The 72,089-nt window shown below is 43.0% G+C and overlaps 1 protein-coding gene and 1 long non-coding RNA gene across 2 annotated transcripts; one reads left to right on the top strand and one right to left on the bottom strand.

Moving 5' to 3' along the window:
* Window positions 1-13,456: 13,456 nt before the first annotated feature.
* hand1 (heart and neural crest derivatives expressed 1) lies at window positions 13,457-27,152 on the bottom strand. Its single transcript, XM_008114778.2, has 2 exons — window positions 26,348-27,152; window positions 13,457-16,168 (listed from the first exon to the last, which is right to left on the bottom strand). Exons 1-2 carry the CDS (start codon window positions 26,930-26,932, stop codon window positions 16,064-16,066), a joined length of 690 nt encoding a protein of 229 aa, XP_008112985.2. The 5' UTR covers window positions 26,933-27,152; the 3' UTR covers window positions 13,457-16,063.
* A 7,566-nt stretch (window positions 27,153-34,718) lies between these two features.
* Window positions 34,719-46,057, top strand: LOC103279479 (uncharacterized). The gene is made up of 2 exons (XR_010002695.1): window positions 34,719-43,629; window positions 43,804-46,057. It is a non-coding gene; the product is annotated as an uncharacterized LOC103279479 (long non-coding RNA).
* The last annotated feature ends 26,032 nt before the right edge of the window (window positions 46,058-72,089 follow it).

Here is a 72,089-nt window from a genome sequence, read left to right as displayed (position 1 = left end):
GAAATAATAATCATAATCATAATAATCATAATAATTATAACAATCATAATAGGAAACCTACTAGGTGAACTTTGAAGTTACTGCCTCACCACTTCGCCTACCTTGATTGAACTCCCAACAATTCCCTTTTATCTCAAAATCCTTTTGGAGAATGAACATGGGTTTTCCCCCACCAAAACTTTCTGAAGGGAGGAGGAGGCACAAGGCAGTAAGCACAATTCTGGGAAATGTAGTTTGGAAAAATGATGATCCCTGTGGCAGAGAATTGAAAAGGCCCCACCCTAAACTACATATCCCAGAATTCTGCTCACTTCCCGCATTAAAGCCTCAATGTGATAGAATCATAGAATCATCGAGTTGGAAGAGACCTCATGGGCCATCCAGTCCAACCCCCTGCCAAGAAGCAGGAAAATCACATTCAAAGCACCCCTGACAGATGGCCATCCAGCCTCTGCTTAAAAGCCTCCAAACAAAGAGCCTCCATCATATTCAAAGCAGAGAGTTCCACTGCCAAACAGCTCTCACGGTGAGGAAGTTCTTTCTAATGTTCAGGTGGAATCTCCCTTCCTGAAGTTTGAAGCCATTGTTCCGCATCCTAGTCTTCAAGGCAGCAGAAAACTAGCTTGCTCCCTCCTCCCTATGACTTCTCCTCACATATTTATACATGGCTATCATGTCTCCTCTCAGCCTTCTCTTCTGCAGGCTAAACATGTCCAGCTCTTTAAGCCGCTCCTCATAGGGCTTGTTCTCCAGACCCTTAATCGTTTTAGTGGCCCTTCTCTGGACACTGGGTGATGTTCTCTCCCTGTCTCTTTCTGGGCTGGCCATGTGCCAGAGGGACTTCTTCCTGGCCTGGTCATCCAGCCTGGGCCTCCTCGCTACCCCCTTTGTGGAAGGAGCCTCGAGGGCTTTGAGGGGAGGAGCAGCGCCCGTCACAGAGACCTACTTACAAGACTTATATAACTCTTCCAAAAAGTCATAGGTCAATGTTTTGAATCTTAGGTTTTTTGCATAGGCGCCACTTGTGTCTCTTAATATCACAATGTATGTACAAATCTTACAAAATAGATCTGACATATGAAGCACAAATGACTTTTGGCACAGCCCTAATAGTCACATCAGTTCAGAGGTAAATAGCTGCCAGAAAAACAACAGAGAGATCTAGGAATACAGCAGAAATATAACTCAGTAGTGTTAATTTTCCATACAAATGTTGCTTCATTTAAAAACATGACATTCTACATCAAACCTGCCCACATAGAAAATCTAAGGCTGCCACAGTTTTGGAGAACATTCCCTTGTCAGCCTCTGATTCTGATGTGCAGTATTAAGGGATTTCCATGGAATAGTTCAATACTGGACAGCCAGTGTATTGTAGCAATTTGAATGTTAAATTAAGATTGTGCGAGACGTGAGTTTAAATTCTTACTCAGCCATGGAGACCCACTGGGTGACTTTGGACAAGTCACACACTCTCAGCCTTAGGGAAAGGCAAAAGCAAACCCTCTCTGAACAAATCTGAGGAAGAAGACCTAAGAGAAGGTCGCCATACGACAGAGTTGATTTGAAGCCATAGTAACAAAGCTGAATCCTGGCAATAGGTCAACAGCTGACAGCAACCGAAGGAGTCCCAATGTGCCTCTTGCAATTCCATCCTGAGTAGGAGCCCAGGTTCTCGAAACCAGCAGATCTCAAAGTGTGTTCTGCGTAGCCCTAGGGCATTAGTTCTCAACCTGTTGGTCCCCAGGTGTTTTGGCCTACAACCCCCAGAAATCTCAGACAGTTTACCAGCTGTTAGGATTTCTGGGAGTTGAAGACCAAAACATCTGGGGACCCATGGGTTGAGAACCTAGAGAGGGTCCACAGTTCCCTCCTCCTCCTCCTCCTCCTCCTCCTCCTCCTCCTCCTCCTCCTCCTCCTCCTCCTCCCCGAACAAATTTTCTCTTCTCTTTCCTGTTAAGTTTATGTTGGTTAAATGGTTCTTCAAAAGTTTACTCATGCCAAAAGTTTACTCATGCCATTTAAGAACCCCTACTCAATAACTGTGAATTTTTCAGCATAATGATATAGTGAAGGGGATGTGTGGAATGAACTGGCCAACCATGTCTCTGCCATTTAGTTAGATAAAATAACAGTCTGCCTTAATATTTGTTTTATATCCAAAACCTCCATTTTGTGCCAAAAGAGGATATGGGGTAATTGTAGTAGTTTGAGTGTAGGACTAGGACTCTGGAGAACAGAAATGTAATCCCCACTCAGCTAGGGAAAACCACTGGGTGACCTTGGGCAAGTCACATTGTCTCGGCCTCACAAGGAGGCAAAGGCAGGCTCCCTAAACAAGTCTTCAAGGTGCTGAACCTAACTGAGGGATAGAATAAGGCATCTTGGATAGTGCCTTAAAATCTCAGGCTAAAACCTGGAGTAGATTCACCACTTCACTGATATGGGAACCAGTACTGCCACCGACAGGCAGGCAGAGATTTGATAGTAGATCTCAGAAGTAGGTTGGAAACAACAACAGGGGGAAAATGCCACCATCATCCCTAGGTAGTACTGCTGAGATGAAAGCTGGGGTATCAGCTTGAGGCTCAGGTGTCGGCGGTGGCCGGGAGGGCCTTTGCACAATTAAAACTTGTGTGCCAGCTGCGACCATACCTCGAGAAGTCTGACTTGGCCATGGTGGTCCACACCTTGGTTACATCCAGATTGGATTACTGCAGTGCTCTCTACGTGGGGCTGCCCATGAAGACGGTCCAGAAACTCCAACTTGTTGAAAGGTCCGCAGCTAGGTTCCTAACCGGAGCTGGTTATAGGGAGCATACAACACCCCTATTAAAGTAGCTCCACTGGCTGCTGATAAACTGCCGGGCCCAGTTCAAGGTGCAGGTTTTGACCTATAAAGCCCTATATGGTTCGGGCCCTGCCTATCTCTGTGATCGCATCTCCCCCTATGAACCGGTGCGGGCCCTGAGATCGTCCGGGGAGGCCCTCCTCTCACTCCCACTTTCGTCCCAAGCTCATCTGGTGGGGACAAGGGAGCGGGCCTTCTCGGTAGTGGCCCCCTGGCTCTGGAATATCCTGCCAAAGGAGATTAGGCAAGCCCCACTCTGTCCTCCTTTCGCAAGGAGTTGAAAACCTGGTGGTTTCGGCAGGTTTTTGAATAATTTTCTCTGGTATACCGCCGACCCCTGGCCCTGAAATATGCTGTACAAGGATCACCTATCCCTAATAACGTACAATGTCAACCCATCTGATTATTTATTCTTGTTCTTCTGGTTGTTGTGATTGTTTTTTATGGTTTTCACTGTTTTATGAGTTGTATAGGTTTTTAATTTTGTGTATTGTGCTGCTTATGTAATGTACTAGCTATGCCTGGCCATGCGTTGCTGTGGCGAAGTATGGTGGTATGGGAAATAAAGTATTGCGGAATTGGTGGTAGTTAAGGTAAAGGGTAAAGGTTTTCCCCTGACATTAAGTCCAGTCGTGTTTGACTCTGGGGGTTGGTGCTCATATCCATTTCTAAGCCGAAGAGCTGGCGTTGTCCATAGACACCTCCAAGATCATGTGGCATGACTGCATGGAACACCGTTACCTTCCCGCCGGAGCAGGACCTATTCATCTACTCTCATTTGCATGTTTTTGAACTTTAGGGTTGGCAGAAGCTGGGGCTAACAGTGGGGGCTCTCTCTGCTTCCCCAATTCAAATCTGCAACCTTTCGGTTCAGAAGTTCAGCAGCTTAGCGGTTTAACACACTGCGCCATCGGGGATATTATTTCCTAAAGGTTGTGAATATACAATATTTTTGATTGTTTTTTGTATGTGTTAGCTGGCCCTGATTTTTTCCTTTATGGAATTTCCAAATTCCCTGCTTTCAGAGTGTTGCTCTTTACTTACTGTCCTGGTTTTAGAGATTATATTGTTCTGGATTATTCTATCATAGTAATTATTTCATATTAAAGTAGAATCTCACTTATCCAACATTCGCGCATCCAATGTTCTGGATTATCCAACGCAGTCAGCCTTTTAGTAATCAATGTTTTTGTAGACAGTGTTTTAAATTCATTGTGATATTTTGGTGGTAAATTTGTAAATACAGTAATTACTACATAGCATTACTGCGCATGGAGCTACTTTTTCTGTCAAATTTGTTGTATAACATGATGTTTTGGTGCTTAATTTGTATAATGATTACCTAATTTGATGTTTAATCGGCTTTTCCTGAATCCTTTCTTATTATCCAACATATTCACTTATCCAACGTTCTGCCGGCCTGTTTATGTTGGATAAGTGAGACTCTACTGTATATTGATAATCTTATATTATCTGCTTAGAACTGGATTATATGAGGCCCCTTTTTCACAGCTGTATAAAATTCACACTGAAGTGGATTATATGGCAGTGTGGAGTCAAGATAATCCAGTTCAAAGCAGATAATATAAGATTATAAATGGGTGATACAGCTATGTGGAAGGGCCTTGAGTCTACACTGCCATATAATCCAGTGCAAATTAGATAATCTGTGGAAGAGACCTAAGTGAGGCCTAACTGTGCCTGTCCCCTGGACTGAGTGGGTTGCTAGGAGCCCAAGTGGGCAGAGCTTAGCCTTCTAACTGGCAGCAATTGGATAAAAACAATTATTCCTCTCCCTCTAATTAGGACTTTATTTTTCTTTTCTTTTTGTTGTATCAACCTAGAGGCGTGGATGATAGGTTGTGTTGTCAAATTTCGAGGTTGGGGGGCCTGTAGTTTTGTTGTTTTGTCGGTCTCCGGGATTCTATCACTCTTTTATATATATATAGATGTTGCTGTTTTTATGCTTGTAAACCACCCTGAGTCCCTTCGGGGAGAGAGGGCAGTTTATAAATAAAGTTTTACTTACTTACTATCTCAGACTGAAATTTCTGCTCAAGGACTGTTAGCTCCCATTCAATTCTGTTATTCAGAATATATTCTTGTGCTCATAAGTCTATAATTTTGCATAAGATTCCAGTTAGATAATCTTAAGACTCTATTCTTTTTCACACAATAAAATTATAGCACACTGATTCCACTTGCTAAAATTGGGGAATTTGTAGTTCTGTGAATTATCTTAGAGTACTATGCTAACTCAACAAACTACACATTCCAGGATTTCGCAGCATTCACCCGTGGCAGTTGAAGTCCCACTTTATCAAAAAGTGAAGTAATGATGTAGTGAGAAAGATATGTCAAGAAGAAGATGACCAAGAAGGGTGGGGGGAGAAAAGGAAGACATAATGTCAAAAGCTCAAAGTATTCCCAGCCTCACAACTTTGGTGAGTATTAATGTTTGCATGTATCTCTCATTAACATTAATTAGTGTGCACATAATTGGTATGAGCCCTTGTTAATGCAGATCGGTTAATTTTTCTCTGCAGGGGAAATTCAAGGGACAAGTTTGCGGGTGGAACCAAAATGCCCTTAAGGCACCAGATCTTGTCTGATAGTGGGAGATAAGCAGAGCTGGGTTTGGTTGGTACTTGGATGGAAGACCACCAACGAATATTAGTCATTCCTCTCATTTCCACTGGCCCATCTCTGTCCTTTTGGGCAAGCCAGTCAGGTCTCAAGTGGGAAGAAGGCAGACAGAAATAAAAGTGTGTTTCCTTAAATTAGCCTAAGCCTTGCCCAGAGACACCAACTTTCTCAAAATCTCAAGATATCCCTCAATTTTGCCTCCATGCAGCTTTTTCATTCCTGTTTTTCTTTCTGGTTTCCCCCTTTTCTTTGTCAGATTGGTATTTTATTTGGCTCCATGCTGTCTCTGAGGCTGTGCTTCTTAACCCTTCCCTTGCTGCTTCAGAGATAAGAATGGTCTCCTTTGAAATCAGATAAATGGTCTCATAAATACCAAGAAAAGCAACAAGCAGAATCTCTGAAAGGAGGAGAGGGAAGATAATTTGCCAAAAGGCCAAAGAAAAATGCAGAGATGAGTCACTGAGCGGGTGATTCCCTTCAGGGCCAGCCACTTACCTTGTCGCTGTCCAAGCTTAGGGGCTTTCAAAAGTCAGCAAGGATGAGCAATAGCCAATGGAAGCCGTCCAGCTTCTTCTCCTTTCTTTTTTTTTGAAACTAAGTTTCTAGCCCTCAGGGCTGCTGAGAAAAACTTGACAATAAGCTGTTGTAATGTCAAGAGTCTACACGGATAAGAACATGTTCTTTCATCACATCACCAATGAAATGAAAGTTGGGAAATTTTAATCCATCTATTTGGCTTCAAAATAGGCTATTTTCCAGCAAGGTTGTAGGAATACGGGCCTGGGTGGTGTAGTGGTTCATGTGTGGTACTGTGATTCTGGAGACCAGGATTCAAATCCCCAATGGAAGCTCACCAAGTGCCATTGGACAAGCAACACTCTCTCAACCTCAGGCAAAGGCATGGGGAAACACCCTCCAAACAAGAGTCTACACGGATAAGAACATGTTCTTTCATCACATCACCAATGAAATGAAAGTTGGGAAATTTTAATCCATCTATTTGGCTTCAAAATAGGCTATTTTCCAGCAAGGTTGTAGGAATACGGGCCTGGGTGGTGTAGTGGTTCATGTGTGGTACTGTGATTCTGGAGACCAGGATTCAAATCCCCAATGGAAGCTCACCAAGTGCCATTGGACAAGCAACACTCTCTCAACCTCAGGCAAAGGCATGGGGAAACACCCTCCAAACAAAACATGCCTAGAATGACTAGAATATTGATTTTTGACACTTAGAGGACTACAATAAAAGCACAACGTAGCAATGCTAGGTATTCTAACATCTCAAAAACTCAAAAGCTATGTAAAAAGAAGTACTAACCTATGGGACTGATGGATCATGAATGGTCACCCAAAAATGATATTCTAATGCGATGGTCTTAAGGAGAACCAATGATGTATTGAGTGTTGACTGGAGGCCCTTTAACACTGCATAATTATAATGGTATGATTATATTAACTGAGGATTGCAGTTCAGGAAGAATATTTAGGTTTCTAAGCCATAGAACTCCTCTGGTGCCTCTGGGCAAGCTACAAATTCCAGGATTCCATGGGATAAAGCCACAGTACTATAATATGTATTTTAAGCAGGCCGTAGGATGGTGCTTTGAGCAGAATGTGCCTGATCAGACCTCCAAGGGTTGAATTATTTCACACTTGAGGTGCCACAGCTGAGAAGGCCCTCAATGTAATATAATATATGTGGATCAATGGTCAATGCGCATGGCTGACAAGCCATTATGTGATAGCAATGTCCAATATGCAAGGGCAAGGCACAGAAGCAATGTGCATTCACACCCTACTCAGTGTACTTTCGTGTGCTACTGCATGTGCAACAGTGCCACATGCATGAATCTGCTTCCACTGCTTTCAGCTGGATATGACTGTTGTACAATGTTCCAAAACCAGAAGCACCAGTAAACATAACAACAACCTCTGCATTGCTAATAGCTAAAATGACATGGAAGCTATGGGTTCAAATTACAGGAAAGGAGATTCAACTTGAACATTAGAAAGAACTTCCTGACTGTAAGAGTTGTTCAACAGTGGAACTCTCTGCCTCAGAGTCTGGTGGAAACCACTTTGGGGGCTTTCAAACAGAGGCTATATGGCCATCTGTCAGGGGTTCTTTGGTTGTGCTTTTCCTGCATGGAAGGGGGTTGGATTAGATGGCCATGTGGTCTCTTCCAATTATCCGATTAAATGATACTGACATGATAGATTTTGATTTTAAATTTGCCTTTTTTTGTACCTCGCAAATTCCCTTCTCTGTAAGCAAGATCTCTGCTGGGATGGGGAATCTACGGCACATGGGTGAAATCAATATTGTGTGTGTAAGTTGCCTGTTGACGTATGGCAACACCATGGATTGCATAGCGTGTTCTCAAGCAAGGAATACTCAGAGGTGGTTTTTCCAGTTCTTTGCTTTGAAATATAGCCTACAGCAGTTGATATTCCATTGGTCGTCTTCCATTCATTCAGGGCTGTTTAGAAGATCTGATAGGATCTGAAACCTTTAGGGTATGTAGGCTCTGGAAATCAATATTACCACCCCCACCCCCAAATAGCATCCCAAGTACTATAGCTGGAAGAATTTGACACATGGGAAGACTTCTTATCACTTAACAAATTTGATTGTGTTAATCCACTGTTAGGTGCCTCTAGTCATCTTGTGGTGATCCAGGGCTCCTTTGATGTATAAAAAGCCACCTTTCATCTAGCCACCTTCACTAAATGCCCCATTATAATAGGTAACAGGGCTATTCAGAAATTGGGTTTGTAACTGGTACCATGCTTCATCTTTTCTGAAGGCTAACTAGGGTTTTTGTGAGTTGCAGCTCAATGACATCTGTATTCCCACATGTGCATAAGAAGCCCCTGATGCCAGAATTGTGGATAGCAACAACCTGTCACAATTTCTTTTAAGTGCACGGCTTCTTCATGGATGCCAATCCAAGACAACATATCTCTGTGTCAATTGGCCTGCTTTCTTGTTCTCCTATGCTACTTTGGGGCTTCCTTCAGGTCCTTTCATGCTGCTGTAATTCTCCCAAAGAGAAGGTGCAATATGTCTCTGTGATAGTTTATTGTGGGATGACTTGGAACTTGAAAAATTGTCCAGTTCTATGCACAGTAGCTTAATGCATCTCCCAGCTCCATCATTTTTCTGTTAAGCCATGGTTTGTGTCTTCCTATACCTTCCTGTACTGTACTTGTATTGTGGCTTGTATCTTCACCCCCCTGGAGAGATAGGGCGGGTTATAAATAAAGTATTATTATTATATAGTATTATTATTCATGGTGGCTAAACAGATGTAAAGACAGAAAGGTCACCTGGGGGTGAGGTCTGTCTTTAAGGGAGAAGTGGTGAACTTCTGAGCCAACAGATGTTTTGGCCTATAATTGCCATCAGCTCCATTGTGTATGGCCAATGGTGATGGATAATGGGGACTGTAGTCCATACTATTTTGGATTTTCCCCAGTCCTGCTACAAGGCTTCCCTTAGTTCCATGGTTCCCAACTTGTGGGCTGCGGTGTAGCAGTGGGCTGCAAGAATAAAAATCCAGTCCAAAAACCTCCTTGCTCTTTATTTATTTTATTTTATTTATTTTATTTCCACTCCTTTCTGCAGAGCTGACCATTGCATTGGATAGACCACATCAGCTCTAGATTATTAAATATGGTTTTCTTTGGGCAAGCAGATGGCAACTACTGGATAGCACGTGTTCTGTATCAGAATCTAGAGCTGATGTGGTCTATCCAATGCAATTTTCTGAATCAGCACCCCAAATAACCAAACCTAATCTAAAGTTGACCAAAAATCGATTTGTAACCATTTTGGTACTAATGTTGGAGAGTGGTCCCTGGTCAAAATGATCCCTGGTCATGTGGTTCCTGGTCAAAAAAAGGTTGGGAACCACTGCTTTAGTTGAAGGTATTCTTATGAAATGGCCAGGTGCACAGGGTAGAACTTAGAGTTCTACAAATGCAAACAAAGCCTTTTGTTTGAGGCTCATTAGGAAAAGGCTAGCACTGGCATTCTTTCTGTATCTTGCAGGGTTGGTCAGCAAGTTCAAGTGACACCAGTATTGCAGCTTGCTGCATTTGGGTGTCCCAATATCACTGGTTTTAAGCCAAACCCTAAATGAGTTCATGCAGACTTTGGGGCCCCAGAACCCCCTATTTTTGGTTGAAATTATGTAATCCCCCCCCAAAGAAATCCTCTAATGGAATTGCAACAAAATCCCCATTCCTGAAAAAGGGTCAAGAGAAAAACGTCCTGAAAGTGTCTGGAATATTACCTTCAGTCATATAAATGGTGGCCATGGAAGCATGGTGCAGTTTGTGTGAGGACTACCTTCAGTCTATAACTGCCTGCCTCCATTCAAATGCAATTACCACAGATTTTTCTTACTTTTTGCTAAAGGACAGCAATGCTGATGGGAACAAGGTCTTTTCAGTAGGTTCCACGTCTTTCTTATTTAGATCTGTGCTGCTTTTTAAAATCTTTTGCATAAGCCTTGATAGCCAAACACTTACTATGGGCTCCTCCATAGGGGGCAAATATGTTGGGAAGTTACAGAATTTCCTGCTGTACTTCTTTGGTTTTAAGATATATGTGCATGTGTGTGCAGGACCATAGCCAGAAAAAAAATCGGGGAGGGGTCAAAACTTTTTTAGTGAATAATGAAGAGTAGTTCCATAATGCAAAATAATTTAGAAATCAGATTCCATCGATAAACTTCAGTGAACATTCAAGACAGATAAACTTCAGTGGACACTCATGGGGATTTGGTTAAAATTCATAAGTAAAGCAGGTTTTTTTAACCAGAAAAACTTTGGGGCGGGGGTTGAATCCCTCAGTCCCCCCTTGGCTATAGCCCTGTATGTGTATGCGTGTCCAAATAATGTTTCTGATATCCTTTTTATTCCCATCACTCAGTGGCAGGAATAATCCCAACATATATCAAAATATTACTACTTTTCTTCTCCATGACATTTGTTTAGAAATATAGGGATATAATGCATCTATGAAACAGTACTTTGGACTGTAAATGTTTTGGTTTTTGTTTTGTTTTTTAAATTCAAGCAGTGGAAAATTTTTACTTCAAACCACAGGAACTCATCAGCCAACCATGCTTCAGTGTAATGGGTGGGGTTGAAGATAAGGTATAAACAGACCCCTGCCACAAAGTGAGGACAACCAGCAAAAACCAAGGAGCTATAAAGCACACTTCTTTAGATCAGCCTAACCCTACCTTGGCATTTTGAAGTCAGTGGGAATAGTTTCCATTTCCACATCAGCACTGGATGAATTTCCACATTAAAAAATAGTGTGACAGAGGTGTTCCACATTAACATCTGCGTGGGTATTTTCCTATGGCCTGAGGTGCCTGCATTTAAAATTGCACACTACACTGTGTAGTTGGAGCACTCATAAAGACTATATAAATGAATTTCTAATGGACCATAATGGATGTGTGTGAATTACACAGTAAAAACAAACATACTGAGCTGTAACAGTGTGTTTACTGAACAAGCAGAGCATAAATATCTTCCAGTCCTTCTGCTTCCTATTGAGTTTAATAGCAGAGTCACATGTTTGTCCTGTTGAAATAAACCAGAATTAATGTTGTTTAAACTTGTATCCTAGAAAGAGTGGCTTAATTCCAATAGCTATTTCCAAGGAGAGAAAAATCTTTTGAAATAGCAGAATGCATCTAAAATGTTGCTTTTTTTTTTTTTTTTTTTGCTATTAATCAACTTGCGGTAGCTCTATGAATTAGGGACCTCCATGACTTCTCAGGTCTCGCAATATCAAAGCTGTGGTTTTTAGAGTGGATCAATCCACATGTAATATGTCTTCTTGTCCTTCTGCCTTTCACTTCAAGCAGCAGCATCATTTCCCATGAGTCACATTTCTCATGAAATGTCAAAGGTACAATAGACTCAGTTGGCTTCTGGTGTTGACTGTAATGGATTTAATTGACCTAACCTAAGCAGGAGTATTCAGGTTTAATGTATTAATGTTATATTCCTAAATATTATGTCTGACTTCACCACCTCTTGACACTGGAATAGGTTGCCAGAAGAGAATGGAAGAGTTACATCAATGTGTTTTCTGATGTAAAGCTAAAGTTAAAAATACTTTTTAAAAGAGATCAAAACAGAATGAATTTATATAATCATGATTAGATCTCTATTGAAAGAAATCGAGTTTAAATGGGGTCAGTAGTCATGATTAACTTTAGTCCCACATGGCAAATATAACTACAGGTATCTACATTGTAAAATGAATGCTATCAAATCCTGGGAATTGTAGCTTGGTGAGGCACAAGCACTCTATGGCAGAGAAGGCTCAAGATTTTGAAAAACTACAGCTCTCATGATTCCATAGCACTGCACCATGGCAGTTAAAGTGGTATCCAAGTGCATTAATTCTACAGTGTAGATACACCCTTTGATTGAATCCAACCCATTAACCTCAATTTTGAAAATTCAAAACATATTTCATGCTTTCCCATTGAGTCAGTTGATTTCAGTGAGCTATAGTAAGTTTGCTCTCAACCCTCACCTAAAAACAAAAAGATGCAAAAATATTTTTTAATATTCTTGATAGATTATCAGCATGTTTACCTAAAGGTTAGTTCTACTGATTTCAACAAAATAGACAGTACTTCCAAATAAAGGTGCTCAGGATTTAGACCGAACTGTCTGTTATCCATGTATTAATATTTAACAGGCTTGTGAATCAAATCCTGGAGTGTGCATGTGTTTATCTGCCTGCCCTCCTAGTGCTAAGATTTTTTTTTACAGAAAAAAACATGGTTGGGTCTGCAAACCTTCAAGCAGTTATAAACATTTTTGGCTGTAGTAATAAACTGCATACATTTAGGACACAGAGCTAGCACCTAGCAATGTCAATAAATACAGAGACTTTTCGAAATGATGTGTATTTTCAATGAAACTTACATTATTTATGCATAGGTATAAATGTGATTGACGCGTTGTTTATTTGAATTTAATCCCAGTGATATGTGCAACAGGCCCAGGGAGTTTTAGAGTGGTGTAAAAGATGGGCCTCCTGAACTCGGGAATAAATGAGGAATTACTTCAGACACAGGAGATGTTGGTAGACTTCCACTTCCATAGGCCGCAACAAGGCTGAAGAAGGCTGTTGGAACATACAGCCCGATCACATCTGGAAGGTGACATGCCTTAAAATGGGTTCTTAGAGTGAACCTTGAGAATTTTGGTTGAATCTGCTCTTGGCTGTTTCTTTAGGGGAGAACTAGACTGCATCTACACTACAGAATAAATGCAGCTTGACATCACTTTAACTACCTATGAAATCATGGAGCTGTAATTTGGTGAAGCACCAGCAGAGAAGGCTCAAGATCTTGTAAAACTACAACTCCCAGGATTCCACAGCATTGAGCCATGGCAGTTAAAGTGGGGTCAAAATGCATTCATTCTACAGTGTAGCTCAGGGATGGGCAAACTTGGGCCCTCCAGGTGTTTTGGACTTCAACGCCCACCATTCCTCACAGCCTCAGGCCCTTTCCTTTTCCCCCTCAGCCGCTTAAGCAAGGATAAGGAGGAGGAGGAGATGCTTAAGCGGCTGGGGGGGGGGGGGGGGCTTGAGGCTGTGTGGAATGGGAGTTGAAGTCCAAAACACATGGAGGGCCCAAGTTTGCCCTTGCCTGGTGTAGCTGAACCCCTAGCCCTCTCTTACATCAGACTTCCTGGCTCACTGACATGTTGAGATAGAACAGATAATATATGGAGGGATACATCCCTAAACGTACCATGGAAACAGGAACCTGTGAATAATAGTAAACCCTATTGAAATGAAAATATATTTTTTGCTGGAAGTAAACATAGAGTCATGTTGGGAGACCTAGAAAACTCCCAGAGAGCAGAAGGAAACCCCCTGAACCCCAGGGAGGGTCCAAAAACATCTTGTTATCATAAAGCTTTACTTTATTATTATTATAATTATTATAATCATCATCATTTCTTTAAAATTCGCATAAATACTTGGCTTGGCAAACCTGTTCTCCTAGCAAGTGGTCATACAGATTTGAGGTAGAAAAAAAACTCGGTACAGGAAATGTATCAAAAATGCACCCATTTTAGGTAGTTTAAATACATCCAAAACAAAATTACAATTCAAAACAACAACATTGGGAGCGGAAAGGTGGCCCAGCAAGGAAAGCAGAGGAAGAGGAGGAAGAGAGGGCCCAGTTGTTACCTCTGTATTTATTTACACTCAAAGGAAGCTGGGCGGGTTTGGGGCAAATCTCCCAACTCTGAACCAGAAGTGGGTCTATCACTGACTTTGGTTGCCCACAATCAGCTCCACGTCAGTGGCCCTGCAGATGTGCCCACTGATGGGAGGAACCAATGGGGAAGGCGCAGATCCAAGAGAATCCATGGCTTGGGAAGAGAGGCCAAGAAGGGAAAGTGGATCCACTCAGGCAAAGGTCGCCAGCTCTGCCCTTTTCAAACGGCATTTTCCTTCAGTTCCCAAATCACTAGCCTTGCCTTGCTTTCAGAAGTACCCTGAGCTGGGTTGGTGTGAATTTCTGGGATGTATGGCCATGTTCCAGAAGCATTCTCTCCTACTTTTCGCCCACGTCTATGGCAGGCATCCTCAGAGGTTGTGAGGTCTGCTGGAAACTAGGCAAGGGGGGTTGATATATCTGTGGAAGGTCCAGGGTGGGAGAATGAACTCTTGTATGTTGGAAGTAGGTGTGAATATTGCAATTAATCACCTTAATTAGCATCAAAAGCCTTGCAGCTTCAAAGCCTGGCTGCTTCCTTCCTGGGGGAATCCTTTGTTGGGAGATGTTAACTGGCCCTGGTTGTTTCTTGTCTGGAATTCCTCTGACTTCTGAGTGTTGTTCTTTATGGAGCCATTGAAATCCACAAGCATGTGGAGAATTTCAACAGAAAGGGGGAAACCATGAAAATGAACAAAATCTGGCTACCAGTACTTAAAAAATCATTAAAATCAGGAGAGTAAATAAAGAGCAGCACTCAAAAACAGAGGAAATCCAGACAAGATTCAACAAGAGCCAGCTAACACTTCCCAACAAAGGATTCCCCCAGGCAGGAAGCAGCCAAGCTTTGAAGCTGTAAGGCTATCTAATGCTAATCAATGTGATCAACTGCAACATTCACACTGGCCTCCAGCAGACAAGAGTTTTTTTCTCCCACCCTGGGGCTTCCACAGATAATATATCAACCCCCCTTGCCTAGTTTCAAACAGACCTCACAACCTCTGAAGATGCCTGCTATCCAATATACCTCCCAACCAGGGCTATGGGGGGGAGGGGTGTAGGGGTTCAACCCCCCCTCCCGAAATTTTTCAAGTTTAAAAAAAAACTGTTTTACTCGTGAATTTTAACTGATTAACCAAATCCCCAAGAGTATCCACTGAAGTTTATCTGTTTTGAGGGTCCACTGAAGTTTATCGTTGGAGCCTGATTTCTAAATTATTTTTCGTTATGGAACTACTCTTCATGATTCGCTTAAAAAAAGTTTCAACCCCCCCACCCCGATTTTTTTTTTCTGGCTATCGTCCTGCTCACAACCTCTGAGGATGCCAGCCCTGGATGTGGGTGAATTGTCAGAAACATGGCCTTATAGCCCGGAAAACACAGCAACCCAGTGAGCCCAGAAAGCTTTCGACAGTATCGTGAGCCTTCAGGAAGGACAGTGTGGGGCACCCTAAACGCAACGAAACCGGCCTTATGTCGGCCCCACGCACTTCACTGGGTTTTCTTAGGCCAGGGATCCTCGGAGGTGGTTTTGCCCGTTCCTTCTGATGATGTAGCACCTGGGATTCATTGGTGGCCTGGCCTCCCATCCAAGTCCTGGTTTCCAAGACTGGAGAAGACGGGGCGCCTTGCGAGGATCACTTTTCAGGCTGCGATGGGAGTAATTTGGAGACTGAAGGGAAATGTGAGGAGGAGGCAACGCCCTTTGTGGGTCTCCTCGCCCTGACAAATCCCCACACACAACACACCCAGTGCTTTTTAGGCAGGGAAAGGTGTGGTAGAAGCGGATTCAAGCCATTTCCCCACTTTGAAAGCCAAGGAAGGGGTCTCGCTTCGACGTCTCCCTGAGTTCCTTCGATCGGGGCTCTTTCCTTTTTCCCCTTTAACAATGTCTTCTTCCACTCATCCCTTGGTTTGTTTTTGTGCAACAGTTCGAGTTCGAAGCTAGCTTCAAAGGGCAACAAACTCCACGAAAGCTGGAGAAAGACAGCCAGCCCTTAATGCGCCTCAGTGCTCGTGACAGTGTGTTTGTTGTTGGCATCATCCTCCGGGCCTCGCGCTGGTTCCACGGAGAAGCCACTCTCTTCAATCCCGGTTTGAAGCCGACTTCAGTGATCAGTGTAGATAGAGGTGGCCTCTCTCTCCCGAAGGAAGCAAGGCGCGCTCCTTCCCACTGAAGGAAGGCGACCGGGGTGGGCGGCAAAGGGCGGCGGGAGTGCTTTGGGGGAGGGCGAGGGGGCTCAGCCCGGGCCCCTCCCCTGTGGGGGCCCGTCCACGCCGGCTCTCATTGGTTCAGTTCCAGCGCCCAGACCTGCTGAGGCCAACCCGTCCGTCCTTTCAGCCTTTTCTCTCCGTGGCTCATGGAGGGCGCGAAGACACCTTCGGGGGGCTGCAAGGAGGGAGGGAGGGAGGGAGGGAGGAGAGAGAGAGAGAGAGCAAAACGGAGAGACGTGTTATTATCCACATGCAAGACAGCGCGCCCACAGCTTCACCAGGCGCTCAAAGGACGCCCCCCCCCCCCGCCCCAGCCAAAGCCCCGGGCGTCTGCACTGGAGAATGAATGCAAAAATCATCATGATAGTTTCCTGTCTTTAGAGACAGGGCCTATTAGGACAAAAAGATACCAAGTAAAGCTATAGCATCGGAAGGCAACTAAAATAGATTTCTAGCACAAATCTCCGATTAAGTGGGGTCGGCGTGTGTTACAACCTTTCAAGCATGTGGACAATTTCAACAAAAAGGAGGAAACCATGAAAATAAACAAAATCTGGCTGTCAGTATTTTTTTTAAAAAAAACTCTAAAATCAGGACAGTATATAAAGAGCAACACTCTTTCCAGACAAGAAACAATCAGAGCCAGCTAACACCTCCCAACAAAGGATTCCCCCAGGCAGGAAGCAGCCAGGCTTTGAAGCTGCAAGGCTATTCAATGCTGATTAAGGTGATCAACTGCAACACTCACACTGGCCTCCAACAGACACGAGTTCTTTCTCCGACCCTGGACCTTCCACAGATATATAAACCTCCCTTTCCAGTAGACACAACCTCTGAGGATGTTTGCCATAAATGTGGGCAAAACGTCAGGAGAGAATGCTTCTGGAACATGGCCATACATCCCGGAAAACTCACAGCAACCCAGTTTCAATGGGATCCGCTATCATTACTATAAACTACAGCATGTATATAACGCTGTGAGCTGTAGTTGCCATATGAGTTAGTATTACTCTTGTTGTATTCTTATTTGGAAGCTCAGACCCTTTCCACACAGTCTAATAACATCCCACATTATCTGCTTCAAACTGTGTGGAATCAGATATCCCACTTCAAAGCGTATATTGTGGGATTTTCTGCCTTGATATTCTGGGTTATATGGCTGTGGGGAAGAGCCCTTTGAGGCAAGATCCTGCTCGAGACTCGTACAAATGTTATGCCAGGGACTGAAGCAGGTTTGGGGGGGCTTTAATAGCTTCTTAATGGTTTTGTAAACGGCTTTACTACGGTTGGATCGTGGCCTCCTCGCCCAGGTATAAAGGAGGCGGATTTCATGACGCGGAACTCCTTCAAAACGACGGCAAGAAATGTGAAAAAGCGAGCAAAAGGCGACCGAGGTTGTAAATAAGAAGCCCGCGTTGTTCCTCGGTTTATGAGTATTAGATTATCGGGCGGGAAGCAATAAATTTCTGGCCTTTATTTGGAGACGGTGTATAAATATGGCGGGCCGTGTTTTGGTAAATACCACCTAAATTACGCGTCTGATGAGCCTTTAAGGACCGCGCCCGGATGGATAAACAAACGCAGCGCTTGGAAAATATAAACGCACAGTCCTGCGGAAACGACTCTACTTTTTTATACCCGGAGGGATTTGATTATTTCTGGGAAAGAGACGGAGCTGTGAAAGCGCCTTCCCCCTTTTCTCCAACTTTACAGATCGCATTTGAAAGATGATCATCACAAAGCGAAGGGATCCAATTGGAGGAAATCCGTATACAAAGAAGTTATACTTTTATCTGCCTATAAAGCAGGCATGGGCCAACTTGGGCCCTCCCTCCAAAGGTTTTGGACTTCAACTCCCGCCATTCCTGACAGCCTCAGGCCCCTTCCTTTTCCCCCTCAGCCGCTTAAGCGTTGAAGTCCAAAACCTTTGGAGGGAGGGCCCAAGTTGGCCCATGCCTGCTTAAGAGCTGATTCACTGCGCCACTCGGCCTGAGAAGGTGCTGTGAGGCAGAGGCAGAAGCTCAAGCCATTCACCCAAAACTGTGGGATGCATCCTTCTGCCACTCCTTACGAGGGTTGTTTCCCCAACTTCAAGGAAGCTGGTTCCTCCGACTCATAAAGCGTTGTTATTTTGACCTCTGGTGAGTGTGGGTTGTGTGATCCGGACAGAGAAAGGCAACCAAAAGCGAGGGAGAGTGGTAAATCTGGGAGACAGATTTCTATATCCATCATCTATCTGCATCGCTGTGTCTAAATCCTTTGGGTTAGCTTCATTGAATCACCTCTGCAATAATAAGTAAGTTAACACACAAACAAGTCCCGTGGATTCAATGGGTCTACTTTAGTTGAAATTAAAAATGGGAATCGGGCTTGTAAATATGTAATGGATTAAAGAGAAACCCAACTTTCTTCCTGACATGAGTCACAAAGTGGTTCACAACAAAGACAGAGTTAAAAACTTGAGCACAAAACAGTGCAAGGCCAACGAAGTGACCTACTATACTAAAACAATACTACGCTTAAAAAGAATATTGTGCCTATGTTGGGGATTTCTGCACCTTATTGTTAGTCCTGGATCAATGGGATTTACACCATCCAACAACTGACACTATATAAGAAAATTAGAACAGAATTCTGTCCCTGGCTTGAGAGTGTTATTTCCTATTTAATTGTGCAGTATATACTTTGAAAGTAGTTATTCGACTCCAGAAACTTTGTTTGTGTGGCTGCCACAAACTATGTTGAGTTGGTTGAGACTCCACGAGAGATTCATTGAAAAACTGTAGCAAAATGTGCTGCAGGATGTCCCCCCAAAAACAAAAGTTTTTGCAGTTTAATAAACTTTCCCCATGTTTTTATGATAGAACCAATTAGGAAATGACATTTGCAACCCAGGAACAAAAATCGTGTGATTCAAGGAGAGACTTGGGGCCTTTCCACACGACCATATAACCCAGAATATCAAGGCGGAAAATCCCACAGTATCTGCTTTGAACTGGGTTATCTCAGTCCACACTGAGTTTATTCCAGTTCAAAGCAGAAAATGTGGGATTTTATTCTGCTGTGTGGAAGGGGCCACCTTTAAAGATATATAGATCTGTGTGGAATATATATATATATATATATATATATACACACACACACACACACACACACACATATATATACACACACACATATTAACAAACACGCATATGTTTGTCCATTAGATTTACATTAGATATACATATAACAGGGAGCCAAACATCTTGCACTTCATTCTTCTTGCAATCATTTTAAGAAACCAATTTCAGTGTAAACATATCCTTCTGAGTTCCAGGTTTTGCCTGAAAGCCAGAACAATAAGAACTATAAACAAAGCCACGGGCATGTAAAGGGTAAAATACGGCCCAAGAAGCGAGTTTTCCTTCCAAATGCGGGTTATGCTTTCGAGACCGGTCTCTGGGCAGTTGGAAAGCGAGGAAAGGGGCCTTTGGAAAGAGAGAGGAGGCAGCAGCAAATCCACAAGTGTCATTTTCCCTCCGTGGCGTTGTGGCGTTTGCCTCTTCTCTCGTCAAATAATAACAATAATAATAACATCTCAAAAAAGTAGACCTCAAGATCCCTATATCAAACCCTGATCTTCCAGAGACCTCAAACCGTGACAATAATGGGGCTCATAGCAGTTGGCAATTTTTCCAAAACACTCCAAATTAAATACTCTTCAAAAAGATAGGTTTTAAAAAGATAAACATATATAAGTTACTGCATTTTCAAAACAGTATGTAGATCTCTAACCATTACAATTGCCATTTAAAACATTTGCAGGCAACGAGCCCTTCATGCAGGACAAGAATTTTACTGGGGGATCCGAATGCCGACTCAAGGTGACTAACGGGCAAAAGGATTGTTTTTTACTTGCTTCATATGTGTTGTCGAAGGCTTTCATGGCCGGAATTACTGTGTTGCTGTGAGTTTCCGGGCTGTATGGCCATGTTCCAGTAGCATTCTTTCCTGACGTTTCGCCTACATCTATGGCAGGCATACTCAGAGGTTGTGAGGTTTGTTGGAAACGAAGGAAGTGAGGCTTATAGATCTGTGGAAGGTCCAGGGTGGGAGAAAGCACTCTTTTGTCTGTTGGAAGTGTGAATGTTGCAATTAATCACTTTGATTTGCATTGAAAAGCCTTGCAGCTTCAAAGCCTGACTGATTCCTGCCTCTAAAATCAGGACCGTAAATAAAGAACAACACTCTGAATGCAGGGGAAATCCAGACAAGAAACAATCAGGGCCAGCTAACACTTCCCAACAAAGGATTCCCTCAGGCAGGAAGGATACAAGCTTTGAAGCTGCCAGCCTATTCAATGCTAATCAAGGTGATTAACTGCAACATTCACACTTCCAACAGACTTCTTTTTCCCACCCTGGACCTTGCGTAGAGATAATATAAACCTCACTTGCCTAGTTTCCAACAGACTTCACAACCTCTGAGGATGCCTGCCGTAGATGTGGGCGAAACGTCAGGAGAGAATGCTTCTGGAACATGGCCCTACAACCCGGAAAACTCACAGCAACCTATTGCTTCCTGTTGAGGATTAAAAGGGGAAAATACGACATCGTGCGTATGGATTTGCTTTCAGCAAAAACGACTTGAATCGAAAAGAAAAGAAACCCTAGAAGCTGCAACAAAAGGTTGCACCCAGCCATGCCTCTTCCGCAGTATTTTACCCTCCACTACCACCATCACCTCTTTTAAAACATCTGTCCCCTCGTTCATGCTTTGGGACTGCGTGTTCCCAAATAGTGGTGGTGGTTGTTGTCCTGCCTAGAGATTTGTTTTACTCTCGACATCCCTGGAGATGGAGAAATCTCTTTGGCACAATGGGGCGCCGCGTGCTTCTTTGCGAAGGATCCAAGTTCACTCTGTCTGGAGAAGGAAACAGAAGGCAAGAGGAACTGGGTCCTTCGCTTGCTCGCTCGCTCGCTCCGTGTAAATACCGCAGACGAGTCGCGCCTGTTGATCCAAAAAGCCCGGGGCGAGCGTCCTTTCTCGCAGCCAGGCATGTTTATAAATACACGCGCACTCTTCACCTAACGGGGTTAATCCCGGGAAAAAAAGAAAGAAACGCAGTTTTGGAACGCAAAAGAAGGCACTCCGGCAGGAATTTTTTCCCTCCAGTTTCTTGCCAGAATATTGTGAGCGGCTCCGCTTCCACTCTCCTCTCTCTGGACCCTTTCCTGCCATGGAATTATAACACTTCCATTCTACTTTTACTACGTTGGCTCCGTCCTATGGAATCCTGGGATTTATAGTTTTAAAAAGGGGGCACATAGAATTCCCAGCCAGAGAGCTCTAATTTCTCCCCGAAGTATTAAACCCCAAGATTTCCTAGGCTGCAGCCATGGCGGTAAAATGGGAATCACGGTGCTCTCATTGTGCATCATTCTGAAAGGCTTCCCTCTAAGGCTAGCGTTATTTCGGAGCCTAATGTTTGAAAGTGGACTAAATATGTAAAGGGATAGTCCAGTTTTATAAACAAAACAGGGTCAACTCTGCTTCCTGCTCGGATTGGAGGCTGCCAGCGAATACCAGCAGGCTACAGGCTGTATATTAGAGGCAAAATCACCTCCAGGCCTCATCTAAGCTGACAATTTAATGCAGTTTCAAACCGGCATTAAAGAAAGTGGTTTTACTATGCAGATGATTACACAGCAAGTCCAATTTGAGACCCAGATAGTGATTAGGAAAACCGCAGAGCACACTTTTGTGGAAGTCAGCTTCAAACTGCATTAAATGGTTGGTGTAAATGAGGCCCAAGTATTCCTTGCCTAGGAAAACCCAAGGAAATTCATGGGGTCACCATAACTGACAGAGGACTTGAAGGCATATACATATACACCAAACAATATTTCAGGCGTAATGCAACCTTTCTGGTGCTGAAGGTCATGTTTGGGTGGCTCATTCCAAGAAAGTGCTCCAATGTATCTCAAGGCAACCCATGTTGTGTGTTTTTCCGCCTGTGATTCCGGCCAGGCCTTCGACAACACATGCAACCCATAAAGGTACAGTAGAGTCTCACTTATCCAACACTCGCTTATCCAACGTTCTGGATTATCCAACACATTTTTGTAGTCAATGTTTTCAATACATTGTGATATTTTGGTACTAAATTCCTAAATACAGCAATTACTACATAGCATTATTGCGTATTGAACTACTTTTTCTGCCAAATTTGTTGTATAACATGTTTTGGTGCTTAATTTGTAAAATCATAATCTAATTTGATTTTTAATAGGCTTTTCCTTAATCCCTCCTTATTATCCAACATATTCGCTTATCCAACATTCTGCCGGGCACGTTTATGTTGGATAAGTGAGACTCTACTGTAATGGGAGTGAAAGACACCCATCATGCAGATATATACAAGGCAGAAGTTGCAAGAAAAATTCAGGCCTGCAGCAAAGGTCTTCTCCTATTTACTTGGAAGGAAAACTCAAGAAACATGTCATTAAGAACTGAGGCCCTGGAGCTTCCAGAAGAGATCTAGAGGGGTGAACAACATTTTGAGGACTGGATTACAAAATTAAATGGGAAGGGGACAATTTTATATCTAATCTGACCAGATGGAATATTTGGTGTAGATTGAAAAAATGGATGTGCTGGGACAATATTCTACAAAAAGGCATTTATAAGGTGTAGCCTTTCCCATGGAAAATGTCTGTGTGTGTGCAGGGCCATTCCCACAAAATGAAGGCCCAAAATTTTTCTAGGCAACTTGTTCTGAGTTTTCCCACCTTCTCTCTGCCTCTTAGACCCAGTCAGAAAAGACCTCCTACCAGGCCCTCTGCCGAACTCCCACAATTCCTAACAGAAGTCCAAAATACCTGGAGGGCCGAAGTTGATTCACACAGTGGAGGCAATGGCACATTTTGGCCTGATTCCCAGCTAGTTCCAGTTGAAGTACAATAGATTACTAAATGGGTCAACACATTAATAAATCCCATTAATTTAATGGGTCCACTCTAAATGGGGCACCAATCGTATTCCAGCCTGAGGCATGAAACCACCACCTTAAGAACATTTAATAACGCACTTTATTTATATTCCACTTTATCTCCCCAGGGGGACTCAGAGTGGATTACAGTACACATATAGGCAAAGATTCAATGCCTTTTTACACAAGGACAAGACATACAATGCATAGATAAGGTAAATGTATACCAAGCTAAGTTCAATAAGTGCCCTCCTCAGATATGTTTCCAATTAAAAAAATAATGTGCATATATGTGTTATTTCAAAAGACTAGAGATATGACCTCAGCTTCATGCAAGAAACGGGATCCAGATTTAGTCATGCTTAGCTTTGGATCCTTTCCCTGCAACCTGGATTTAATTCTCCTATTGGGGTGGTGTGTGTATTGTAGTCCTTCAGTTGTGAAGCACATAATTCACATGGGCAATAGGCATGTTTTACATTTTAGTCCACAAAGGCATGTTTTACATTTTAGTCCACAACTGCTGATTCAGTCATGATATGGTAAAGAAAAGCTGAGTTTGCAACCCAGACTAAAAAGACTACTGTGAACACAATAGCATTTCACATTTCAAGCTTGCTTGAATCATTGGACTTTTTGAAGAAGGGAATAAAATGAAGACTGCTTTTGCTATCCAAGCACTAAACATTATCAAATCTGCATCTTTAAAAAGGAGAATATGAAACAAAAGTAATAAATTGAGGAAATGTAACCTGTCTGGCAGCTCTGACTGTAAAACACTTTTGCTTTGTTTCTAAATAAAAATATTCCCATACAAATGACCACCAACTAAGACAACTGTTTTGTTTTGTTTCCAAACAAGCAGCAGCCAAGGATGCCTTGGCTTCTCAGGCAGGAGCAGTGCTTCCTCCACCATCTGCAGGCTGAGGCCTGGGCCCAAAAGAAACCCATTGGGAGCAGTTGCAAGCCATGCCTAATGCAAATGCAGGCATTTATTTATTCCCACTGATATCAAGGAGTTCATAACACATATGCCTACTTAAAACACTATAATTCCACTAACTGCAGTGGATCCATCCTATTTAGAATATCTTGAAAGATCCCATCCTGGAAGATAAGCAGGACCAAACTTGGTTACTACTTGGATGTTGGACTACCAAGCAACATCAGGAACAGTACTTATATTTCAGAGATAGGTGATGACAGACCATTCCCAAGGATACCTTGCCTACGAAAATTGGATGACATTATAAGGTTGCCTTAAATTGACAGGAGACTCAAAGGCACACTGAGGGAATTCTCACCAGAGAAGTGTAGTGCAGGCCCAAACAAGAAACTATCCAGGATCCCATGGGATGTGGCTATTGAAGCTGAAGTGGAATCATAGCCCATAGGGCTCTGAATCTGGATCCAGTTCAGGGATCTGTGCAAACTGAATTCCAGAGGATTAGAAGCACTTTTGATTCTTCTTCCTGGAACATCACATCTTTCATGTTGTCAATTCCAAACAACCAATCCGATAAATGTATTTGGAAGGCTTTCCTATCCAACCACATATTCCCGAGTAAAGGGGTTCAACAAAATCAACCAAGATAGACCCCATCCTTCCTCTGAGTCAAAGCCTCAAATGGGGCCTTGTGCATGCAGAATTGTGAAAAATAGGTTGTTGTGGCTCATATTAAGATTACAATTACAGTAATGACAACTATATATAACCAATGATTGGCTGTCTTGTGGCAGCCACTTCACTCTGTCTAAAGGTAGAGGCTGTGGTAGCACCCCCCCTCCCCCTGAAAAAATACTCCACCTCACAGAGATGGCAAACCCATGCTGGGATTGTGTGTGTGTGTGTACCTAATTTGCCTCTAGGAATTTTACAGGTTTGTGTGTGCATGTGCTTAAATGGCTGAGGGGGGAAAGGAAGGGGCCTGAGGGTGTTAGGAATTGTGGGAGTTGAAGTCCAAAACACCTGTAGGGCCCAAGTTTGCCCAGGCCTTGCCTACAGTTTGTGCCATGCCTGGCCTACAGCATCAGGTCTTCAACTCAGAGCTTCCATTCAAGTGCTAACCAGGACTGACTAGAAAAAAAACTCTTTTACTCCAGAAGAAACAAAACCCCAGCTATTCCAGTCACATAAAAAATAGGATGTGGAGGAAAATTCTAACCAGTTTTCTGTGCCAACCTTGGACTACAAGGTTGAGAACTACTCTATTTTTTTCCTAAGGAAAGAACATCCCTTCAGGTGGCAGAATTCCTTGCAGAACCATATCGGTGGCTTTGCCCATTGAAGACAAATGGAAGACTGGAACTTACAAAAATTTCCTTCACCTGGGCAAAGTTTCCTTCCCGTTCATATCCAGGGTTCCTCAAACCTTTTAAGCAGAGGCCAGTTCACAGCCCTTCAGGCTGTTAGGGGGGACGGACTACAGCTTGAAAAAATTAACAAATTCCTATGCACACTGCACATATCTTCCTTGCAGTGCAAAAAACCCAAAAAACAAACAAACAAACAAACAAACAAAAACAAAAACCAGAAGATGCAAACCAAGATACGGACTTGAAATGTTGACCAAGCATTATGCTTATGCTGGACACAATACTGTCAAATTTGCAACTAGCAGCATCTATAACCGCCCTGCAGGATCTTTTCAAATTTGGCACTTTCCATGCAAATGGTAAAATCTACCAAAGTTCAAAGCCAATTATTTAAAAAAGCGTCTAGCTGAATATGCTTGTGAATAGTATCATCTGAAAGAGAAACAATTGCTCTGCAAAACTGATAGGTTTGATTTTACAATGCGACAATTAAGTATCAATTTACTCTGTATGTTATATATCACACTGAAACCAGCTTCCCCATCGCTGTAGCTATGCAGTAACTAGCAGGGCCATGAGGATACATAAAGCATAATGCATACATGCACAAAATATAACATACTTTGACCTGAGTAAATGGATACTATCGATCTACATATTCTGTGTGCCCTGTCTATCTAGTCCAGGCATGGGCAAACTTGGGCCCTACCGGCTGTTAGGAATTGTGGGAGTTGAAGTCCAAAACACCTGGAGGGCCCAAGTTTGCCCATGCCTGAACTAGCCGATTTCTTAAACTCTGTGACCCGGAGCGAGCGGCCTGCCTGCCTGCCTGCCTGCCTGCCTGCCTGCCTGCCTGCCTGCCTGCCTGCCTGCCTGCCTGCCTGCCTGCCTGCCTGCCTGCCTGCCTGCCTTCCTTCCTTCCTTCCTTCCTTCCTTCCTTCCTTCCTTCCTTCCTTCCTTCCTTCCTTCCTTCCTTCCTTCCTTCCTTCCTTCCTTCCTTCCCAGCGAGGGTGCCCCTGAGGGCGTGCAGAGGGCCTTTCTCCGCCCCCCCTCCTCCTCGGTTACCTGCGTCTCTCGCTTCCTCTTGGCGGGGGCGTCGGCGGCGGCGGCGGCGGGGTGATGGTGGCGGGGCTCGGCCTTTTTGAGCTCGGCCTTGAACCCGGCCTCGGCGCCGGCGGCGAGGGGCCCGTCCTTGGCCAGCACCTCCATGAGGTAGGCGATGTAGCTGGTGGCCAGGCGCAGCGTCTTGATCTTGGAGAGCTTCGTGTCTGCGGGCACGTTGGGGATGCACTCGCGCAGCTCGGCGAAGGCGCTGTTGAGGCTCTCCGTCCGGCGGCGCTCCTTGCGAGGCGGGTGGGGCGGGGGACCCGCCAGGGAGGGGGCTGCCGCGGCTGAGGGGACGGGCGGCGCTGCTCCTCCCGCGGGGCCCCTGCGCCTCCCCGGCAGCTCCTCCGCGGGGCCGAAGGACGAGGCCGGGGAGCAGCCCAGGTCCGGGGGCGGCGCGGGCGGGGAGAGGCCGGTGGCGCTGAGCAGCCATCCCGGAGGAGGAGGGGGGTGCGGGTGCGGCGGGGGTGGGGGGTGCGGGTGCGGGGGCCCGAAGAGGAAGGGCGCCTCGTGCAGCAGCGGGTGGTAGCCCCCCACCACGTTCATGGCGGCCAGCGGCGCTAGCGGCCCATGGGCTCGGCCCCGTCTCCTCCTGGCCCGGCCTGGCCTGGCCTAGCCGCCTGCCTTCTCGCCGCCGCTCGCTCTCTCTCTCCTTGGGCTCCGGGCCCCTCGGGGGCTTTATAGGGCGGCGCGGCTTTGATGCCCTCCCTGCCCGAGGGGAGGGGCCAGAGCAGGAGGGGAGGGGCGGGAAGAGGAGGAGGTCCCATCCGCACAGACCATTTGATGCACTTCCAAGCCAGCTTCCACAAAAGCCCTCAAGACCCTCATCACCATCTGGGGCGGAGCCCCCAGATGGCGTAGTGGACTAAGTGACTTTGAAGGTTGGGTTACTGACCTGAATGCTGGCAGGTTCGAATCCCACCTGGGGAGAGTGTGGATGAGCTCCCTCTATCAGCTCCAGCTCCACGCTGGGACATGAGAGAATCCTCCCACAAGGATGGTAACCTGGGGCAACGTCCTTGCAGATGGCCAATTCTCTCACTCCAGAAGCGACTCAAGTTGCTCCTGACACGGAAAAAAAACCATCTGGGGCCCCAGCCACATTGGACTGCATTATATGAGTCTACATTGCCATATATGACACTACTACTACTACTACTATACAACACGATTTTTGTGCCTGGGTTACACACGTCATTTCCTAGTTGGTTTTGGTCCTATCATAAAAACATGGGGAAAGTTGTCTCTGGGTTGCTGTGAGTTTTCCAGGCTGTATGGCCATATTACTTGAGAACACAGAAACGTTACCACTCAGGTCATAGAAATGCTGGACCACCCCATCATAGCAAATTTCTACGTGGAACACTTAGAAAAACAAGCACCAAAAAAGCCCACTATATGATTCAGATTTAGGATCATAGAGTTGGAAGAGACCTCATGGGCCAAGAAGCAGGAAATCGCATTCAAAGCACCCCCAACAGATAGCCATCCAGCCTCTGCTTAAAAGCCTCCAAAGATTTGTGGATGACACCTTCACCATTTGGAGCCATGGAGAAGAAGAACTCAACAAGTTCCTGGACCACCTCAACAGCATCCACCCAAACATCCAATTCACCATGGAAAAAGAAAAGGAAGGAAAGCTGCCATTTCTAGATGTCCTAGTAATCCGCAAACCCAGTCCACAATTGGGCCACACAGCTTACAGAAAACCTACACACACTGACAGATTCCTACAAAGCTCCAACCATCACCCAAGTCAAAAAAAGAATCACTATTACACCCCCGGAAGACCTGCACAAAGAATCTGTGAACCCCACCTCCTCCAAGGTGAACTGAACCACCAAACTGGGCTCTACAGGCCAATGGAGACTCCACCACAGACATCAGAGGAGCTGTAAGGCCAAGAACAAGCCAGGAGAGAAAAGACAAAGATCCACCCAGAGGAAAAAAGGTTTTTGCCATACATCAACTGGCCGCATAGGGAAGCTGATAAAGAAACACAACCTATCTACAGACCCACTAAGAAAATCCAACAAATGCTACCTTCAACAAAGGACAAGAGGGATCCTCTCACCTATGCAGAAGTCTACCGTACACCATGCAGCTGTGGACAAATCTACATAGGGACCACCGAATGCAGCAGCAAAGCCCAGACACGAATCAGGGAACATGAAATGCACTGCAGACTCACTCAGCCAGAGAAGTCAGCCATAGCAGAACACTTGATGAACCAACCTGGATGCAGCCTATTATTTGAGAACACAGAAATGCTGGACCACTCTAACAACCACCATGTCAGACTACACAGAGAAGCCATGGAAATCCACAAGCATGTGGACAATTTCAACAGAAAGGAGGAAACAGTGAAGATGAACAAAATCTGGCTACTAGTATTTTAAAAAATTCTAAAATCAGGACAGTAAATAAAGAACAACACTAAAAAACAGGGGAATTCCGGGCATGAAACAATCAGGGCCAGCTAACACCTCTCAACAAAGGATCCCCCGGGCAGGAAGCAGCCAGGTTTTGAAACTGAAAGGCTATTCAGTGCTCATCAAGGTGGCCAACTGAAATATTCACACTTGCCTCAGACAAAAAATCTTTTTCCACCTTGGATGGACAACGAATCTCAGGCGTTATTGGATATATTGCACAGGAAGGGGCTGGCTAAACTGCCCCTGAGTCATCCTTGCTTAAGAAATGCGTGGTGTCTCCAGAGAGTGGCTAGAGGAAGTAAATGCAGGCGTGGACACAAACGTGGCAGTAGCCCTGCCTCCTTAGGGGTCAGTTGCCCTCAATGGGACTGGAAGGCGCAGAAGGATCTCTTTCCTTCCCAGGATGACCCTCCTGTGTCTCTTCAAAAGGAAGCCCCCTGGAGCCTCGTGAGGTAAGAAGAGGGAGGGCTATATATTCGGGGAAGGAAACTAAATCACATTGATTCAATAGGTCTAACTTCAGTTGGCAGGAGGAATTAAAGAAACGATAGCCTTATTATTATTATTGTTATTATTATTATTATTATTATTATTATTATTTATTACTAAATAATATTATTACCCATTTTATTATTATTAATCATTAACAATAAATATTACCAATTAATAATTAGAATTGTTATTACTTATTATTAATAATTACTAATTATTACTATTATTAATTATTAATAATTATTATTACTTTTATTGGGGTTTATCTACAATTGCGAGCTGGTTTGCCTCCGCCCTAGGTTGCATCTACACTGTAGAATTAACACAGTTTTGCACCACTTTAACTTCCCTGGTTCCATGTTATGCAGTCCTGGGAGGTGTAGTTTTCTGAGACACTCTTTGGTAGAGAAGTCTAAAGGTCTTGTAAAACCACAACTCCCAGAGTCCCTAGCATAGAGCCATGGCAGCCAAAGTAGTGCCAGACTGCATTTATTCTGCAGTGTAGACACATCCCTAGATTTTTACTATGGTGGTAGTTCCTTTTGCCTAGATGTATTTTCAGGGCATGTTGTAGTATATAAATATGGAGACATTCTGCATATATGGCGTGGCCCAGACCGGAAGCGAACAAGACTAGAACAGCTGGGTTTGAATCCACTCTCGCCGCTTGATCACCCCAGGCGGCCCTTGATCTTCAGGGGAAGCCGCTTGTTTCAACAGATCTAGAGCAAAAGGAGAGAATGGAGGCAACCCCAACACCCAGCGGGAGGTCGCTTCGGTTGGTTTAGTACCAGTCTGCGCCAATGTTGGACTGGCAGCTGTGCAGGATGTTGGACTGAAGCAAGAGGAAGACAATCAGTGAAGATCCCTGCCTGGTCTCAGGAAGAAGTGGGCACCATTTTTGAACTTCTCTGTGTGGGCTAAAGAGAGGATGGAAAGCTCGCTTGTGATTGGGAAAGGTCTAGAACATAATCCTTGTTGGATAGCAAGCCTGAACGTATCTGAGGCCCCTTCCACACAGCTGTATAAAATCCACATTGAACTGGATTATATGGCAGTGTGGACTCAGATAACCCACATCAAAGCAGATATTGTGGATTATCTGTCTTGATATTCTGGGTTATATGGCTGTGTGGAAGGATCCTGACTCTACTCCGTTTTATATGGCAGTGTAGATCCAGTTAAACTCTGTTGAGCCCAAAGTTGCTGTTTGTCCAATGTAATTGTCTGGTCGTGCTTTGTGTTGGGGAATCTGTGTTAGGCTCAAAATAACCCCCAGTTGGGGTGATTCTAGCAGAGTACTAGAAGTAAACTTCATAACCAGCAGAAATTTACCTATGAGGATCTGGAATAAGCTTCGCCCTTTTGGGAGACATGCATAGGAATGTGGGGAAAGGAATCCCTCAACTTAGCCCTGTCTCTGACCTAGCTACTCATTGAGGACAGGAAACTTGATGACACAAGAGACTAGTGCAGTTCAGGGATGAAACTCAGCACATTGTCTTGAAAACTTAATGAAGTGTGAAAGGGGGAGATCGACTGGAGGAAATAATAAACTGGAAACCAATTATTTGGACCAGGCCAGCATCATTGTGATACATGTATCTTCCTGGTTAGGTAGGTACTCATTCTCCCATGTTTCCCTAGCAGTTTCTGCCTTTTTCTTTCTTCTTAGGGGGCATCGACACTGTAGAATGAATGCAGCTTGACACCACTTGAACCGTAGTGGCCCAATGTTATTGAATCATGAGAGTGCTAGTGTCTCACCAAACTAAAACCCTCATGATGCCTTAGAATTGAGCCATAGCAGTTAAAGTGGAGTCAAGTTGCATTTATTCTACAATGTAAACGCAACCTTAGGCCAATAAAAAGACCAGCAGTCGCTTCTCTACTTCTGTATCCGCTGGAAGGTTTCTAACGTAACAATTTCGAGATTCTGTTTCCAGACGGTCAGATGATACCAACCAAGTCTCCACCTGTGTATCTATCGCTGTTTTCAGCTTCGACTTTGCAAGCCTTTCCCTCTTCCAACTCTATAACTACAACATCAACAAAAGGACATTTCCCATCTTTGAAATGAATATTTTGAAATCAAAACATTTGGGGGAAACCACGAAAAGCCTGGAGGTCATCAGACCGTTCTTCTGTCTGAAAATAAACAAATAGGATGACATCAGTTTGACTCTCCTAAACTGAAAGCTTCTGCACATGCTAAAACAGTGGTTCTCAACCTGGGGTCCCTTGTTTGTTTGTTTGTTTGTTTTTTTGCCAGCTTACCAGCTGTTAGGATTTCTGGGAGCTGAAGGTCAAAACATCTGGGGCCCCACAGTCTGAGAACCACGGTGCTAAAAGGCAACTTGCCCAGCAAATATCAAAACCTTCAATCCAGTTGCTATTCCCAATTAGTTGGATTTTAGGCCTTCACCCTATGGGCTCTTGAGACGTGTAGATTGCTGGGTGTCTCTGCTAATACGTGCAGGAGCGTGGACTAGGGCGGTCTAACAAGGAAGTCCCTCCCAAAATTACAAATTGGGTGAAGAAGCCATGTCAATTAAAGTGACATTGGACGATTACAACTTTGCAGTGAGTTTTTCGGCCTCCCACCTACAGTCTGCCAGTATCAATGTGTGATCCCTGCACTTCCAGTCCCAAAAGGGAGACCTTCTGGCTTCAGGCCTCTCATAATTTTGCAAAATATACAATCTGGAGGTCTTCTTCAGTCCCTCATCCATCCTTGGAGTCTTCCCCTTCCAGTTTGGAAGAGTGCCCAGAGTGTCCAAATGCTCAGGAAAGGAAGGCTTTCTTCCTTTGGGAAGAAATTGAGGCAATGGTCAGCGGAAGTGAGCGGGAGCTGGCACAACATAATAAGCACAATTTGGAAAGGTTTCTTAGAACTCTTCCAGAATCCCCTCAGTCAGCATTATCCCTACAAGCATGATCCCTACTAGTTTGAAAACATCTTGGGAGCTGCAGTCAAAGTGGCCTCTCCTTTCAAAAGGTCTTTAGGCTTCTTTCCCACATAGTGCTGGTACATCTCCCAGAATTCAATAGCACTGGGTCATGGCCATTACAATGATGTCAAACTGTTCAGTGTACAATGTAGAATAGATGCACCCTGAAGCCTGGAATCATGTACTAAAAACCTTTGATCAAGACAGGAGTGTCTCTGAACATGTCCAGTACTGAATCAGAGGCATCTTGTGATAGAATAGGCCTGGGCTGGTGGTCCTTCTTCTTCTTCTTCTTCTTCTTCTTCTTCTTCCTCCTCCTCCTCCTCCTCCTCCTCCTCCTCCTCCTCCTCCTCCTCCTCCTCCTCCTCCTCCTCCTCCTCCTCCTCCTCCTCCTCCTCCATTTGCTATTTGGATTTAAGAGCACAAGGAATTTCAGGGGTTTGTCCTATTGGTAGCATACAGGATGAATGGCAGCAGCAATCTTCCAGTGGGTTGCTGTGAGTTTTCCACGCTGCATGACCATGTTCCAGAAGCATTCTTTCCTGATGTTTTCCTTACATCTATGGCAAGCATCCTCAGAAGTTGTGAGGTCTGTTGGAAACTAGGCAAGTGGGGTTGATATCTCTGTGGAATGTCCAGGGTGGGAGAAAGAACTCTTGTCTGTTGGAGGCAGGTGTGAATGTTGCAATGGACCACCTTGATTAGCACTGAATGACCTTGCAGCTTCAAAGCCTGGCAGCTTCTTGCCTGGGGAAATCCTTTGTTGGGAGGTGTTAGCTGGCCCTGATTTATTCATGCCTGGAATTCCCCTATTTTCTGAGTATTGCTCTTTATTTACTGTCCTGATTTTAGAGGGTTTAAAAAAAAAACTACTAGCCACATTTTGTTCATTTCCATGGTTTCCTGCTGTGTTCCTGGACAACACAGCAGTCTTACACCCAGTGGGATATTACTCCAGTTTAGGATCAGATGAGCTCACCTCTGTGTAAAATATTGGATTGAATCTAGAGGAAGAAAATCAATGAAGATCTCTGCCTGATCTGGAATACAATATTTTTGATAACATTTCTAAATGTATCTTGTACATTAAAGTGAAACTCTTCCACCTTTAATTCGCTTTTTTGCTTATTTAAGTGTCTGCTATTCATCTCGGTGATGAGCCCCGGTGGCGAAGTGTGTTAAAGCGCTGAGCTGTTGAACTTGCAGACCGAAAGGCCCCAGGTTCAAATCCGGGAGCGGAGTAAACGCCCGCTGTTAGCTCCAGCTTCTGCCAACCTAGCAGTTCGAAAACATGCAAATATGAGTAGATCAGGCGCTCCATGCATGACCTTGGAGGTGTCTACGGACACCCGGGCTCTTCGGCTTAGAAATGGAGATGAGCACCAACCCCCAGTTAGACATGACTGGACTTAACGTCAGGGGAAACCTTTACCTTTACCTATTCATCTCTTATATGTGATGTTTTCTATTAAAATCCTAAGGAAACTTGAAAAGGGAAGATCAAAGGAGGAAATAATAAGCTGGAACCTAATCAGTTGTGCTACCCCGATATCATTTTCATAACTCAAAGCCATGCCTGTGTTAGTCTGGAATATCTGCGTGAATATTCCAGGCCCCATCTACACTGACCATTTAATGTAATTTCAAACTGATATTGAAGAAAGTGGTTTCAATGTGCGGGTGATTACCTAGGAAATCCTGGAACCAATTTGAGGATGGTGATTCCACAAACCACAGAGCAATGGTGCACATCAAGAGCTCTCTTTCTTGAGCTTTTGTGGAAGTTTGTTGTCTGGCGGCCCCAGTTTGAAGCTAGCTTTGAACAGCATTCAATGTTGGTGTAGATGGGGCATTTCTGCAGGGTTTCATAAATCCGAAGGCCTTCCTCCTTTCTTTGATACATGCTACTCTCTGGACATCTGTGTATTTGCTACATGCTCATTGCTTCTCCTGGAGTTGGGACATATTCAAAATTACAATAAGGAACTGTAGAAATTCCTGACAGACAACTCTGAATTATTTTTTTTCCGTGTCAGGAGCAACTTGAGTCGCTTCTGGAGTGAGAGAATTGGCCGTCTGCAAGGACGTTGCCCAGGGGACGCCAGGATGTTTTGATGTTTTTACTATCTTTGTGGGAGGCTTCTCTGAATATTATGATACAGCTATTAGCAAGACTGTGTTCTACGAAATACTAGTGTGTCATTTTCACCTAGGGTCACATCAGCCAGGCATTGAAAGCCTGATCTAGACCAACACTCAAACCTCTACACAATGCAGACCCTGGGTCCTGGTTCAGTCACACTAAACTGTTAATCTAGAACTCTTCTAGATTACACTGAGAGTGTACTATCTACACTGTATACTTAATGCAGTTTGACACCACTTTAACTGGCAAGGCTCAATGCTATGAAATCCTGGGCGTTGTAGCACTCTTTGGCAGAGAAGAGGAAAGTAAAACTACAACTCCCAATTTTCATAGCATTGAACCAAGGCAGTTAGTGCTTTCAAACAGTATAGACAGTTGTTGTGGTTTTCCAGGCTGTATGGCCATGTTCCAGAAGCATTCTCTCATTGAATGGCCCCAGGCAAGAAGCAGCCAGGCTTTGAAGCTGGAAAGCCATTCAATGCTAATCAGGGTGGTCAATTGCAACATTCACACTTGCCTCCAACAGACGAGAGTTCCTTATCCCACCCTGGACCTTCCACAGATATTTAAATCTCCCTTGCCTAGTTTCCAATATACCTCACAACCTGTGAGGATTCCTGTCATAGGTTTGTCAAGTCGCTTCTGGTGTGAGAGAATTGGCCATCTGTAAGGACGTTGCCCAGGGATCTCCCGGATGTTTTGATGTTTTTACCATCCTTGTGGGAGGCTTCTCTCATGTCCCCTCACGGAGCTGGAGCTGATAGAGGGGGCTCATCCACGCTTTCCCAGGGTTGGCAACCGGCAACCTTCAGGTCAGCAACCCAACTTTCAGGTCATCAGTCCTGCCGGCACAAGGGTTTAACTCCCCTGTGCCACCTGCCATGGCAAACAAAGTGGTGTCAAACTGCATTTTTATACAATCTAGATGCACCCCAGGAACTTGTTTTGGCTACCAGGACTGAGTGGAGCCCATTTTTTTCATAAGAGTTTGCTTCTCATCCCTTTCCAAGACCCAAAATATCTTTTTGAGACTACAATCCACGTTCCAATTCCAACTTCTGAGAAAACGACTAAACAAAACCTGGCGGGGAGAGGAATAAAGCCGCCAATTGGAAGCATTCCCGATTGGAATCCGTAGGCTTCTTGGCAGATTTCAGTGTGCTTGGGATTAAGCTGCCCTTTGTTTCGTTCAGAACCGCCGCCCAGAGACGTTTCATCCCAAAGGAGGAACGAACCTTGAACCCAAAGTCCATTCTTCTCCTGAAAGTGGTTCTGTGTCAGTGTAGGTGAACGGTCTTAGTTCAAGGGGACCCCAGCCTGCAGGCTAACAGGGCATTGGCATATAACGTAGTTCAGACTGCATTACATGGCAATGTAGATCCGCCTGTATTGAATTTAGAAGCATGCATAACCTAGTCCTGTGCTTACAAATAAGCTCTATTCAAGTGGGCTTTAGTCCTGAGTAAAATACTAAACTTACGAACTAGTCAGAAATTGGCACCCATGGAACAGCAGCTAAGTAGAAAAACCTCAGGATTATTGCAATTTGTTGTCGAAGGCTTTCATGGATGGAATCACAGGGTTGCTGAGAGTTTTCCAGGCTGTATGGCCATGTTCCAGAACACTGTGATACTTGAGAACACAGAAATTCTGGACCACTCTAACAACCACCATGTCAGACTGCACAGAGAAGCCATGGAAATCCACAAGCATGTGGGCAATTTCAACAGAAAGGAGGAAAACATGAAAACAAACAAAACCTGGCTACCAGTATTAAAAAAAATTCTAGAATCGGGACAGTAAATAAAGAACAATACTCAGAAAACAGAGGAACTCCAGACAGGAAACAATCAGGGCCAACTAACACCTCCCAACAAAGGATTCTCCCAGGCAGGAAGCAGCCAAGCTTTGAAGCTGAAAGCTATCCAATGCTAATCAAGGTGATCAATTGCAACAGTCACACTTGCCTCCAACAGACAAGAGTTCCTTATCCCACCCTGGACCTTCCACAGATATTTAAATCTCCCTTGCCTAGTTTCCAATATACCTCACAACCTGTGAGGATTCCTGTCATAGATGTGAGCGAAACGTCTATACAGCCCGGAAAACTCACAGCAACCCACTTATTGCAATTTGACCCCAGTTTAACTGCCAGGCCTCAATGCCATGGGAGTCAAAGTATGATGAGGGATCTTCACTCATCCCCTTGAGAAGTTTCCAAAAAGCTTCACCTGCCATGTAACGAATTCCTTATAACTTGCGTTCTTCTTCTGTAACGCTTTTATGAAATTGGGCGGAAGGTACAGGGAGAGTTACATTGCATTTCTGAGATAGATTCTCTTGTTGGTAACAAAACGAAAACAGAAACAAATGTCTCCCTCTGATTATATGTATATATGGTCTTTTAACTGCTGTGTTGTAGACCTGTCTTGAACAGCGAGGAGAGGCGAGTAACGAATTATATTAATGATTGTTACTATTAATAGATCCTTTCCCCCTCACCAGACTGCAGTTGATTTCCCAAACTGCTCCACGTTGTAATTCGGCTGCATTATATGGTCAGTGTAAACCCATACAATGCAGTTAAATTGCATACAATCATACAGATGAGACTATTTGCTGCTTATTTTCATGTTTTTTCATCTAATACGAAAATGTAGTAGATCCATTGCCCGCTGAAATAGAAACGCAACCGAAGTAGCGCTTCTCTCCCACCAAGATCCGTCTCAAAGTAGTTCAGTCCAGTTCCTTCCACGTGAATTTACGCGAGAGTAAATTCTTCCAATCCGGACGGTGTGACCAACCTCAAGTTTGGAAATATTGGGGCGATCACACTTCTCTCTCTCTCTCTCCCTCTGTTTATTGTTCTTGATGCTGTACACACAAGCCAACAACAAACACATATATGTGTAGCACATTTTCTATTTAATGATCTGGTTGATGTCATTTGCACCCCTGCATCAAATCCATGAGGAACGGAAGGAGGTTCATTCCTTTGAAGCTTTTTTAAGATGTAGGACGCCAGCAGACTGTTGTTTTCCCTGTTGCAGACTGAGGCTGTTCTTTCCGCCCCTGGAAAGCATTGCGTGGTGATTGTGGCTAATTGATAATGATGGGATATTGATCATTGTGGATATTAATGGCTAATTTTCCCGGTTTTTTACCTGACTCAGATCGATAAAAATCACTTCCAAATTAGTTTGGTCTGAAGAACTGAAAATGACGGGCTTGACTTGGGCTGAAATTCAAAATGTGTGCAAACGCTAGAACTCCGAACACCCATTGCTTATGAACCGAGGGAGCATCCACACTGTTGAATGAAAACGGTTTAGCTATGGCTCCGTGGTAGGGGGTCCTGGGGGTTGTACTTTGGTGAGGGGTCAGCACTACTTGGCAAAGAAGGTTAAAGGGCTTTTAAAACTACAGATCCTATAATTACATAGCATTGAGCCATGGCAATAAAAGCCATGTCAAATTTGTCAAAATTGCGTTATTCCTACAGTGTGGATGAACCCTTAATCTGCGTTCCCTTCCTCTCGTTCAAAGATACCACAAGATCTAGGTTGCTGTGAGTTTTCCGGGCTGTATGGCCATGTTCCAGATGCATTCTCTTCTCACATTTCGTCCACATCTATGGCAGGCACCCTGAGGTTGTGAGGTCTGTTGGAAACTAGGCAAGCGGGGTTGATATATCTGTGGAAAGTCCAGGTGGGAGAAAGAACTCTTGTCTGTTGGAGGCAAGTGTGACTGTTGCAATTAATAACCTTGATTAGCATTTAATTGCCTTACCGCTTCAAAGCCTGGCTGCTTCCTGCCTAGGGGAATCCTTTGTTGGGAGGTGTTAGCTGGCCCGATTGATTCCTGTCTGGAATTCCCCTGTTTTTGAGTGTGGTTCTTTATTTACTGTCCTGATTCTAGAGATTTTTTAAAATACTGGTAGACACATTTTTTTCATTGTCATGGTTTTCTCCTTTCTGTTGAAATTGCCTACATGCTTGTGCATTTCAAGGCTTCTCTGTGTAGTCTGTCATGGTGGTTGTCAGAGTGGTCCAGCATTTCTGTGTTCCTAAATAATAGTCTGTGTCCGGGCTGGTTCCTCAAGTGCTCCGCTGTGGCTGACTCCTCTGACTGAGTGAGTCTGCAGTGCCTTCCCTGTCCCTTGGTTCGCGGCTGGGCAGTGCTGCTGAGTTTGGGGGTCCCTATGAAGACTTGTCCACAGCTGCATGAGATACGGTAGACTCCTGCAGAGGTGAGAGGATCCCTTTTGTCCTTTGCTGAACGTAGCATTTGTTGGATTGTCTTAGTGGGTCTGTAGATAGTTTGTACATTGTGTTTCTTCATCAGCTTTCCTATGCGGTTCCCTTGATGTAGGGTACGAACACTTTTCTTCTGGGGGAAAGTTTGTCTTTACTCTCGTGGCTTGTTCTTGGTCTTGCTCATGTAAAACTTCCTTGGAGCCTTTAGTGTATCAAAAAGAAGAGTTTAGGCACCGAAAGAAAAGGGAGCAGGCACAGGTTAGGAGGTGAGCAATTTTCAAAATCTCGCTCTCTGCAATATTAGAAACTTAAGATATTTTCTCTGGAAGGGCAACATTTTTATTTGGAGAAGGCAAACCTCCCACTTAAGTCCAGGTCTGTTTGAAGCGGTCCAAATTAAAATCTTTTATAAAGATTTAGCTATTATATAAAAACACACACAGTCGTGACTCCTGCATATAATGGTGTGTACGACCCTGCCTTGATTTCTGGGGGTGGAAGAGTAGGAAGGTGCCTAATGTATTATTATTATTATTATTATTATTATTATTATTATTATTATTATTATTATTATTTACACAACAAGATCAGTACACAGCAAACAATGCTGGCTGTTGTATTGGATCACACGTCAGGAAACGTCCCAAGTGTCTAGGACTATAATATAATAACAATAATAATTACTATAATATAATAATTGCTATAATATAATAATAACAGTTACTATAATATAATATAATAATAATTAGGTAAAGGTAAAGGTTTCCCCTGACGTTAAGTCCAGTCGTGTCTGATTCAGGGGGTTGGTGCTCATTTCCATTTCTAAGCTGAAGAGCCGGCGTTGTCTGTAGACTCCTCCAAGGTCATGTGGCCGGCATGACTGCATGGAGCGCCGTTACCTTCCCGCCGGAGCGGTACCTATTGATCTACTCACATTTGCATGTTTTCGAACTGCTAGGTTGGCAGAAGCTGGAGCTGACAGCGGGCGCTCACTCCGCTCCCCGGATTTGAACCTGGGACTTTTCGGTCTGCAAGTTCAGCAGCTAAGTGCTTTAACACACTGCGTCACCGGAGGCACCAATAATAATAGTTACTATATAATAATTACTACAATATAATAATTGCTATAATATTACAATAGTTACTATAATATAATTATAATTGCTATAACAATAATAACTATAATATAATGATGATGATAATAAGGTTTAACACGGCTTGGAAGCTGACCTTTCCCAAAGGGTTGCCTTTACCTCCCAACCCAGAGGCGCCTTGGTTGGTTTTTCTCCAAAGCGTTAATGGTTTTGCATTTTAGGAACAAGGGAAAAAGAAGGCAAGGGGGGAAAGAGCCCTTCGCGAGGGGCTTGTAACGCCCCCAGGCTGCCCCTTCATTAAATCACCCCCGAAGAGGCGAGGTATGTTAACGATTAACTCGTTTTCAAAGGATTAATCTCCCCGTTTCGGAGTGGAAATGTTTGGCGGTGGTTTCCAGGCGGGGACATCAATCACCCGGCCTCGCGAGCCCATTAATGTCCATTCCCATCGGGAAGGCGACCGGCTTGATTGGGACGGGACTGGCTTCCATCGGGCCCAGGAGCCGCAAAAGGCGTTTCGAAGCCAGCTTGCAGGCCGGGATCGGAACCTCGCCTTCCCTGTAGACGGGGAAAGAAACCCCATCGGATCTGTTTTTCTACTAGTTGCAAAGCGGAAAGAAGAGCAGGAAGTCTCCCAATGGCTGCCTCCATCTCGCTCGCGTTGGGAGGCGAGGAAATCAGACTGGGTTTCCCTTCTCCTGCTTGGGTCCTTCCTTGGGCGAAACCCTCCCCGACCCAGGACGAGGTAGGAAACATTTGTTATCCATTACTGGCCCCTTTCTCTTTGGGAATTGGAGAGGGCGGGGAGGAAAAGATTGGGCACGATGGAGTGCATCTGCACTAGAAAATTAATTCAGTTCGACGTCGCTTTAACTGTCGCGGCTCAATGCTATGAAATACTGGGAACTGCAGTTTGGTGAGGCATCCTTTGACGGAAAAGACCTTGAAAAACTACAACTACCTTGAGCCCTGCCGGTTAAGGGGCAAAAGCATGATCGGGTTGCTGATAGTCTTTCGGGCTGTATGGCCGTGTTCCAGAAGCTTTCTCTCCTCACCTTTTGCCTGCATCTGTGGCAGGCATCCTCAGAGGTTGTGAGGAATCATGATCGATTTTTATTTGATTTGTATACTTTCAGGAACTGACTATAACATGATAGCCAAGGTAAGCTTCTTACGCTATGCCTGCAGGCGAAAGGGAGATTTGGAGAACTACACCTTGGAACTACACCTTGCAGCATCCTCCAGCAAGTACCTAGCCAGATGGCTGAGAACTTCCATATAATATTTTTTCCAAAATCTAGATGCACAAAAAAACTTTCCATTAAGTAAGGTAACAAGACCGTATTTTTAAATATGTCTGCGGTATGCGGATTTAGTTATTAGCATAATTGTTTAAGTCTGCGTAGCTGTGAGTTTTCCGGGCTATCTGGCCATGTTCCAGAAGCATTCTCTCCTGACGTTTCGCCTGCATCTGTGGCAGGCATCCTCAGAGGTTGTGAGGTTTGCTGGATACTAGGCAAGTGGGATTTATATATCTGTGGAAGGTCCAGGGTGGGAGAAAGACCTCTTGTCTGTTTGAGGCAGGTGTGCATGTTGCAATTAATCACATTGATTAGCATTGAATGGACTTGCAACTTCAAAGCCTGGCTGCTTCTTGCCTGGGGGAATCCTTTTTTGGGGAGGTGTTAGCTGGCCCTGATTGTTTTCTGTCTGAAATTCTCCTGTTTTTTGAGTGTTGCTTTTTACTTACTAATAATAAATAATAATAAAACTTTATTTATATCCCGCCACCATCTCCCCAACGGGGACTCGGGGCGGCTTACATGGGGCCATGCCCAAGACAGTACAATATAACAAAATATAAAAACAACATATCAAAATACAATTAAACAATACAAGAATAACAATGCACAGTACAGAACAAAATCAAAGCAAAAGCAACATAACATAACAAGGGCGGGCCGCATGGACACAAAGTTAAAACTCGGGTAAGAAAAGATAAGAATAAAACCATGGGGAACAGGAACATGAGATAGTGAAACAGTCTAGAGGATAGATGTTGGGGGGAGTAACAAAGGAGGTATATAACAGTTACTCTCCGAAAGCACACCGGAAGAGCCATGTTTTACTGCCCTGATTCTAGAACTTTTTAAATACTGGTAGCCAGGTTTTGTTCATCTTCATCACTACTAGTAACACCTCCCAACAAAGGATTCCCTCAGACAGGAAGCAGCTTTGAAGCTGCAAGGGTATTCAATGATAATCAAGGTGATCAATTGCAACATTCACACTTGCCTTAAACAGACAAGAGTTGCTGTGAGTTTTCCGGGCTGTATGGCCATGTTCCAGGAGCATTCTCTCCCGACGTTTCACCCACATCTATGGCAGGCATCCTCAGAGGTTGTGAGTTCTGTTGAAAACTAAGCAAGTGGGGGTTTTATATATTGGTGGAAGGTCCAGGGTGAGAGAACGAAGTCTTGTCTGTTAAAGGCAAGTGTTTATGCAGCCACCTTGAGGAAAGGAGGAAACCATGAAAATGAACAAAATCTGGCTACCAGTATTAAAAAACCCTAAAATCAGGACAGTAAATAAACACTCAGAACACAGGAGAATTCCAGCCAGAAAACAATCAGGGCCAGCTAACACCTCCTAACAAAGATTCCCGCAGAGAGTAAGCAGCCAGTCCTTGAATCTGCAAGGCCATTTAATGCTAATCAAAGTGGCCAATTGCTACATTCACACTTGCCTCCTACAGACAAGAGTTCTTCTCCCACCCTGGACTTTCTGCAGATATACTCGTATAAACCACTCTTGCCTAGTTTTCAACAGTCCTCACAACCTCTGAGGATGTCTCATCACACTTGAGCATTGACCCACTTTAGTCCATTTTAAATGCTGTTACTGCCTCCCTCGGAGTTCTGGGGTTTGTAGTTTAGGGAGGCCCAGGGCTTCTCTGAATGAGCAGTTCAAAGGCCCCTCCCTAAATTACACCCCCCAGAACTCTGTAGGAGGCAGTCACAGTATTTAAAGCGGATAAATTTCCAAGTGTGATGAGGCCCTATAGATGCAGGTGAAACGTCAGGAATGAATGCTTCTGGAACATGGCCATACATCCTGGAAGACTCACAGCAACCCAGTGATTCCGGCCATGAAAACCTTCGACAACACATTAAAATAAAAGTCACTTGAACAAGGCTTTCTTTCTGAATGGGGAAGACGTTTTCTCTTTAAGGAAGGAGATACTCCTGTCTCTTGCCATCTCTGCCCATCCCTCCTCCTCCTCCTCCTCGATGCTGAGGACTTGTTCAATGAAATAATTTCCCCGTGGGATCCAGTCCAAGCCAATCCTCTTCTCGGGACTCCCTCCAGTGGCTGATTTCTCCTCCAGATCTCAGGTGTGTGGGCAGGTAGGGCAGGGAGCGGGCTCATCCCCCCTCCACATCCGCAGCGATAAGAATTGGGGGTGGATGGGGAGGCCGGGGCAAGAGAGCTCTCGCCAGGGAACTTGAACGCACAGGGCCCTGCCACATAGCCTACATCCCAGAATATCAAGGCAGGAAATCCCACAATGTCTGCTTTGAACTGGGTTATCTGAGTCCACATTCAGATAATGAGGGATTTTCTGCCTTGATATTCTGGGATAGAGGGCTGCGTGGAAGGGCCCATACTCCACAAATAAACAGGGATTTGTTGTTGTTGTCGTCGTCGTCGTCGTCGTCGTTGTTGTTGTTTTGCAGGGCCAAAAGCACCAGACTGGGCCTGATCTTGGAATCTAAGCAGGATGGATTTATGTCTTTCATAAGAGTCCGATCAGAACAGGGCAAAATGCCACCTGGGAGGGATTTATCCCTTGAAGCCTAAACACAAAGGTAAGCCCGTTGAGTTCAATAGGAAGGGTCCTGGATGACGTCCACGTTATCATTCTTTCTCTCTCCAGGGGCGGGTGGCTTCAAATGCACGACTAGACTTAATATCAGGGAAAGGCCTTTACCTTTAGTGTGCTTCTATTTGTGTATTTTAACTGCGTTTGTACCCTGCTTCAGGCCTTGAGGAGAGTCGGGTAAGAATTAAAAATCATAGTCATCATCATCATCATCATCATCTCTGAGACCGGCCACCCGCCTCCTGGACCCGGAGAGAGGTCGCCATCGCCCCCTCGCCGTCCCTCGGTCTCCCTTCCTCCCCTCACCCCTCTCTCTCCGTTTGCTTCCCCGCGGATCTCAATCGGGGTCCTTGATCTGCCCTCGGAGCCTCGCAAAGACACCGCGGCGAGTCTGGGCCGGACGCCTCGCCTCGGAGAAGGAAGAGGAAGCCGAGGAGTCGTCGGTCGGCCTGGCCTTCAAGAGCCGCTTTGCCTCGAGGCAGAGGGGCGGGGCGGGGGGGGGGTGTTCACACATGCAGGGCCTGACACGGGAGAAGACTTTCAAGGGAAAACCATTTTTTAAGACCCAGAGCTTGAGGAACTCAGAATCATGGAGATTTAGATGTGACTCTCAAGGGCTATCCAATCCAACCCCTTTCTTCCATGCAAGGATATACAACCAAAGCACTTCCAACAGATGGCCAACTAGCCCTTGTTAAAAATAACTTCCAGGGAAGGAAACTCCCCCACACTGGGGGCAGCATATTCTTTTGGTGAACAACTCTTATGTGGAGTCTCTTGACCTGTTGTGTTGTCCAAGGTTTGCATGGCCGGAATCACTGTGCTGCTGTGTTGTGCTGCTGTGCTTTCCGGGTTGTATGACCATGTTTCAGAAGCATTCTCTCCTGACATTTTGCCCACATCTATGGCAGGCATCCTCAGAGGTTGTGAGCTCTGTTGGAACACTAGGCATGTGGGGTTTATATATCTGTGGAATAATGTCCAGGGTGGGAGAAAGAACTCTTCTCTGTTGGAGGCAAGTGTGAATGTTACAGTTGGCCACCTTGATTAGCATTTAATGGTATTGCACTTTCAAGGCCTGGCTGGTTGCTGCCTGGAGAAATCCTTTGTTGAGAGATGTTATTCCTGTCTGGAATTTCCCCGTTTTTTAGTGTTGGCCTTTATTTACTGTTCTGATTTTAGAAGTTTTTAAAGTACTGGTAGCCAGATTTTGTTCATTTTCCTGTTATTTGAATGCATTGTTCTATGTCTTAGTCTCTGGAGCATCAGAAAGCAAACATTTCCCCTTCTCAATGTGACATAACTATCATCTCCCCTCTCAGCCTTCTGTAAGACAAATATACCCAGCTCCCAACTTGTTTTGGGGAAAACTGCTCCTGACTTCCTCACCTGGGAAGGCCTGGTGGGTGAGAGTTGTGGTTTGAAAAAGTAACATTTATAAATAGGCTTTCAAGTTGTGGCTTCTTTTCCTAATGGCTCTCCCGCCTAACCACTACCAGTCTACCCCTTCTCCTGCTGTTGGGTTCATTTTTAATATAATTGTTGGCTGTGGCTCTGAAAATATCTGATAAAATCTGGTTACAAGTATTTTAAAAACTCTAATATCGGGACAGTAAATAAAGAGCAACTCTCTTAAAACAGGGGAATTCCAGACAGGAAACAATCAGGGCCTGTTTACACCTCCCAACAAAGGATTCCTCCAGGCAGAACTCAGCCAGGCCTTGAGGCTGCAAGGTTTTTCAATGCTAATCAAGATTACTGATTGCAACATCCACACCTGCCTCCAACAGACAAGAGTTCTTTCTTCCACCCACCCTGGACGTTCCTCCTATGTATAAACCTCCTCTTGCCTAGTTTCCAATATACTTCAGAACCTCTGAGAATGTCTGCCATAGATGGTGAAACATCAGGAGAGAATGCTTTAGGAACATGGCCATATAGCCTGAAAAACTCACAGCAACACAGTGATTTCTGCCATGAAAGCCTTCCACAAGGCTATGAGGATATATTAAAGGTGGAACCTAAAGCATCTTAAATATCCTAAAGGCATTCCATACCACCTCATCTTGGAAACTAAGCAGAGCCAGCCCTGGTTAGGACTTGGATGGGAGTCTGCCAATTTCAGGTGGCAAAACCACCTCTGAATATTTTGGTTAAGCAAATCCCATGAATTTCATGATGTTGTATTTATTATCAGGCCAAAAAGGCCTGAGGTCTCCATTTGCATCACCTCTCTAAATAATAGGTCAGGCAAATGTCTTAAACAGCCCATGACTCCTGACACCATCACTTTTGTCTCCTTTATGAATTTTGAACATCTTTACCTGATGAAAAAAAAAACAGTGAGTTTTGAAAGCTTGCACAATGTGTTTTGCATCTTTCACTTGACCAAATAAATGTATTACCATAATGCATATTTTGGATTTTTTGGTGTGTTGCTGCACGGTCAACATGACTAATAATGGTATTTTGCAGGCTGATATTGCAGCCCATATAAAGGGACCCAATGTATTCACTCCAGACAAGGCTTGCAAGCTTCAGAGTCTTCTTCTGAATCCCTTTCTAAATATCACATTTAGAAGAACGCAAAACCACACAGCACTTCTTGCCATGCCTTACAGAAATGCTAATCTTGAGACCATCTGCACTCACCCAAACTACATGATATGCAGTTCGTCATAGGTGATATATGAATGTGCATGTTTGGAAACTTTCATCTATAGATGCTTTATTTTTAAGTTTAGTACATTACACAGATAAAAGGCATATCAGCAGTCTGAATCATAGCTGCAAAGTGAAGTCACATTTTTCAGGGTCATGTGCCCTTAAGTGTGTGTGAGTGTGTGTGTGAGAGAGAGACTGAGAGTGAAAAGCAGAACCCACTTGTTCTCAGCTCTAGCCCTCCAGATCTCTTGGAGTTTTATTTCCAAAATTCTTGACATTGCTGGAGTTTCTGGGAGTGCAGCATGGTAAAACTGGGAAATAATAAAATTGATGCTTCATCTGTTGCTGAAGAAGACTCTACACTGCTTCTACTGCTCTTTCCAAAAGTGCCAATAAGCAGGTGAATCCAGGTGTTGCATAACACTGAGTTGGACAGAATGGAAATTTCTTCAAGATTCAGATAGCACCATCATTACTGCTTAAATGTGGAGTTAATATTGACCTTTATAACTGTATCTAAAGAAGTGGATTGAAATCTATGAAAGCTCATGCTCAAATAGATTATCTCAAAGGTACTGCTAGATTCCTTCTCCCTACATTTTCATTTTGATGTGGAAACAGACTAAAACAGTGACCTCCTTCAAAGCTATAGACACACTATGCTTTGATTTTTAAATCATTTCATACAAAATCTATATTCAAACACATTTGAGTAAATCTAGTAGACATTATGGGATTAGAGGATAGGGTTTGATGTGCAATAGTAAGTAATTAAAGAACAGTTACCTAATTAAAGAGCAGGTGGTAAAGGACACTTATTCTATGGAGGAAATTTAGAAGATCTGTACTGGAACTCGGGCTTTGATTTATAAATTAGAAGTAAGGAATGAGGTGGTCACCTCTACAGAAAACATCAAAAGGTGGTAAGAACAAGGGCTGAATGTGAACAGCTCTGAAAATGTCTTTCCAAACTGGATGGTAGAATCCAAATGAAGATAATCAAGTGCTGCACACTGGAATAGTGGTTGCCTTTAAAAAAAAAAAAAAAACAGATTTTTCACATACATTGCTGAGATTTGGCGTGACTGACAGAAAGAAGATCTTAGGGTTGCGGGAAGCAGTTTTGCTAAAATGTGTGTATTTCCGCTGAAAAGTGGCAAACAAATTCAAATTAGGGAGAGTTAAGAAAGTAACTGAAAATAAAACTCTAAGTATCTAAATACTGTGCATAGTGCAAGTCACTAGATCTCAACAAGGTAACAATAAAGCTGGAGAAGGCTCAAAAAAGCAGCAACCAAAAGGATCAAGAGACTGGAGCATTTCTCCTATCAGAAAGAGATATGTGGTATGCAGAGTTACTTGCTTTGGGCGGGATGATGCAACCAAAAGGAGACATCACAGAAGTGCGTAATATAGTCGTTGTACTACAAACCAGGGTCATCCAGTGGCAGAACAGTGCAAGATTTTAAGCAGAACTAAAAGTTTTTCCCATACATTTTATTTAATCTTTGGAATTTGCTGCTATGGATGTGGTGATGGCTACTCATATATCTGGCTTTAAAGGGGACTGGACACATTTCAGGAAGGAAGAGGCCATAGGCTATCTCAAAGATTGAGACAGTATTATTATTGCTGTATTGTGGAAGGCTTTCGCAGCTGGAATCACTGGAGTGTTGTGTGGTTTCCGGGCTGTATGGCCATGTTCTAGCAGCATTTTCTCCGGATGTTTTGTCTGCATTAAGATCCTCTGAAGATGCCAGCCACAGATGCAGGTGAAACGTCATGAGAAAATGCTACTAGAACACAGCCATACAGCCTGGAAACTACACAACACTCCTATTATTATTAGTATTACTAGTAGTATTTATACCCTGCGTTTTCTCTGCCAAAGGAGACTCAAAGCAGCTAACACTAAAACATTGAATACATATAAACATTACAATTGAAATAAACAAATAAATATTTAAAATACATAGTGAAAAGCAACAAAACCATTAAACAAATCTATTACATTACATAAAACAGCACAGTTTGCCACATTGCCTCAACATAGTGCCATTTCTGGAAGAACTGTTGGCAGGTTTGCCACAGACAAGGAATTGGCTGCTATAAAAATCAGATATTGGAAAAGACAGGCCTGCTTCACAAGTCTCTTCTTATGCTAAGCACACCTGAAATGATGGGGATAACTATATTTTACTACTTTTCCAGTGTGACAATAAATGACCCCGTTCTTTCACTGATTTATAAAATTCCACATCTCTACAAGAGATGGTCTCTGTGGGTTACAGAATTCCACATATTGATGACTTAATCACAACCTCCATTCTCTGACCTTGAAAGCCATCACCTGAATAAATACAAGGGAAAAAGAACATTTCCCAACTCACATTTTTTTGGGTCCAACACCTTTTAAATTCAGGCAGCAGGGTTGCTTTTGTTCATGCCTTTCAAGGTTTTTTGGCAAGGCCTACCCTTGCAATTTTATGGAGCAGAGAACTGAAAAAGGACTCTCCCTTCTTCTTCTCAAACACTTTTAGGGATTGGTTTCACATTCCTGGTTAGGATACCCGTGGCTGGGTCAATCCTACATGCAGAGCCCTTTGGTGTTTCTGCCCTCGCCTGCCGTTCACATTGACATTCAGAAATAGCTGAATCCTGCTAGAATCGTTAATGGACTAGAAATGGACTAGTGTGGCCAGCCTCAGATGCCATCAGCCACTTTTTCTATGTTTTGCCACGAAAGCAGGGATGGGGTAAGGGTGATATAGACTTGGATATTCTTTTGAATGCCTGGTGGAGCTAAGACACCATCAGAATGGGCATTGGGAAAACTATCTATCCTGTGACACAAGCCATTTTCTTCTCCCTTGCTGCTTGGCTCCAGCAGGCATTCAAAAACACTAGTCAGATGCTGCATCATCTCCCACCCACTTCTCTTTCAATAGCACAGGAGCAGGGCTTCTAGAGGAGAAACTATTTTTTTCCTGGTGTCTTGGTTTTAGGCCTGTTCCTGAGATAATTTGAGACACTGGTTCACAAAATTATATTAGATAGACCACACCAGCTCTAGTTTCTTAGATATGGTTATCATGGTTTCTTATGGATGAGCAGATGAAGACTGGTATATGGCATATGTTCTGTATCTCAAAAACTGGAGCTGATAGGGGAAAACTGGTGCTATTTTTGGAATCAGCACAGCAAATACTGTATATCAAGAAACAGGCTAACGTTTCAAGCATCAAAATGTGTTTGGTGCTATTGGGAAGGGACATTTCAAGTATTTGCTTTTGAACTGCCAGGCCTTAACCACACTGGCTCATTTTTCTATGCTAGCATTTGGTATCAACTGAGCAGAGGGCATTGTGACAGCATTAATTTACACAGGGTACATGGGCTGCTTTGTATTGCAGCTTTTTTTGGTTTTACAAACACATAATACAAATGTATGCCCACTCAGTATAGCTACAGGATTTCCTCTTCCAATTTATACAGTATGGCCCGCTTACCCAGTTTAATCTACTCACATCTGACAAAATATATAATCTCTAGGAATTTTCTGTGTTCTCCAGCACAACATCATGGAAACCTTTGGTCAAAGTTGTTCATTTCAATAGGGTTTGCTATCATCCACAGTTTCATGTGGATTCAAGAGTATACCCCCCTTGGCTATGGGGGTTGTAATATCTAGCCTCTGAAGCAGTGATAAGTGGTTAAATCACAAAAATATTTACATTATACTGAGAAATACAACCTCATGGATAGTGGTGTAGAAGCTCCCCTAGTGTTCAGTTGGGCTTAATCCCAGCCAAGGCAATTAATCTTTCCCAGTTGAAGTTTTGGGACTTCAATTCCAACTTGATTAACTGACAAGAGTCCTGGAAGCTGAAGTTTCCAAAACTTTTTGAGCATCAAAAGTTAGAAATCACTGCTGCATATTCAGTGGTCATCTGCATAGGAGGAAACAGTGGTCCCATTTGCTTGCGGTCCTTGCCCTGAACTTCCTTAATTGGGTGCATCTAAACTGTAGAATTAATGCAGTTCAATACTACTTTAGCTGTCAAGACTTAATGCAGTGGAATCCCAGGATTTGTAGTTTTACATGGCCTTTAGCAGTCTCTGCAAAAGGGGGCTGGTAGCTCACCAAACTACAAATCAATATTATTATGCATTGTCAAAGGCTTTCATGGCCAGAATCACTGGGTTGCTATGAGTTTTCTGGGCTGTATGGCCATGTTCCAGAAGCATTCTCTCCTGATGTTTTTCCCACATCTATGGCAGGCATCCTCAGAGATGGTGAGGTCATTTGGAAACTAGGCAAGGGAGATTTATATATCTGTGGAATGTCCAGGATGGAAGAAATAACTCTTGGAGGCAAGTGTGAATGTTGCAATTAACCACCTTGATTAGCATCAAGGCTGATTCCTGCCTGAGGGAATCCTAGTCCTTCCACAGATATATAAACTTCACCTTGCCTAGTTTCCAATATACCTCACAAACCTCAGAGGATGCCTGCCATAGATGTGGGTGAAAGGTCAGGCGAGAATGCTTCTGGAACATGGCCATACAGCCAAGAAAACTCACAGCAACCATATTATTATTGTTATTTTATTATGACACAGCAAACAAGATAGACATGCTGGATTTCGTATCACAAAATCAGAAGTTGAACACTTCCCAAGTGTCTAGGACTGTGTGATGTATTTTCGGATGATGCGTGCAGATCCCAGTAGGGTGGCCTTTTGCAGTTGGCAGATCGTGATTTTGTCAATGTCTATTGTTTCCAAATGCTGGCTGAGATCTTTTGGCACGGCACCCAATGTGCCCATCACCACCGGGACCTCCTGCACTGGTTTATTATTATTATTGTGTTTATTTATACCCTGTTTATTTATATCCTGCTCTTCACAAGGAGACTCAAAGCGGCTGCCAAATCTCCTAGTACTTGAGTTATAGTAGTGTCAAATTGCATTGATTCTACAATGTAGCCATGCCTCCCAGAGAGAGGGGGAGGTTGGCCTTGGGAAACCCAAACTATAAAGCATTATCTGGGCTGTTATGCATTATCTGGGCTGCATGGCCATGTTCCAGAAGCATTCTCTCCTGTTTTCGCCCACATCTTAGGCATCCCAAGAGGTTGTTCTTTACATTTCTTTTCGCCCTTCTTTGGCAAACGAGACCCACCCACCCGCTCCCGCAATGCGCCTCTTGCTTTTCCTCCCCTTAAAAAAATCCCAAGTATTCCTTGTTTGTTTCCCCCCAGATTCCCCGCTTGACCTTCCACGGCTTTTGATTGGCTCTGAGCGAGGCAACGAATTCCCCCTCAACCAATCCGCGGTCCCAGCGCTCATCAGTTAGTGTTCCAGTTTGGCTCAGCAGCGCCCCTAGTGGCGGAGAGCCGCGCTCCGCAAGGCTGGGCTGGCATGGGGCTCTCTCCGCTTGCGGAGGTGGCATTCACGGAGCGCCTTTACGGCGCCTGCGCAGCTGCTCCTGTCCTGTGACTTTGACGCCGTGCCTCCGGACGCCGGGGTCTAAATAGAGCCGTAAATCAGGGCGCGGAACAGCGGCTCTCTTCTGCGGCGCTGTTTACATTGCAGCCCCGTAAAATATTCCCCCTGTCTTTTGTATTAGCGTCGCAGGGCAACATCCCGTAAATCAGCGCCTTTCCTGGGAGGAAGAGCTGAAGCCCTCGCATCGCTTGGGAGGCATAAATCACGGCCATGGGTTTCCATTATGCGGCTCTTGCCAGGGAGGAAGGGAAGGGACCCCAACAAACACCCTACAAACGCCAGCGCTGGAAAAGGAGATTGACTGGCGTGCTTTCTCTCTTGGTTCCACATTGTGGCTCCAGATAGGAAACGTTACTCCAGATCCCAGACATCTGGGCCACTTAGGAGTTTCCAGGTGCATCTACATTGGAGAGTTAATGCAGTTCGACACCACTTTAGCTTCCTGGTACAAAAAAGGAGTGTTTTTGTTGAATTCCAGAGAAGCAGTTGGCAAAAACAGAATGGCCTGCTTCAAGGGAGTGTGCATGTTCCATCAGTGTTTAACATTTACATACTATGACCAGCCACTGGTGACAGAGAGTCTCATCTATGCTGATGATCCTGCCATCACTGCACAAGCCGAGAACTTTGAAATGGTTGAACAGAAGCTCTCTGAAGCTTTAGGTGATCTTACTGACTATTACAGGGAAAAGCTAATCTCTAATCCATCTAAAACGCAGGCGTGTGCTTTTCACCTTAAGAACAGACAAGCATCTCGAGCTCTGAGGATTAGCTGGGAAGGAATCCCACTGGAGCATTGCAGCACACCAACATACTTGGGAGTCACTCTGGACCATGCTCTGACTTACAAGAAGCACTGCTTGACTATCAAGCAAAAAGTGGGCGCTAGAAAGAACATCGTACGAAAGCTGACTGGCACAACCTGGGGATGACAACCTGACACAGTGAAGACATCTGCCCTTGCGATTTGCTACTCTGCTCCTGAATACGCATGCCCAGTGTGGAATACATCTCACCATGTTAAAATAGTGGATGTGGCTCTCAATGAGGCTTGCCACATTACCACAGGATGTCTGCACCCTACACCACTGTTTGAAGTTGTATCTGCACCAATCAGAGCTGTTGTTATAGAACCAATGACATGGTTTCATCTTCATGCATTACGAGCACACACTTTTATCCTGCTTAGTTTTTTAAACTGTATTTTAGCTCTGGTCTTGTCTGGTACATAGGCCCATAGCCAGAAAAAAATGGGGATTGAGGTGTTGAAACAATTTTAATTTTTTTTTAGCAAATCATGGAGAATAGGTCGATAACACAAAATAATTTACATTCTATAAATCATTCTATATTTGTATATAGACTTAAATTACATTTCTATTTCAACTACAAAGTTTCAAGTCTAAAAATACATGAAAATGACTCGTAATTGGTAATTCAGTCGTTACAAAAGAATACCACAACATCTGTTGGAAACATATGACAAAAATCGGTGTCAATACACTTTGACAGAAATCAGATTCCGTTGATAAACTTCAGTGGACACTCAAGTGCAAGTCCAGTCAGGCTTTCTTGCCCCATTGTGCTTCCTATATCTGTTTTTAAACATTTAAGAGTTGAAAACGACCTTTCATTTGTATCTGTTGACACTGGCAATGTTGCAGAAATCTGAAGAAGTTTCTTCACATTTGGAAAAGAAATTGTCTATCACAGACTAGAAATGCTTCCAGTGCAATTGATCTTTTTTTTTTTCCAGGTGTAATCTTTTTCTATTTTCTATACCACAGGTCACACTCTTCCATCAGTGTGTCAGTATCTTGAAGGCATTCATTGTAAAGCTCTGTGCACTTGTTCAAGTTGGTTTTTAAGTGGCCACAATTCATAGGGAGGAACACTTCATGCTAAAACTGTTGATTAAATATCCGTGACATCAAAACTTGGTGGCTTCCACTATGTCAGCTATTGTTGCTTTTGCAATGTAAATTGCAGAAAGATAATGTGAATAAATTATGTGTGAATAAATGATAGTGTGAACAAATTATCAACATTTGGTTGAGATAGTGCTTGTAGTTCTGTCATCTCTCTTCTTGGAGGGTTACAACATAGCTAAAACACACACATTAAAACACACACATGAAAACATATTTCTATAAAATACAAATTAAAATACACAACAAATATTAATAAATAAATTGCCAAAAGGAAGTGTGGAGATATGGTATCGCAACTGGCCCAAGGGAATAATTGGGGGAAGGTTTAACTCTCCATGGGGCTTTCTTTCATCTTTTGTGGCTGCCACGTTGCAACTCCGTCCATGCCTTTCTATTCCAGATCAGGGGCTCAAGCCTAAATGATGTTCAATGTGTTGTCGAAGGCTTTCATGGCCAGGATCACAGGGTTGTTGTATGTCTTTCGGGCTGTGTGGCCATGTTCCAGAAGCATTCTCTCCTGACGTTTCGCCCACATCTATGGCAGGCATCCTCAGAGGTTGTGGGCGAAACGTCAGGAGAGAATGCTTCTGGAACATGGCCACACAGCCCGAAAGACATACAACAACCCTAAATGATGTTGGTGATTCCAACTACCGGTATACTTAGTTCAGAGTAAGACCCACTGAACCCAGACAGTCTTATTCCTCTCCAGATATCTGAGATCAGGAGCCCCTTCCACACAGCTGAATAAAACCCCACATTATTTGCTTTGAATTGGAATTTATGGCAGTGTGGACCCAAATAACCCAGTTCAAAGCAGATATTGTGGGATTTTCTGCCTTGATATTCTGGGTTATATGGCTATGTAGAAGGGCCCTGAGAGACAAGAAGAACTGAGCCCAGCTTTAGGATGAAGGGCCTTTTTAATACACAGTTGCATTGTGGCCTTAGAAAACAGGTAGCATTGTGAGGTAGAACAGTGGGAGAGATCATCCACTTGCTTGGTTTGTGACAAATTTTAAACCATGGAAAAATATTTGGGTAATCGTTTTGTGAACATATATGATAAATAAAATGAGAAAATGGAAGGACTGGGAAGAGATAAATTAAAATTAATCAAATATTCATTCAACTTTTCCCAGCATGGCACAGCTTTTTCTTTCTTTTTCATAAAAAGAGAAGAACAGGGAAAAAGTGAGCTTCATTTTATGTTATATTTTGTCTCATTCTCACTATGCTTTTATGTGCTTTTAAACTGTTTTAATCAAATGTTTGTGGAGTCCCTGGTGATGCAGTGGGTTAAACCACTGAGCTACTGAACTTGCTGAACGAAAGGTCAGTGGCTCAAATCTGGGGAGTGGAGTGAGCTCCCACTATTAGCCCCAGCTTCTGCCAACCTAGCTGTTCAAAAACATGCAAATGTGAGTAGATCAATAGATACCGCTCCGGCGGGAAGGTAACAGCGCTCTATGTAGTCATGCCAGCCACATGACCTTGGAGATGTCTACAGACAATGCCGGCTCTTCGGTTTAGAAATGGAGATGAGCCCCAACCCCCAGAGGCGGACACAACTAGATTTAATGTCAGGGGAAAACCTTTACCTTTACTAATCCAATGTTTAGTTTTTACAAAAGAGATAATTTAAAAAATGCTTTCGAGTGTTATATGCATATGTATTTTGTTTAAATTTATGTACAGTCCTGCCCTGGTAGAAAGACAGGATAATATAAAAATCTCTCTAGAATTTAAAATCATTGTGTGTAAATCCAATTTTGGTCATATCGATCAGAGTTTTCCAAATTATGTGTCATGACATGTTAGTATGTCGCATGAATGTAACAAGAAACCTCAGAATCGATGTGAAATAAGCAATAAATCATATATATTTAAAAATATACATGAAAGGTTTTTATGAGATATGTTGTACCCACCCATAATCCGCTGCCCCCCTCCGCAACAGTCCGAGGGAAATGCAACTGAAACCAAATTATAAGTATGACCTAGTGGTTGGAGGAGATGCAACAGACCCCCTTCAAATGACAGAAAATTATTTACGGCATCTTTACTGTTTACATTGCTTAAATATCTGACTTATCATGTGTCAAGAACAGCATCCTATTTATGGTAAACCAACTACTTGCCCTGATAGTTGGAATAAAGTGCAGCACAAACAGAGCTTTGTGAAAAAATTACATTTTCCATGTGCTCTAACAAGCAACCAGCCTAGCTGTCTGTTCTTTAAAATCTTTTAAGTTAGTAGCTCTGTAAAGAAAAATGTGTTTACAAAGATTTGTATGTCATCAGGACAACGTCACAGCTCAATTTCCTCTCTAGTGTGTACTTTATGTAGATGGATGTGTCTCAAGACACTCTCAGACTGAAGTGAGGGCTGGTTTATTTGAAAAAACTGCAATTTACCAATAAGACAAAAGGACTCTCCACATTTACTGCCATTAGAGGGCTACAGGAACCATCCGTTAATCTGAAAAATTGCTGCTGGTATATTGAGATGCAGAATGCTTAATTTTATTCCTTATGATGGTTGTTACAAATATTGAGAAGTCAAAAACGAATATGAATGGCAGGTTCAGCACTGTAGTTTAGAACTAATGTATTAATATAAGTCTTTCTGAATAGGTATAATTTTCGATAGAAAGAAAATGTCTTGCAGAACCACCAACATTTCATAGATGAAAACTGGGATACGTATGGCCAAGCAACATGAGATAGTCAAAATGACAAAAAAATTATCAATGAGGAAGAAGACACAAACCAGGAGGAACTGCAGCAGTTTGCTATTACTTGTTTCTTCTTGGGAATGGCAGGAATTCACCCTTCCTTTCCTCTCCCTCCTGCTGAGAAAACTGAGGCTACACTACCTTTTCATTTTTGTTGGTGAATCTGAGCTGTTAGGCTCAAAAATAACCTTAAGTTGGGGAAATTCCACCAAAATATAGCAGAGTACCAGGAGTCCCCAATGGTACAGCAGGTCAAACCACTGAGCTGCTGAACTTGCTGTCCGAAAGGTTGACGGTTTGAATCCGGGGAGCAGGGTGAGCTCCCGCTGTTAGCCTCCACTTCTGACAACCCAGCAGTTCAAAAACATGCAAATTTGAGTGGATTGATAGGTATCATTCTGATAGGAAGACAACTGTGCTCCATGCAGTCATGACCTTGAAGGCATCTGCGGACAACGCCAGCTCTTTGGCTTAGAAATGGAGATGAGCACCAACCCCCAGAGTCGGACATGACTGGACTTAACGTCAGGGGAAAACCTTTACCTTTACCAAGAGTAAACTCCTTAACCAGCAGAAACTTATGCGTGGTGCAAAGGAAAAGCTTCTTAATCCTTAGAATGGCTTAGGATTGCAGAATCAGAACTTTTGTTCAAAAATATTTATTGAAGTAAAAAAGAAATACATTCTTGATACAAAAGTACTGGCGCTAACTACCTTACTAAATCTCATCTTCCAAAGAAGGTAAAAAGTAAAAATATCCATGCAGCTACATTTTGCCTAGAAAAAGGCAAAATGTGCATCCTCACAGGTAGAAAAGAAAAGCAGAAAATGGTGGAGACCACATGGTTGACCCAGGGAAATTTAAACCTAAGAGGAAGTTCCCTATGTCATCAAAGGGGGAGGAGACAGTGGCTAGCAGGAAAGACAAAGACAAAGCCCTTTTGGGAAACTTGCATAGGAATGTGGGCAAGGGAATCCCTCAGCTTAGCTCTGTTTCTAGTCTAGCTACTCATTGAGGACTAGAAACATGATGACACAAAAACCTGTGCAATCCAGGGATGAAACCCAATAATTTTGAATTCAGTTTATAGCAGCTGAAGAGAGACAAATTGGGATATTGTAAAAGTGGCTGGAGAAATGGGATGGCAGATTATAAATCAGAACTGTCCCAGATAATGCAGGACAGTTGGAGGGTATAATCCAGATCTTTTCTATTTTAGGATTGTTTGAAAGCTTCTTTTTTTTTTTAAGTCTTACTTTATAATACTTCTTAGAACACAGTAGTCTCCCATTCATGGTTCATGGCTACATTTATGATATGTCAGTTCTGAAATATTATCATATTATATTTACAACTTTCTAAAAACAAAAGATTGAAATTTCAGAAATAGCCATTAAGATACCAAGATATGTGAAAAACTCTCAGATTTAAATCTTACTGCAAGTTCCAGTTATAGTTGTTGCAGACCTATTTAGTAAAACTTGACTCACTATTCAATGATTGCTTCAATGGTTTTACTCCAGTTGGAACAGGATTCAGTCCTGATTTCACTACATTTTCCTGAATCTCTCCCTGAATCCCACCAATATTCTTGAGTTATCTTTCGTTCCTGTTCAGTGTTAAGATATGTCTTTTTTCCTTTCTGCATGGAATTTGTAATTAATATATACATTTTCACATTAACTAAAGAATGTTTGCATGTATTTCTTAGAAATGCACTGAGATTTTAAACTAATAATTCGTTTGGGTTTTTTTTTTAAGCACACAGCAGGCTTTGTAATTGTGAAGATTTCCAAGATAACTTGCACTTTGTCTCAGAATACATTTTGACTCATGGGAAGTTGAAGGAAATACTTTTATCAAGCATCTTGATTCCAAAAGACACACATATGTGCACACATACACACATACTTTGCTCTGTCAGTTTTCCATGGGGATCTGAAATTCAGAGTTGCGAGTTAAAAATGTTGTTCTCTTTCTAGCCTAGTCCTGGCCTGGAAAAAAAATCTTCTGTAACATTATCTCTTTTTTCTTCATTTGTTTTAAATTGAGGTTGAAAAGATTATGACAAGGATGTCTGTAGACCTAAAGGAACACATCCAATTGCTCAAAAAAATATATTGAAGATTGTATTACTGGTACAAGGCCAGCATGTCAAACAGTTGTCTGGATTGCATATCTGAAAAATATAAGCTGAAATACATTATAGTTATGACAATATACTATACAAATAGACATCACAAGGAGGCAGTTGACATGATACTGTTATCAATCTCCTTCTCTGTTTCTTTTTGCCTGTCAACTTTAGTACTGAAATGTCCGAAATCTAGTCAATTTGGTAAAAGAAATGCCATCTTGTAGTTACCCCAAGGAAAAGTGGTAAAGGAAACAGAATATATATATATATATACATATATACACACACACACACACACACACACACACACACACACACAAACACACACACTTTTTGAATAAAGCAGTTTTGAGGATAAAAGGGAAAAATCAAGCTCTTGAGTCTCTTCAGGTGAGAAAGGGGGGGGGGTAAAAATGTTGTAAATAAATAAATAAATACAATTCCTAAATTTTGGCTTCTAGGAAAATCACAACTCTCTTGAAGTGTGTGAGTTCTGAATTGTAAATTAGTGTAACATTCAAGAGTCATCCTATTATTCAGGTTGTTCTGGAGAGTACTCTTACCTTTCATGAGGCTTAGCAAGTTTGGGGACAGAACACATTGTTCCTGCACTGCTTCCCCTATTTCCTGCAAGCGCCAAGCCTTGCAGTATTAACTAACTTCAAATTCAAATTCTTTGCCAGTGGTAGCTTCCTTCAAATGTAGCTGGGGAGGGACCTTTCTTTGGGTGAGGATGTGACCACAAATTCTAGCATTCCTTCAGGCAACATGGGAGGGGATTCAGGGAGCTGAGAACTTTGGTCTAAAAAGTAACATTTTCAAACTAGAAAGCAACTTTGAGAAAGGCCCTTTTCTTTGAGAGGAGAAAATTTGTTCTGTCTTGAGTTCAAGTTTGGGGAAGGAAGGGTAGCATTATGAGAGTAATCTACTATTTATGTAGAAAGTTTTCATACTATTTGAATTCCTGTAGATTGTCCAGGATCAGATTGGAGGGAATGGGACTTTTTGGCAAACTCAATGAAGAGAGACTGAAATCACATAAAGTTAGCTCACAGTGGGACAGCTTTTGGCTGTGGTGGGAGTGATTCACCGGAGTGGGGGTGGGGGGGATATGATCCAGTAGTGGACAGTGGTTCCTGTGTTATTGGTGAGTTTCTCAGCTGGGTGGTGAATTTTAAAGGAGCTGTCTAGGGTGCTGAACCTGTTTAGGGAATAGGTTCAGCACCTGAACAGTTCCTTTAAAGTCTGAAACCAAGAACAAACTTACCATTCCACAGACATGTGAGCTACCATTGCCACTGGATAGGTGACCTTTGCCTCTATGCAAAGCAGGTAAATTGTGTTCCTGGTTTTTATACAAGGCATAAAGTGAGTGCAACCTTTTCAGAATATAAAGATAAGAGTCAGCAAAGCCCCTCACACTGTTTTACTCCTCTGTGGAAAGTTTCTTAAAACTTAAGATATAATATGCTATATGAAAAACGTGGATATAAACCAGTGTCATCTGACAGCTTTACTATTTAAAAGCTGCTTCAAAAGGTGTTTTTCCCCAAACAAGATTAATGTAAAATCCACTATGCGCTTATAAGCAATCCTTACTTCACAATAATGTATTTATTTCTGACCAAAGAATTGGTTTCCATTATATATGAGTGAGCCTTGTACCCTGTTAAATGTCATGATCCCATCAAACACTGTCAACCTTTTTACAAGTATGTTGATCCATCATCCTAAACTGTGTCTCATAATTTTCTTCTTTCTTCTTGCTCAATAGCTAAATAGCTATTTTACACAACCACAGTGCTGCCATCTCCCTTCACAAATCTGGGTTGTATGTTATACTGGATGACAAGGACTAAATCACTGATTAGCCATCTTTCCAGATCTAGATCTATCTTTAAACTTTAGATTTCAGTCATGGAAACACTTTTAATTTTCTATCCTCTTCCCTTTTAATGTGTGCAATAGTAGGGGTTTCTATTCTCAGACCTTCATATGCTGGTTTCTCCTTTTGCAGTCTTCTTTTCTGGCAATTAGAGGCAGAGAAAAAACAGCTATGTGATTAATGCTTTTTAAATGATCCTTTTGCCCTGTATTTGGCACAATCCAGGCAGGAAAAAACTAAGCGTCTAGCCACAGGCACTCCAAAATGCTTGTCTGTTAATTGGTTTTCAGATAAGGGCTCACAAATATTACTGGCAGTTATTTAGTAAAGCAGAGTAAATTCATCCATGAGGCTAGTGTGAATTTATAGTTGTTGCATTTATTGAGGTTTGAATATTGTGTCTAAGGAAATAGCTTATAAAGTTAAGAAAGTAGATATGTCCAGAACTGATATTAGTAGTCAAAAAACATGGAGAAATAGGGATAGGTTCCTACATTATGAAAAAGAAGAGCAACTCACCAAGTTTAAGCAAAGTCTATTCAAAACTAACATTATACACATCCAATCCATATAGACTTCGCATAAGTAAATAAAAACCACTTGATAGCCTTGTCCAATATAAATCCTAAGATTTTTTTTCTTTCAACAGCTTCCAGTGGTGGTGATGGTGTGGTGGTGGTTGTTGTTGTTGTTGTTGGCAGTGTCAAACCTATGTTTTTTCAACAAGACAGGGTTGCTGATGAAGGAGGCTAATCTGCTTCCCTTTTTCTTTCTGTTTTGCTCTTCATACATGCTAAGTAAGGAATTTCTCAGACAGGTGGGGGTGGGAGAGGGAAAGCAGAGGGAAACAGAGAGAAGTGTCTTACCCCATCACTTCTGTCTTTTTCTATCTTCTGGGATGGCCATTCTTCCCACATCCTTTCACTATCTTCCCCCATCTTTCTTCCACTTTACCCCGTTTTTCTCTAGCAAGAGTTAATTGATACCTGACTCCTGACATAAGTCTTTGGGCTCCGTTTCCATGTGCTTTGAAAATGGAGTCCCGTGGAGTTCCACAGAAGTGCCTTTACATCATCTGATGGCCTCCGTAGGAGCTCCCATGGGGCTGTTTCCCAAGCTCATGGAAATTGAGCTCAAACACCATAGGATGAAGTCCTAAGTGACTTGATTCCTGTCCTATGTAAGCTCATGCCAACAGCAGGATCACCAATTCCATTCTTTCCCAGGTCAAGCTTTATTGCATTGTTTATCCAGCTGCTTCCTGATTTGACCAGGAAGTCTCTGCTTATCTGATACCCCCCCCCCCAATGGTTCCAGTATGGCAGTGGTTCTCAACTTGGGGTCCCCAGGTTGTTTTTGGTCTTCAACTCCCAGAAATCCTAACAGCTGGTAAACTGACTGAGATTTCTGGGAGTTGTAGGCCACAAACATCTGGGGACCTCAGGTTGAGAATCACTGCAGTATGGGCTTACAATCAAGTAGTGCTAATAGTAAAAAAAATGTTTAAAAATATTACTCAGATAAGAAGTTCTAGTTTTGAGTCTCTTGAACCCCAGTTTTGGGGAATTATATTACTGATGATCATCATCAATCACATAACTGAAAATCTGCCTGTCTGTCCTCCTGTCTTTTCATCTTACTGCTATACTCTACGAATCCACTTGCTCAGTTTGGGGAGAATGGTGGGTATAAATAACTTCCTCTTCTTCTCCCTCTTCCCCTTCCCCCCCCTCCTCCTCCTCCTCCTCCTCCTTCTTCTTTGTCATCATCATGACGTCATCAGATTTATTATTTAGTGGGACTAAAATAAAGACCAGAACTGAAGGAGGTAAGGTGTTGGACCTGATCTACCTCCTGCTTTGAGTGCCTCATCAGCAACCACTTTGTGTTTCTGTATTTTTTTTTTATTTAGAACTCACATTTATGTGACCAAATATACATTTAGATTTAGGTTGAAATCCCAAGCCTTTTCTGTGCAAAATGGGGACTGATTGCCAAACTTCAGCTTTTAGAAAAACTATGGTTTTAGTCAATTTTGCATGACACTTGACATAGAACAAATTTCCCTGCTGAAAACAGGAATGGCAGTAGATTGTTCCTTCCACTCTGAGATGGATCCGTGGTTCAGTGGGATAATTCTAGTGACAAATGGTTGGAAGAAGTCCTCTTGCCTTCTCTTGGCTTCCTTTATAATGAGTCAGTTGCTTTATACTGTTCTGCTTTGCCCTCCCCTGTCATCAATGTGAAAATGGTGGATGCTTTGGAAAGAATGGCACAACTTGGATTATTCCACAGGCATCCAGTTTGTCACAATGTCTCTCTCTTTATATATATGTGTGTATAAAAAGGGGGTGGGGTGATGGGAAGTGGGTTTTGTTCCTGTAAAATCTCATGTTGGAAAGGTGGTGGCTATGTTGTTTTCTTAAGTCCAAGCTGAAAGAAAAATCATTTGAAAAGATGACAGCCTTGATTTACAGTGTCATTAACCAGAACTGAAACCCTACACAGGCGGCGTCTCCTGTGTAAACCGCATTACCCTCACGCTTTACAGATGATGTTTCTCTGATTATCGCAGATAAAGTCCATTGTGGATTTTTTTCCCCTTGGTAGGCCCCCATTTTTTATTATGGAGACTACAATTTGGCATTTAAAGGCTTTCAGTTGCTCACTGAATGTACAAAATGTAGATTACTAACTCATCCAATGTTTGAATGCAGATAAAACTTGTAAATTTGTAAAATATAATTCAGGTTACATTTACAGAGTTTCCCTCATCTTTCATTTTTAGAAAAAAATATGTTCAAGACTTGCAATGTTGTAAAATAAAAACAGAATTCAATTTCACATTAGTGGTTTTTCAATGTCACTGAAATCTGGCTCTTCGATTAGTGGAAAGTAGAATAAAAATGAGAGAGCCAGTATGATGCGGTGATTTGAATGTTGGATTACAGCTCTGGAGACTAGGGTTTGATTCCTCACTCAGCCATGGAAACCCACTGGGTGACCTTGGGTGAGTCACACTCTCTCAGCCACAGAAAACCCCATATGAGGTTCTTTTAAGGGTTGCCATAAGTTGTACATGACCCAAAGGCACACAACAAGAAAGAATGAAAATGACAGTTTCATAGGTACTTAATAGAACACGAAATTGCTTATTTTTAAAACGAAAATGCCCAAGTGTTTCATCTCCATTGAAAGCCTGAAGAGGTTTTCTAGGCAAGTTCGACTGAACACACTTAGAAATTTCCAAACCCCATTCTCAGGGCTAAATGTCATGCTACATGGTGTGAAATTCAAAACCCCTGTCCTATTTGAGCAAAGTAAGTGGAGATGGCCACAATATGGAGATGGTGAGAGAAGCCAGAAGGGGATTGGCCGAGTGGGCGAAGGTGGTGGTGAATGCCTCCCTTCGGGAAGGCATATTTCCAGCGAACCTTAAATTGGCTGTGATCAAACCGCTGTTTAAGAAGCCATCACTGGACCCCACTCAATTGGAGAATTACCGGCCTATTTCCAATCTCCCCTTTTTGGGCAAGGTTGTGGAACGTGGTGGCCGCACAACTCCAGGCATTCTTTGTAGATACTGATTTTCTGGATCCGGCACAGTCTGGCTTCAGGCCGGGGCATGGTACCGAGACAGCCTTGGTCGCATTAGTCGATGATCTACGCCGGGAGCTGGACAGGGGGAGTGTGTCCCTGCTGGTTCTGCTGGACCTCTCAGCGGCCTTCGATACCATCGATCACGGTATCCTTCTGGGGCGCCTTGCCGGGATGGGGCTCGGGGGTACTCTTCTGCAGTGGCTCCGGTCCTTTCTGGAAGGTCATTCCCAGATGGTGTCATTGGGGGACGCCTGCTCGGCCCCACAACCATTGACTTGTGGAGTCCCGCAGGGGTCAGTATTGTCCCCCATGTTGTTCAACATCTACAGGAAGCCGCTGGGAGAGATCATCCGGAGTTTTGGGGTGCGGTGTCATCTGTACACAGATGATGTCCAGCTCTGTCACTCCTTCCCACCTTTCACCAAGGAGGCTGTCCAGGTCCTGAACCGGTGTCTGGCCGCTGTGTCGGACTGGATGAGGGCAAACATATTGAAACTTAATCATATTGAAACATATTGAAACAAGACAGAGGTCCTCCTGGTCAGTCGCAGGGCTGAACAGGGTATAGGGTTACAGCCTGTGTTGGACGGGGTCGCACTCCCCCTGAAGACACAGGTTCGCAGTCTGGGGGTTCTCCTGGACTCATCGCTGAGCCTGGAGCCCCAGGGGAGCTTTCGCACAACTAAGACTTGTGCGCCAGCTGCGCCCGTACCTTGGGAGGTCTGACTTGGCTACGGTGGTCCACGCTCTGGTTACATCCCGTTTGGACTACTGCAACGCGCTCTACATGGGGCTGCCTTTGAAGACGGCTCGGAAGCTCCAACTAGTACAACGGGCGGCAGCCAGACTAATAACAGGAGCGGCTTACAGGGAGCGTACTACTCTCATGTTGAGTCAGCTCCACTGGCTGCCAATATGCTACCGAGCCCAATTCAAAGTTTTGACCTACAAAGCCCTAAATGGTTCTGGCCCATCTTACCTGTCCGAACGTATCTCCCCCTATCTCCCTTCTAAAACTCTTAGATCATCGGGAGAGGTCCTGCTCTCGGTCCCACCTGCCTCGCCGGTAAGGCTGTTGGGAACGAGGGACAGGGCCTTCTCGGTGGTGGCTCCTCGGCTGTGGAACACCCTCCCCAGCAACATATGGCAGATACCAACTCTCCTAGGCTTCAGGAAAGCCTTAAAGACATGGTTGTGCACATAAGCTTTTAATGAATGAGAACATGGACTTTACATGACCTTTATTGAGGATTCTGGATGAATGGATTCTAATCTTGGACATACTTAAAATTTTATATAATGTGATTTTATTTGGCAATGGTATCTGTTTTATATGAATTGTTGTTTTGTAGATTTTTTATATGAATTGTTGTTTTTACATTGTTTTTAGGCATTGAATTTTTGCCTATTTATTGTAAGCCACTTTGAGTCCTCTCGGGGAGAAAGGTGGGGTAAAAGTGATGTAAATAAATAAATAAATAAATAAATAAATATGGATCTGGACCATCACACCTGGGTGGGACAGGTTTAAATTTCATTCCATTGTTTCAATTATTTCCCTATGGAGGGATTAAAGCTTGAGGAAAACTATTGGTATCAAAGGGCTCATGGGGGGTGAGATTTTGAAATGCAAAACAGATGGGAGAGAGGTTTAACTTGTCTGCATGCAGTGGTCATTGCCTTGATCAGGATTCTGCCCACTTACTTCAGTATAATAAATGGGAACTTGAACCATATGATACATTCTTCATGAGTGTCATTGAATGCTCTATGTTCCCTGAGAGGTAAAGGCTCCTAGTGAAGCGCCTTTCCATTCTTCATGTTGGAGTGTGGAAGTCCAAACCCTGAAGTCCCCTCCCCCCAACAAAAGGATGCACTTCAAGAATAGTCATAGACAGTGTACAGTATACCAATCTAGCCCGGAGCTACTGATGCTTTTACCACTGTGGTAGGATTAACTCCATCAAGGAATGGCTATAACTTGCACACGAGCTAAATATGTCCAAAAGCACTACAATGACCAAAACTACACCTAAATCGTCTTTAAAACCGCAATATTTTCTTCTGAAGTCACTGGTACAAGTAGTGTATTTATTGTCCAGCTTCTATATTTTGAGAATCTCTTTATTTGGGCATTAACCTTGGGTCCTGTGCTGGGGAAAAACTGGAATATGAAAGGAAAAAGAAAGAAAGATTCCTTGATAAACAAGCATTACTTCCATTAACAAAGCAGATACAAAGTAATTCAACATTTTTGCTCTGTGATAAAAATTATTAGTCATCTTATTTCACTAAGTAATAGCATGGAAAAATAGGTTGCTATTACTGTATTTACTTCATTTATACCCTGCTTTTCTCACCCAGTAGGGGGTTTAAGGTGGCTTACAACTCTGGTAAGATTTAATGCCACTTAAAATCATAGTAATAAAAACATCCCATCAGTTAAAACCAATTAAAACAGTTATCCAAGTAAAACATATAGAACAAACAAATTAAAAGCATATAAACTGCATAATTCCACAGACAGATAGCAAACATTGCTATCTATGTGTATTGAATATATATATACAAGAACTCTTAGGTTATATTCTGTATATCTAAAGAAATGGGTCTATAAAATGTGTTAGGCCCTTTCTACACTGCCATATAAAATACAGATTATCTGCTTTGAACTGGATTATATGGCAGTATAGACTCATATAATCCGGTTCAAAATAGATAATGTAGATTATCTGCTTTGATAATCTGGATTACATGGCAGTGTAGAAGGGGGCTTAGTCTTCAAGGTGCCATGAGGCTAACATATATATTGTAGAATGAGGAATTGTGGACCAGACATCCCATTTAGAAAAGAAATAACAAGATAACATGAGCTTTCTGTACAGAAAGCAGGATATTAAATCCAAGGAAGAGAAGCAATGTGTGTATGTGCCTTCAAATAGTCTGTTGATTTATGGTGAACCCTATGAATTCCATGCCATTTTCTTAGGTTTTTTGACACGTTGTCTTGAAATTGATAATCCCTTTAGTGGCAACAAGTTCCAATTCCTTTTAAACTGATTTTCATTTCTAGCAACGAACATGCCTCATGTTTTTGTCCATGTCTTTGCTTTGTCCTTCAACACCTGAAGCTCAGAATCAACCCAAAGTTGTTTAGGAGCCTTTTGGATTTTCCCCACACATTTTGTTTTCCATTCACAGGCATCCCAGATCTCAGTGGTATCTGCATAGAGATAGGATCTGTCTCCTGTCTGGGCTTCCTCCCCTCCCCACATTGCTTCCTTCCAGCTACTTCATGGAAAGAAATCTGTCCATATGGTTGCCTATTTTTGAATGTTTTCAAAAGGGATAGTAATAAAGAAGAAAGGAAATGAGGAATCTACAGAGCAGATAGGATAAAACCTAAATTCTGCAACTTTATCCACATTCTGAATTGGAGGATATAAGCTAAAAGGTCAAGAGAGTTCATTTTGGGTTTATTGTGGCTTATAAGGTAAACTGAATTCAAGCTTCACCTGTATTTCCTGGTTAAGTGTTGTTGATGTTTGAAATACGTGAACATTTTTTGATATCATAACTATGGGCAGAAGAGCTGAAAATCTGTTTTACATTTTTCTGATTTTACCATAACATTAATGAATGTCAATGTCAAAGCAGAGAAGTTAAGAGAACTTCAGTAAGATTTTCCATGGTCTCCGTATACATTTCTGAGCTCATGACTGCATATGGGCAAAGAGATTTTTCAGGTTTTTGAATAATTTTTTTAAAAACACAATCCATGCTTACTAGAGAAATAAAAGTGTGTTGTATGTATGCATTGTGAGCATCTACAGTTCTCCACATTAAAAATAATATCTATGGAGAGATGCCCTAGTCTAGGTAATATATCAGAGGGGCTCTGAAACATGCTTGTAATATCATAACACAAAAAACTTTTGTTATATTTTTTCTCCAGGAATTCAGAATGGCAACTAAAATTCATTTTTCCCCACTTCCAACCCATAACCTACATTTCATCCTTAAGGTCCCATGAAACTATTTCCCGGCCTCAGTCCTTTAGCATTTGCTGCATTGAAACTATTGTTATTTCCAATAGTTACGTCATTTGTGCTACTTGAGGATAGTGGGAACTGTAGTCCAACAACAGCTCAGTGCTGTTGTTATAGGCTAGGATTAGAAATGATAACTGATTTAAGATAGCATAATATTGGATAGGAGACTGGGGTAATGCTGAGGTAATGTTGTCTATTTAATTTTGGTGTCCCTTTTCCACAAAAATGCTAAAGTTTTTTGGATATTAAACTGTTGGAATATTCATTTGTTAATGTGAAAACAATGTTAAATTATAGATAAATTGACAAAAGGGAAGCAGGAAATTCTCTCTTAAGATTAAATTATTTATACAAGTTATAGATTAATGTTTAGTGAGAGTAGAGATGTAGATTAATGAGAGAAATTGAGTAGTCAGTTATGTGAATCTTGAAGTATGTTTATGTATGTATAGGCATTGCTGTTTTCTTTATTTGTGCTTTTTTCTGTTAAACATTTGAATTTTTTAGAAAGGGAAAGAACCAGAAAAGTCAAAGATATAGTGGGTTGTCAAGACAAAAGTTGTATTAAACATGGACAAAGTTGCTACTGTGTATTGCACCTTTGGAAGCAGCTCTCAAGAGAAGCAGACATTAATTTGGTGATAAAAATAAATCCTATTTGCTCAGTGTTATAATAGCAACTGGCATTTTCCTTTGCCTAAAAGCAAGCCACAATTTACATAATGTCACAAGTAGATAAGTGATGTAGGTTCCAGCAAGTCAGGAGCCTGAACACCTTTGTCTCCTTTAGGCACAACAATGTTAGTAAAAGCAGCTTATTATAGTCCTGAGTTGTAGGATGCCTTTCTGGTTACCCAAACAAAAGCGAATGTCTCCAGGGGCAACTGAAGCAACCAAAGTAGTCTATTATTACTCTTATCAGATGTGATCCAAATAGTCTCAGGAAAGGTCAAAAACAGATGAGGCAAAGGAGCACACATGGATCTTTCTGCTTATTTGAACCCCTTTCCCCCTTCTGGTAGATGCAATCCTAGGGTGTATCTACACTGTGGGATTAGTGCGGTTTGACAATACAGTACTTTAACTGCTATGGCTCAATGGTATGGAAACATGGGAAGGTTTCCATCACCTTTGCAGCTAAAGAGTGCTGGTACCTCACCAAAGTACCACTCCCAGGATAACATAGCATTGAGCCATGGCCAGGGCCGTAGAAAGAAAAAAAAATTCAGGGGCGATTTGAAACTTTTTTTAGTGAATAATGAAGAGTAGTTTCATAACACAAAATAATTTCAAAATCAGGGGATTTGGTTAACCAGTTAAAAATCATGAGTAAAAACCTGAAAAATCTTGGGGGGGGGGGGTGAACTCCTAACCCCCCCCCCCCCAGCTACAGCCCTGACCATGGCAATTAAAGTGATGTCAAACTGCTTTAATATTACAGTGTACATCCACCCCTACCTGCTCCAAGAGAAACAATGGTTGTACAGTGACCCCTTGGTATCCACTGGGGTTTGGTTCCAGGAGCCCCCATGGATTCCATTATTTCTGGATGTTCAAGCCCCTTTTATGTCCTTTTTATGAAATGGCAAATTCAACATTTGCTTTTTTGAATTAAGTCATGGATTATAGAATCTGTAGATGCAGAAACCATGGATACAGAGGGCCAATGGTTTGAGTGTTGAACCAGAACTCTAGAAGGCTAGGGTTCAAATTCCCACTTGGCCATGGAGACCTTCTGAATGGCTCTGAGCAACGTATACTCTCTTAGCTTCTGAGGAAAGCAAACTTCCATGATAGGATTGTTTTGGAGTTCATGGAAAACATAATGGAAAGAGCTATTCAAGAGCCCTTTTCTCTATAGCAGGACTGGGAAACTTCAGACCCTGGAGCTGAACCTGGCTTTTCTGGTGTCCTGATCTGGGATTCCCTACCTCATGATACTAACAGTTGGTGATTTCCCATGTTTTGTATAGACTTCTAAAAGGCTTCAATGTTGAAAATATAGTACCCCATTTTAGGGATTCCATGACTGGGGCATTAAAGTTTTACTGTAATGGTCTTTCCTGATGTTTTCCAACAAGCTGATTTCTTTGCCTGCCAATTGGCAGGGCCCCAAACCTCTTTAATGAAATACAAATGCATATAGAGAAATCCTATGCTAACTCGCACACATGCACACACACACCCCTCCCTCAATGCCACATCCCTATTAAACCTTAATGTGTGATTATGTCGGCCAGTGTCATGAATCCAGGACTGGAGAGTGTCACCAGGCTTGAAAGCAGTTATTTACTTATATGAGTCAGAGCGTTTCAGGACAACCTCCTGGGTTCAATCACATCAAACAATTTTTCTATGGTTTTGAAAGCTGATCCATCCAAAGCAGCAAGGGATATCCTTCCCAAATGGAATTCCTTCCACTTAGCTTTTCCCAAGGAGAGGAAAATGTCAAATTCTGTTTCAGGGTTCAACTAGACTGCTTCAAAGTACTGAGAGTTTCCAATTCTACTTTTTTTTAAAAATTGTCTGCTTTTTCACAGGTTTACATCTAGTCCTCTCATTTAAAATATGGCTGGTTTCCATTCTTCTCTTGTGTTCTTTCCTTTGTGTTCTTCCTGTTGATCACATATCATGTCCAATCTCATGCAAGATTTCAGAAATTTTGTTCACCCATTTACACTGAGCCTTTAAAAACAAAGCAAAGCAAATTAAAACAGGAGTTATAGCCCAAATGCTAAAATGCTTTAGCGCTACAGTATTGATGAAATCCCTCCTGCTCCCCCCCCCCCCCCCCGTCTCCTGGGGAATCATTTCCTAACACCAGAAGGGCAGAGGAGGAATGTTATGGTGGCCTGGTAAGTTTTATTTTATTTTTAGGGGGAAATGGAAGGCTGGAGGGGAGGGGGTAGGTGCCTTTGGGATGGTTCGGGATGGCAAATGGGGACTTACCCCCAGGTACTCTCAGAACTTCCTGAAAGTGAGTTCCCACAGGCCCAATACCCCATTAGACCCAGGCTTTTCAGGAAGGTATCTAATTAATTTGGAATAAGTTAGGTTATTCCGAATCAATCCCTTTTTACTGGAGGCGTCGTTTGGAAACCTCTAGTAAAAACCCAGACAGACCTCGGTATATGGGCCCATCTGACTTTGTAAGTTGACTTGGACGAAACAGGTTCCCTAGATCGAGCTGACCGTTTGGAATTCAGGGTTTGGAGGAGTGTGAGAATTGCAAACAAGAGGGAGGTTAGAGGCCAGAGAAATGCTTTCATGCTTTGCAAAGGGTATTACACGCAATGTGTTTGGAGACAAACCTTGTCAATGCAACGTTCGTTCAACCAAGAAGCAAGCTCTTGTTTTCCAGGATTACCTTGCAGTCTTTGTGTTCATGTTCTTGGGACTTTGTCATGCTCTAATTGGACTTTGTTTATTCCTTGTGATTTCTTGAATTATGCTCTAATGGGATCAACAGATGATCTCATGGGGGGGGGGGAGCATGAGGCAGCATGGGATAACAGAGGGAACTGTCATAATCTTTTCCCTTCCACTGAGGCCCACCTTATGCCATCCCACATTCTTCGTCCTTCAGGTCCATCCAGAGCCAGCCCTAGGTATTTTTCAAGTGTAGGCGAACACAATTTTGACACCCCCCCCAAAAAAAAACAATCACTGAAAAATAAAAGTGTTGGATAAGCGAAAATGTTGGATAATAAGGAGGGATTAAGGAAAAGCCAATTAAACATCAAATTACATTAAGATTTTACAAATTAAGCACCAAAACATCATGCTTTACAACAAATCATCAGAAAAAGCAGTCTCAACTGCGCCCCCATATGTTTGGCGCCCGAAGCGATCGCTTAATTTGCCTCATTGTTGGACCAGCTCTTGGTCCATCTTTCCCCTGCATTCCTTCACTTTCTGCCACTAGGAG

This window comes from Anolis carolinensis, chromosome 2, assembly GCF_035594765.1.
Source record: "Anolis carolinensis isolate JA03-04 chromosome 2, rAnoCar3.1.pri, whole genome shotgun sequence".
Taxonomy (NCBI): Eukaryota; Metazoa; Chordata; class Lepidosauria; order Squamata; family Dactyloidae; genus Anolis; species Anolis carolinensis.
Note: the sequence above shows the minus strand (reverse complement) of the source record. Positions and strands in the feature narration are given on the sequence as shown.

Coding starts and splice junctions, on each gene's coding strand:
- hand1 (XM_008114778.2), bottom strand. CDS start 26,932: ATGAACGTGGTGGGGGGCTACCACCCGCTGCTGCACGAGGCGCCCTTC. Junction 16,169..26,347: donor AGAGGAAGCGAGAGACGCAG/GTAACCGAGGAG, acceptor CCCTCCTTGCAG/CCCCCCGAAGGTGTCTTCGC.